The 72,089-nt window shown below is 37.3% G+C and overlaps 1 protein-coding gene across 1 annotated transcript; it reads right to left on the minus strand.

Moving 5' to 3' along the window:
• Window positions 1–14,563: 14,563 nt before the first annotated feature.
• Window positions 14,564–60,118, minus strand: RNF180 (ring finger protein 180). Its single transcript, XM_010223544.2, is given in 7 exon segments — window positions 14,564–14,886; window positions 23,835–23,960; window positions 28,340–28,565; window positions 53,438–54,388; window positions 57,627–57,722; window positions 60,001–60,094; window positions 60,096–60,118. Coding segments are annotated over 7 exon segments (1,701 nt in total). The 5' UTR covers window positions 60,101–60,118; the 3' UTR covers window positions 14,564–14,683.
• Window positions 60,119–72,089: the final 11,971 nt, after the last annotated feature.

Genomic DNA, 72,089 nt, shown 5'->3' on the forward strand with positions numbered 1-72,089 from the left:
TTTTCGAAGCTCACAAATAAAATCCCAGTTATCTGTAGCTTTTGAGAAGCAGTTTCCTGCATGTGAACATACTCCTGTTTTTCAGTCACCTGCAGAGAGTAATCTCCTGTCACCCAGTCAAGCCTTCTGTCTAAGGACAAGGTTGTCTGGAACTCTGCAAAATTAGCTTTTTTAATATCTCAGAGCTGTTCTCAGTCAGTTCTGCTGTCCGCTGTAACTAGAATGTGTAATTTATTTGTATATGCTATAGTAAGAAGAAATACTAGACTGGAATTCCATCTGCTTAGATGTATTCTATAGCTTTGCTGGAATTGTTAGCTGCTCTTAAGTATATGTATGTATAGACAGAGAATAGAAGCTAGGTGGATTTGGAAATACTGGTATAACCGAGGCCAAAGCAAATTATTTTGGCAATCTGTTCAGATTTATGGGATTGATGTGATAACACACCATTTCATATCCTTCTTTTTCTACTTCAAAATATAAAACCATTTATAAAACACCCTTTTGAGCATTAAGGAAATATCTGTTGCAAATAAGTAAAATGTGCTTTTTAAAAACTTTTCCTTAAAAGTCATTCACCCAGTTGACAAAGAATTAGATGATTGAATGACCACTGTAAGAGCAGAAAGCAACCTGAGAAATCTGAGAGCCAGTGCAATACTAGAAGCTACTCGTGCTGATGCAGCTTAATTCAGGTCATCATTTAGAGCATATTGTTAATGGTATAAGATGTCTCAACTATTTTAATATTTAAACCTAGAAATATGTCTTAATTTTTAAGTTTGAAGTAGTCCTTCCAAGATATTTGAGTAAGAACAAATCAAGAAATCTGGAATTTGTAACACAAGAGCAATGGAAGCATTCCAAGTTAGTTTAGAGAAAAAAATAAATAAAAAAGAGCCTCTGAAGAAATCATAAAGATAAAAACAGCAAAAATTTCAAAGAGTAAAGATTAATGTTGGATATATCACAGAATATACTGAAAATATCAACATGTTAAATGTAAGCTAAGCATATACGATTTACTGTTTTATGAACCTAACTGCTTGGGGTTATGTTTGAACTACATACTTGTGCATGTATAAGTACACATAGTCTTAGAAAAAAAAAGATATTTATAACTTAGATTGTTACAGAAACTCCTTTTAATACATCACTTAAAAGGTCTGTTTTTCCTTATTCTGGCTCATGTCCTTGTGTGGGTGTGTTGTTTGTTTTCTTTCTTTTTTTTTTTTTAGAGGTGGGGAGTCTTAAAATATACGGCATCCAAGGCAGGAATCAAGCCTATTGTGTTTGAAGGCTAAGAGTAAAGAATAATACTTAAAGTACAGTGGTACTTTAAGAAGATAAACTATCTTGGGTGAAATCCTAGTCGTAGTCTCAAAGGCAGCATATTTTTATAGTTAATTCCACTCCCCAACCAAATAAGAACCAACTTGAGAATACATTTTTCTTCACACTTATAAAATCTTCATCATGCTAAATCTGCAGAGCAATTGGTTTTGCCAAATATATTTTAAATCAAAATGCTATAGAACTGTTTTAAAAAAGAAAATGCCTACAAAAATCTACAAGTACAGTCAGTTTTGTTGTGGTTGCACTCTCTGTTTTCCTATCATTATTTTCCTAGCTAATAATTATTACTGTTTTTAAAAAATATTTTTATCTGGTGTCCAAATGGCTTTAGTTTTATATTGGTTATATTATTATTTTATGAGGAAAAGGACTAATCATGGAATTAGGCTTTTCCATCCACCCATGTATGTGATATTTAAAACATCTATAGCAGTAATTAAATCAGCATACTTGCTTAATTTTCTAAAGATTATTCACCATGCAATGGTAAATATGTATGCAAATCTTTGCAGCATTGACTGCAGTATTGCAGTTATTTAGATAATTTTTGCATACGTCCTTTCTTATTTACATACCTTACCTCAAATCTTCAAACTTTAAAACAAGCAAATGTATTATCAAATGTTTATGGGGAAAAAACCAAAAACAAAACAAAACAAAAAAAAACCCCCACATGATCCTACAGGAAATATCTGGTTATGACTGAATACCTATATGTATATGACAATATTAGTTGTCCCAGAAAGTTAAAACTTTTCACAGTTTCAATTAATGCTGATTGATAATGGTGTCAGAAGCCATGTGCCTGGTTCTTTACAATGCATGATGACTGGTTGTTTACAAAACTCATTCCTCATATTATTCTTAAATGATGCCAGTTTAAAATGGGCAGAAATATGCCACATAAAGTGTTTGTTTTCTGTACAAAATAAATGGAGTACTTATGTGAGAAATATTTATTTTTTATCTTGAAAAAAAAAAGTCTTCAAAAGACTTCATATCGTGGGATATTGAGTAATAAATTTGTCATTTAGCTTGATTTTCCAAATGATAGTCACATATTGAAGTCACATATGAACTGACGTATTCATTAGTTAGCACTGAAATAACAGGTCATGATTTAACACGTAGTCCAGATTTTCCATTCAGCAAGGCAAGTGACCACAACTATGTCAGAATAACCAGATACCTTTCCTTTTTTTTAGTGTCTTAATGTACATGATAAGTTCTGGCCCAAGTTCTGGGATGTTGGCAAGATTCCTAACAGCTGCAGCCACCAATACTCTTATATTATAGGCTATTTGGTGAAAGTATGATCTTATTAATCTTATTTTAAGTTTGTGTTGAGCAATGTCTGGCTTGCTCTGAGTTTAGCTTTTACTGCATTGTTCCAAATGGTTCATTAATTTGATTTATTCCTGTGTTATTCAGCATTTGTCTTCTTAACTTCCATATTTCCTCAAGTAGCAATAGTAGAATTTGGATTTGATCCCAGATGCAGAATGAGGGCACAGAATTCTAATTCTACATATTCAAGGACAGTATCTAGAGTAAAACAGGCTCTACCTACTTGACATTAAGGATGAATTGGCTAATTTGATATATTTACATACCATTTCAGAGAATTCTTCATACCCATGAAGCATCATTTCCATAAAATACAGTCTTATGGTGACTACTAAATTATGGGAGTACACTGGTTTATGATTCAATTCCTTTCCCTTTTGCCCTCATCAGTTTTCAAATGCTTCCTCTTCTTGCCATTCCTATCCATCTTAATTCTAATTAATATTCCTGCCATACTGCAGAAGACAGAGATATCAAGTTTGTTTTTTAAACCATCTTAGTTTTCTACTAAACTTCATGTATGCAAATACTATTTTTACATGTTCAAATCAAGGACAGCTATTTGTAACCACAATCCTTCCATCCTATTTGTACGCAAAATGCACATGTTCAGTCTGTAAGTTATTTAATAAGGTGGCTCAAAGCAATTTCTAACTATTTTTCCAACAAAATAAAATAAAATACTTGTAATAAAATTCATAAATTCTTCTGCAACCTCATAGTTCAAAACTATGGCATTTATGTATGAACATGTTTGTTAGATAAATATTATTACTCCGATTTTTCAGGAAAAGAATTCAGAGATGCAGCAATATAGAAAAGTCCCAGATGTTTGGGAAAGAAGCTACACACTTTCCGCAGCTGTATTAATCATTTGAATCCATTGGAGTCGTTCATGGCTTCACAAATGTCTTTCCGAATGAGCTGGATTACCCTCTGAAATCTGCATTACCAATAGGTAATTTAAAATAGGAAGCTCCAACAAGTTCCTATCGTTACACTGGTTTTGGGAATTTGGTCATTATAAACAGGACATTTTCTCTTTACTCTTCTCCTGTCTCATACAATGTTTTATGGAGGTAAAAGCTATATTTTCTGAACAACAATTGCTCAGTATTGTTGTTAGAACTGTCATTTATGGGATTTATGAGAAGGTGTCCTGATGCTTCCTGGCACTGTCGCTGTCTTTCTTTGCCTTTTGTAAGCATCAGAACTGATGTCTGCAGAGAACAGAGCGATTCTGGCTCTTCATCTTCTCCAGGCGCCACTTGCAGAAGTTGGGTTGCATTCAGTTTTGCACGGTTACAGAAATTGGAGGTAATCTAAAATAAGCCAGGAAAATGACAACTACATAATATTTTATCTCTTTTTGTTGTAAGGGTCAAGAATTAAAATACAAATTGAAAGGTGTTAAGTCATCCAATTCTGACTGATTTCACTGAGTAAGTGAAAATATGGCACCAATACCTTTAAAGTTAGCTAAAACTATCTTGTTTTTGGAAGATGCTCTATTTAGCTATTGTGTGCTTGAGATTTATGTGGAATGTATGGATTTTAACACTGATTTATTTGGATAGATCTGAAAAATCCTACCTGAGATTTTATTCTTTAGAGCCACAACTGTGGCCCTTCAGTTTTTGTCAGTGATACTTAAACAAAGCTGTATGTTTTAGAGCACTGTTCACTTGTCCAAAGGGAGTTCAAGTGATTCTCATACAACTTAAAGGTCTTCTTTATAAGACACTCTTGCTGTCTATTCATATCCCTTACAGGCTGAAAAATATTCTTATTTATGTAGCAGTAAACTCATCCTTCTGATACAAGTTTGAAATATGGAAGAAAGGTTTGGGCAGGTTTGGATAGTAAAATCCTTTTACTAATCCAGAAAGCAATTTACCTTTGGTCAAGGACATGTAAAACACTGAAGAAGTAAGGCATTGCCCTTTGACGTCTACAGTTTTGCACTGTTCTTAAAAGAACAATTTATGGCACATTCTAATATTTGCTATCTTGCATCTTGTTCAATTTTCCCTGTACCCAAAACAACGTGAATAAAATACTTTATTTGTACCATATAACTCACCTTGCAAACTTTGAATGACAGCTCACTTCTTAGAAAACTGCATTGCTTCACAGATGGGAAATTCAGAACATTTTTTTTAAACCAACAGTACTGAGCTACAGAGAAATCACTTTGTAGTAGATGCAGTGTCAAAAATGTTTTAATCTTTTCCAGAAAAGGAAATCTACCTGACATTCTGGGCTAAGCAGAGGTTTCAATGTATTTCTTTTAATCCTAAGAATCATGTGAAAAGTGAAAATAGAGTTATGAAAATGGTATTAACTAAATTATATGAGCAGATCGTATGTTCCTATGATCTGTGCTAAAAAGCACACACACACACACACACACAAGTGTTTCAAAGCCTTCCATTTGAATTTTGCAAAAGTAATTTATAACCTTATGTCCCAAAGGGTCTCAGAAATTTGCTCAGAAGCAGGCAGGTCTTGTTTGAGAAGCTGGGAAGGAAATTGGGTCAAAGCCACAGACCAAATGCTATTAGCTTTTCAGACTGTAGAGTTTGAGACAATCTGTGTAATTTCTGCTGAAAGTTGATGTCTTAAATTTTAGTGAGAAACAGAGATTCCTTCTTTGCCTTCTAAGCCTGTTCTTCACTTTTCTCCCTTAGGCCACTGGCTGCACTTTAGCTCCTTACAGTCATGGGAATTGCGCTATTCTCATTTTCCTTTATTTTGAAAAGCTAATAAAAAAAAAATCCATCCCTCCGGGCCACTACCTAGCACAATCATCTCCCAGTGGCTAATCAGACTGGTCTCGATGATGCCTTTGTTATCTTCCTTATTGATCCCATTGAAAGAGGCATGTTGGGTGCAAGAAACAGGCACACAGTTCACACTCTGTCCGTAGTTTGCCTACACACACAGCACACACAGCCCCAGTTTGCCTTATAAGCAGCAATACAGTAGTCAACCAGGGCTCTTTTTCCTCAATGATTGAAAATAAATTTTCCTATTTTTAGCTGATGTTCCTTCTTTCCTCCTCTTGTCTTATTATTTAATTTTTGCTCCGACTTTATTCTATCAGAATAGTAGATTATCGGATTAACTTTGTACAACATATGGACTAGTTTTAGTCTGTGAATGTTTAATCTTTTAAAAGCTCTTGAGCACTTCAAGTTCATGTGCATTCTCTGTGTTAGCTTTAGTGTGTATACAGTTCTCTGCAGCAGCCACATGGGACAACTGCGTCATGCAGTAACAGGGTTTCTGAAGGGAAAATGAGTAGGAGATATCATGACCACTGCTAAGACCTTCTTTCAGCCTGGGGATTTGGGGGCCATATGTTAAGACAGCATTGTATGCACTAGGAATGTAAGAAATCTCTCTCTAGCATGAAGCTAGAGATCTGTGATCATCTGTGATGATGTTTAGCCTCAGCTCATCCGGATGAGATTGAAAGAAAAGATCTGGTGATGAAGTCTTCTTCATCCCACAAAAACTTCTCAAACACCTGGTTATTCCACGTTCATATTCTCTGTAAGCTGGTGACCCACTGCCTGCATTTCACTGGGCAGTCTGTAAATGCTGTTTCTTGGATTCTGACATAGTTTCAAGGCGTTAAAGGACAGGGCCTCACTCCAACTACCAACTGTACGTAAAAGACAGTGACAGGAAACTCTGTAGTTAGAGTAACCTATCAGAACTCTAGATTTTAAGTAAAAAACATCGTTTTAAAATGTTTGTTAAGTATACCACAGTCATGCCACAGTAATATAAACATTTAAGTTGCTTAAATAACTAGTAGTTAATATAATTATTTTTATTCTAGTATTTTCTAATATGTACCTATATTACTTTATTTATTTTTTGACTTTGCTGCCTTTGAAGCAAGCACATATAAAAGAACATCAGTAATTGCAGAGCCTGCTATAGAAGGAAGCACTTGTCATGTTTCCCAGAAAATGAGGGAACACTTGTGGCAATTCAGAATGGCAGGAGAGGAGGCTTTGCACATGTTCAGTGCAGAGATCAGCAGAGGCTGCAACAGTTCGGACTGTGGCTGCCAGGAACGATGTGAAGGCCAACACAGTATCTAAAAACGGCATCTCCTCTAATGTGGTAATATCAAACATCCATCTCTTAACACCAGTTCAGCCAAATTATGTCAGTTAGTTTGCTTTTTCACTAGAATAAACATTTATTTGAAATAAGTACTGAACATTTTTTTTTTAAAAATTCATTGATATCTGACAAGGTAATTTTTTTTTATTATTCTTTAAAAAGTAACTTGAGAGACCAACATTCATATAGTTAGTACTTAGCTTTTTGCTGGCCTTGTAAAGTAACTAATACGATCATAACAATACTTACATAGGTTTAACCTTGCTTACATAGAAGTTTGTACAATTGGCATAAATAGACATTCAATTAGACTGTCATAGGAGGGTAAAGTATTTCAACAAATATTTTCCCTTGTGACTCTATTTAGAGGGAAAGAGAAGTATTTTCAGCATTTTAATCAGGGGTTTTCTTTTGATATGCTATGGTTTCTATGCGTTTGTACCATAATTCTACATTCTTCCTATATAAGAACAGTGCTTTTGCCACTAAACTGTTATGTAGAGTTAGATTTCTGTGATGAGTGAAAAATATCTTTATTATTATATGTAATAGATATTGCTAGTTTATGGGGAGTGGCTCCTCGGGTAGAGGCTCCGGGCCTGCCTCATTCGGGGAAGAAAGGAGAAACGCTCGGAGAGCGGCAGCCGCTGAATTCCCACTTTTCCGCAGCAGTCACCTGGAGCCTGTTGTTGTGGCCGGATCGTGCAGTCGCTGGGCCCTGCTCCCTGCCATCTGCGCGTGTGCCCAGTGCCAAGCACACCTGCACGTGGCCGGCCTCGCCGGCCCTGCTCCATGCAAGGAATTCTGCACTGGGGAGGGAAAGGATCGCAGCAATGCCAGGAGCAGGGGGAGGCGGGGATACAGGAAAAGGGCTACTGAGAGGGCAGATTCGTCCCTTACGGCCTGTACAAATAGGAAAGAAACAGATTTTTGAGTTTAATGTGGGTTTTACTCAGTTAGGAATACTATTTCTGTTTTCGCCTAGTTATTTCTAAAACCTGCATTCTGAACACAAAGAGTTAATTCTACCACCTATTTTCATTAATTCCTTATAAAACTGGAATTGGCCAATTCACTATGGCATAAGGAACAAGAAACAGCGAGTAATCTGAAGAGAAGCAAATGTTAATCCATGAAAACACAATGAAATGAAATAGGCCAGAGGCCAACAGGAATTCTTTCCATGCTTGCTTCAAAGTACCTGAATTTGAGGGCCTCTGTGTGATGAGTACCGTCTTTAGAAATAAAGGAAAGGTAGGACTTTGCAAAGGAGGGTGGCAATGGAAGTGGGCCAGAGGTTTTATTTAGAATTGGCTCGCTAGGTGCATAAAGTGAAATGTTAAGGTCATCCACACAAGAATTTACAGAAAAGTATTCTTACAGAATAATATAGGACTGCGTGAATACTGTGCCAGTGTATTACTAAAGGAAAGCTTTAACTAAGAATGGCGTCGAATTTATTGTTAAGCTGTAGGTGAGTCTAAAGGAAGTTTTGGACTATCTGATCATACCTCTGCATCCTTGTAAATCAGGAGACTTTTGCAGAAAGATTTCAAAACTATTTAATTCCTGTTCACCACTGAAGAGTGCAGCAAGAATGAGAGCCCTGCAGCCACAGGAGCACGGCAGGGGCGGGAGGTGGAAGCAAGCACCCGTCCTGCTACCCCCTGAGGGGAGCGAGCAGCTTGTCCTCTGCACTGGGTGCTGCAGAGAGTCCGCTGGGACAAACAGCTGAAGCTTTCTCAGTGTGAGTGAGGAGGCAAGATTTAAGACCCTCTACCTTCTTGGTAAAGCTAGCTCCAAAAGCTCCCACTTTATTGTTAAGGTTGGTTCATCTCAATTTTCAACTTTTATGTGTAGCATTTATCCAGACTTTGTCAGACTTCTATCAGACCTTATCCAAAGAGTTGCGTATAGGAAATACTCAAAAAATACCAATCAAAAAAACAAACAACAACAAAAACCCCCAAACAAACAAAAAGACAACAAAACGTTCATAGAAAACCATTCTGGAACAAACTTGTCATGTCAAATTTAAAACCTCATTTTTCATTTAGGAGAATATCTGAGGTGCTTGAGAGAGAAATTCAGTAGGTTTAAACAAAAAGACCCGAGATAGACATGATGGTGGAATGCAGGCAGGACTGCTCCAATGGGTAAAAATGACAGAACATATGTATACGCCAGAGTAACCTGAAGAAACCTTCAAAAATTTTCAGACAGTAATTAAATCATTTAAGCTAATTATTTTTTTCTTCTTGAGCTCGTTTTCTGATACTATTGCTGAAAGCCATCTGCTTTATTCAGCTTATTTGTGGCTGTTGTGGCAACAATTGCTGCTTTTCATCAGATCGAGATTTGTGTTGGCAAATGTAGGAAACCAAGGCCAGATTCAGCAAAACACTTGATCTTCTGCTTAACTGTTAGCATATCTTTATATTTGCAGATTTCACTGGGACTCGTGGACAAATTTAATCAGGACTTCATCTTCACCACTTTGGAAGATGCTTCTCTAAAACTTGACATTTTACTAATCTTAAGTGATTGGTAATTTCTGTTACTGGATGGTGGTTAGAATAATTGCTTTTCCTTTCAAGAAAAAAAAATATAAAGGAATCACAATTGCTATTGTATTTGGAGTTTTTTTTTAGACTATAATTCCACTCATTACATTTGAAATAGTTATTTGCCTGCCTTTCAGATCTATCCATTATACAATGTCCAAAGCATGACTCATTTCAAAAAAGGTTTTGCGTTTGTCATGTATTAGTTTGCACTGCTTTATTCTTGAAGTGTTTCTCAAAGAGGTAACTCAACTGTCTTTACAAGCATCCTGTTTTACAGACAGAAATATTGGTGCAAAAGAGTTGCCTGACCCGCAGAGCAGAGCACTGGTGACGCTGACAACGGAGACTTCTTCACTGTTAGGCTTGTGTAATGACTTGATTACTTACAATTGATTGAAAGGTGAGATGTGCAGTTAAACTCATCTTTCAAGCAAGCAAACATCCCAAAATGATAAATCACACTGTAACTGGCATTGTGTGGCCTGAAGCAAATTGTTATGTGCGCTATTTAAAGGCTTAAACATTTTGACTACTGAGGATACTTGGCTAAGCAATAGGTGGAGGAACGTTGTTAACGGAAATCTTCCAGAGCTCTCTTCCTTTCCACAGGGTCATAGACAAAATCTTGAAGAACCTTTTAATATTAAGCTTTCCATAAAGAGGTATATGCTCAAGCAATTTTTTTTTTTAGTCAATAAAGAATAAAGAACTACACAAACCACACTTGTGTAATTGGCTGTCCGGTGATTTAAATTATAATTTAATGATAGTTTAGTTACTGTTGCCAAAATAATACTTGAATTTTGACACCATCTTGTGCTTGTATAACTGCCTGTCATTCAAGGAGCTCTAAGTGCTTTGTACATTTGCTTACTGTAGGCAAATGGAAGGACTGAAGGATTACACTTGCTTTTAAACATTAAAAATAGTGGGAATTTAAACCTGTAAATCACACTGAAAATAGTGATCTTGAGGAACAACAGATTAGGGAAGAAAAGAATTCAGGTATCTTGGTTCATGCCATTGCTATCATTATCCTGCACTCCTGTCTTAAAAAATGTGCCACTAGAGCTTGGTAACCTAATGGCATTGTAATTTTTTTTGTGAATTCAGAATCCAAATCACCATCTAGATGATGAATAAAAATGAGTTTGCGAGTCTCATTTTAATTCCTCTTTGAATATAATACAAAACCATCAAACAGGTCTATAACGTCAGTTGACTGTTAGCATTAGTTCCTCCCGAACATGGTCTGCTTCGTAAGATGCAAAATAAAATGAACATATTCTTCCTTCCCAGAAAGCCTGATCCCAGTCCTCGCAGCAGCAGCTTCAGTTTTGGCAGCAGAAACGCATACATTAGCTTGCTCGAGCCATCTGCAAGGCACGCGCGCTCCTACCTCGTCTGTTCCCAATTAGAACGTTTTGTCTCTCAGGCACGATCAGATGCCATGCTAGCACTGGTAATGAATTTGGGAATCAAGTAGCTCCCAAGGGATTTAAAATCTTCATGGATTAAGGAGAGTCCTTTGTGAGCTTTGGTTGTTTTCACACTTTGGCTGTTAAGTCTAAACAATATATCTTGGATAGCAATTTAATTATACGAAGAGCTGATATCCCCAGCAGAGGGATTTTTTGGGCAGATTGGGATTACACAGGTTTTAAAAAAATATTATTTTTTCATTTGTTCATTGAATAGTAAGATTTTTATGTCAATATCCAACATCATTTATTTTGGAGAGCTAATACAGTGTGGCTACATGCAGATTTCCCTGCTGCTCAAACTGAATTCCATTCTCTAGCAGAGAACAGTGGAGCGCAGTGCACGATCAGCATTTTAATATGCATTTATTATGACAGAGTAAAACCTATTTTATCTAATTAATTTTTCATGCTTGTATGAATATCAAATGACCTAATGTGATCTTTCTATTGGTGGCATTTACTTTTTCTGCTAAACCCTCTTATTTGAGGATAAAAGATTACATGCGCAATATATGCAAGTGATTGTCTTATTACATTTTTATGCCTTATTGGAAACAGAGTATTTCATCTGAAGAAAATGTTTGATGGAAAATAAAATAATTTATTATCATGGTATCTTTGCAAAAAATTGTGATCACTGCAGTTTTGTCATCCTAAAACCAAACCGCAAATCTTAAATAAGCCATCACTAATATAGTATCATATAGTGATATGAATCACTTGCACTGATTGATGTATCAAACAATCAATCAAAACAGTTTTATTTCACTTGTAAATTAGTATAGGGATACGGAGGGCATGAGGCTGAAGGATTGTTTCCAAATTCTATACACAAATTCTGTGCACAAAGCTCCCTTCCCTGCCAGAGCAAACTGCTTGGTCTCTTCCTGGATTTGTGCTGCTGTCAGTGGTGCATCCGTGCGGACTAAGAGCAGCAGCACTGGGTGCTCTCCATGCCCAGGACAGGGTAAGTGCCCCACGTCGCCCCGCAACGATTCACTGCAGAAACTGTTCCCTGGAGACTACCAAAACAAATCAAAGATTGCGAGTATGAAAAGAGGTAACCATAGTAATAAAAAAACACCAGCAAATCCCTCCTGCACCCCAAAGAACAGTGTAACGACCATTAAGTTGATTGAAAAAAATATTAAAATTTAATTCCACCAAGAAAAATCTTTGAAATGGCTGCAAAATATTACAAACAGTTCAAATTTTATTGGAAACATTTTAGTACCACTGTAAATAAGACAAGATTGCAGAACAGGTTCAACAGAAGTTGTTAACCAGAAAACTGCTTACAAAGCACCTACTCTTGCTCCCACAGATATCTACAGCATTTCACTGGCAGGATTCAGTGAAAAAACAAGTCTGAGCCTTCAAATTCTTACTGTATTTTTATAAAAGTATTTATTCGAAATGCCATACAAAATCGTTATCCTGACTAAATTTAGGAAAATGTAGCCTCGATCATCAATTCTTGCTGTAAATGTATAAAAAGGGCCAATATTACATTGGATTTTTGACTCTCCTTCTTGTCTTTTTCACAATAAATCCATGCTATTAAAAATGAAAGAAGCAATTCTATTCCTATACAATTAGTGATATCTATATTATGTTTCTTATGTCTCAATATATTTTGGAATATTAAGGATATTTATTAGATATCCCAAATTAAATTATTTTAAATTATTTTTGAAGTTTCAGACTATCAGTATGTAAGTTAAGATTAAAGAGAGACAAACAAAAAGTGCAGCTAGAATACCAGTCCTGGTAGAAATTAAAAAAATGTTTAAAATTTTTGATAATTTTTGAGCATACCGTGTTACACCAAAACATGAAACTATGACAATAAAAAACTAGCTTTTTAAAGACTTGTTTATATCAATATAAAGAAGAAATTTGCCATAAGCTTTATTATAACTTTAAACTTATAATATACTATGTCTAATGCCACCAGTAACAGAGCCAATCTCTTCTATGTGAAGTAACTGAATATCCTGAATTTACATAAAAATTATTTCTCTCATGATCATGCCCACAGCATGATTGAGAGTTTAAATTACTACATTTCCTTTAAGTTTGTGTACATTAAAGAAATGATGCTGAAAAGTATTTACTTAAATTAATGTAGCTAGACTGGTAATTTTTACTTCTCCACATATATTCTCAAAGAGATAAAGCAATTATTTTTGCAGCCTACTAGGAAAGCTGAGTAGCAGCCTGGCTGCTGTTTTTCAGGTTAGATGGAAGTCTCTGGTCCTGCTCCCTTCGTAGCGTGCAGAAGCCCGCGCTGGCTGGCCTTGCTTCAGCACAGGAGCGTGAGCACACGCTCCATGTTCAGCACACGGATAAAAGCGCTCATCTCACTGCGTGCCATCGCAGTTGGCAGATGGCACCTTCCACAACACATTTCTTTGTTCTCTGCTTCAGCAGGGGAGTACAACACCAACTGAGAAACCGCAGGGCTCCCACACAAATCCTCATACCAAGGAGCTACATACATACGTGCACATGCTTCTCTAGGCCAAACTGCAGTGCTCGTTGTTGAATTATGCCCCTTCCTAGCACTTTCCTGAAAAGTAAACTCTTTAACTGATGTGTACTGGTCTTCGGCACTTGATGTCTGCAAGGATGGACCAAATGCTGAAGCGGCTGCAGTTCGGTACATTAACTCTGCGATCTTTATGTACACAAACTATAAAGTGCTTTAGAATCCGTTTACATGAAAGGTGCAAATAAATAAGTGTGTCCTCCTGCATAATTTCCTTAGAGACACACAGTACTGGTGAGCCCACACTTAGCGGTATCCTCAAATTGTTACAGTAATTAAAAAAAGGTATGAATTCCATACGGACATGCACAGGCCAAATTAAAACCAAAGAACACTTATTTCCCCTGTATTTACCAGGGTTAATGGCATTGCAGCCACTCCTTTAGCTCTGTGTCTTTCTAGACCCTTATGCAGTGATCTGGATAGGTAAAAAAGGGAATAGTGCTATTCTGGAAACCTAGGCAAAAAGGGTCTCCCTAATGTGCACTACTTGGGGTGATTAGTTGATTTACTGTAATTGCCATTTGTTGAAAAGATGAACTGTTAGGAAACTGCGTGGTATCATTTCTCTTCTGGGTTAGCAAGCTCAGAATATCAGGCACTGAGTACAATGATCCCCACTGCAGAATGCGGACAGGTCTATCAATTGTCAAAATTTCCTTGAGTTTGGATTATGCCATAGAAAGATCTCTGACAAATGTCTATATAATGTGCAGAGCACCACTCCTGTGCTTATACTCTACTATCCCCAAAAGATCTGACTATAAATGGAGAGCATCTTCTTCATTTTGCATATATGAGGAACTGAAGCAACTCTGAGAGGATTTGCTTAAGGTTTCTCTAGCCCAGCAGTTACTTCGGCTGATTGCAAAGTGCCAACAGTCAACCCCCCAAATGACCCTATGGATCATGTTCTGTTGCAATGGACATAACTCCCCTAAGGAAAAACAGTACTGTTTATTTCTGTTTAATAACTATCTTATACATTAGGGGCAAAACTCCCACTGAATTAAGTATGATCTGCATCTCACGTTATATTTGGAACCATATTCAAATACTTCATCACAAATAGCAGAACTATCAAGCAGATACCCCTAGAGCATGCTTGATGCAGTTGATTACAATTCTTAATGATTAAAATGCAACGTCATTTTTGCCTTTTTTAGATTGTTATTGTTCATTTTATCATGGTTCACATGACTGCTCTTTTCTTGAACTGTAGTGAATACAAACTAAAAAGGGAAAAAGAAATAACAAAGAAAACAGAACACAATAAATCCTATTACCCAGTTGACAGAATAAATGTAGATTATCACCATGTCCATATCAAATCGCCATCCACGGCTATCATCCTCAAAGTCCATGTAGTCCATCCTGTGAGCAGCATGGGGGAAATGCCTCCTTGTTACAGTAGCTGAGCGTCTTTGAAAACCTGCTGCAAAACAGAACAGCTTGTAAAGATCCTTATAAAAGCAACTACAGTGAGTACCAAAGAAGAAGCTAACCCCTCCCTCCCAATCATTTACAGAACAAGGGAAACAGGCAACTAAGTTACACCTCACTTTATCAGGCAAGAAGCTCTCTGGGGATTTGACTTGCCAAGATCTAAAAGCAAACTTCTGCTCCAGCAACTGAAACTGTTTTTTGCATTTAGTACTAAACTAGTATTACATGCCTGTGCCTCCAGATCTAAGAATATGTCTCTTTTGGAGCCCATTTCCAATGAATGTGAATCTGTAACCTGAAAGTAAAAGGCTTCATATACCATAATCAATTTCTTGAGTAATTAATCTCTGGATTCCCTAAGCCTATGCATCTGAATTCTTTATTGGTACAGTCACATCTCTATGCATACATAAATACCTAATGACCACACAGGTCAACAGTGCAAAAATATCTGAAATCTTACTGAATTAATTCAATGTTGTATTTGAAATTTTTTTCAAAACGCTCTTGAGACCAAGACCTGCTTGCTTTAATATTATTTGAACTTCCGCTGATTGCCAAGCATGTCTCTATAGATATATACCAGATGATTAAAACTTGTTTTCAAAATACTGTTTGTATGCTGATAATTCTCTAAATATAAATTGGAGCACTGCAAACACATACTTTAAAGTAAATGTAAAAACCTAGTGTAAAAAGCAAAACTCAACATCCTTAATATAATAAATCTAAATACATACTTTTCTACTTTTAAACTCTTCTATCGTGAAATCAATTTGGTGGATCTAACACTGAGGAACCCAGAAAAGAATTAATCACCCAGCATGCCACTAAGAAACTCAATTCTAAATAACAAGCTTCTTAATAAATGGCTCATTAGATTTTATGTTTTTATTTTTAAATTGAATTAAGCTGCATATTCATGTATTATTTTCTTCTTAGATGCATTATTATTGTAAGTATTAGGATAATCCTTCTGGTAAGACAGAAGCAGAGAAGATGACTTCAATGAAAGACTACAGGGACTGCCTCAGTGGGCCAGGGAAGTGGTCCGCTCCATCCACCAGGCTCTCTTTAATAGCAAGTAGAAGATGATATGGAGAGATGTAGAGAATCCTCTCTGGAAGAGTCACACAAGAATCTGATTCAGAGGAAAACTAATTTTAATCTCCAAAACAAGAAGCTTGTTTCTGCACTAAAAGTGACTGTGTGTGCTCTTACTCTTTTAAGGAGATATTTTTGCAAAGCTATTCTTCATAAGTTTGCAATCCTAGCTTGAATCCTATAAAGCCTTTAGCATCAAAGATCTCCTAGGCAGGTCATGGGCTAGTTATTCAGAAAAAATATTTCATTCATTTAATTGTTTTCTCTTCTAAATGTCTTTGCATAATAATTGTAATACAAAGTTTTTTGAACTTCTACCAGGAGGAAAGAAAATCACTGGGTAACAGTACCCTACCTATTGTGACTGGCAAGTTTCATTAACTGCACTCTTTTCTCCTTCTCAATTGAGCATAATGACTGTTTCTTTGTATTATTATTATTTCTTTATATTTTGTCCAGAATTTGTATGGCACAATTTTTTCTAGGCCTTCCAAGAATAAAGGTTCTCTCCTTAGTATCCTATTTAAGATAAATTATAAGGGACCTTTTGACTCCTAATAAAATAATTCAACTAATTCTGTTCATTTTATGACTAATTTACAGTGTGACTAGAGTACTGACACACAGATTTTCATTGTAGAACCAGTGCTAGTTAGATATCATGGTAAGTTATTTGGATGAATTTTATTTTAATGATAATAGGGATCAGTTTGTCAGGTACAATTATTAGGTTTCTAGATGTGTATTTATCAGAGTTGCTCTATTGCTATTTATCTTATTTTGGAGAGTAAATATGAAATCTTCATGCCAATGAAGAGACTGGTGAAAGTTTGTGATGGTTTTCAGTGGCTCCAAGTCGGCTAATATTTGCCTGCAGCTTATAAACCTATAGTGACTCTAGAATAAAAAATGCAGGTTTTGTAGAGCTTTAGGTTGGAATACCACAAATTTTATAAAAGTGCATGAGTTAATCAACTGCATAAAGAGAAGAGTGATACAGACTTTTTATGTTATGTTCTTCATTATGTTAATTTAAAGCAGTATCTTTGCTTACTCAAAAATAACATTAGTAATTCTGTAACTGAATACTGGCCTTCTTTAAGTATCCTTTTCCTGCTATGAAGATGTAGTTTATGTGAAAAATGCTAATTAAAAAAACCTACTTCTATTTCAAACCTCATTTCTTCTTAATTTATTTTGTAATACTTGTCAAATATTATGGTCAAATGTAAGTCTGAATTTATGTTATTGTGTTCTTTTTTAAATTTAAATTGCAAATTACGTTAAATTTTATTACTTATGTTATAAAGTGATCTTTGCTTTTTACACATGAATTCTGGTCTATATTAACCCCTCTGGGGGGTCTCAGTCAAGACTGCTGTGTTCTTTTAGTTATTTCTATACTTTTAACAAATGTAACAACTTAACAAAACGTTATTTTTGTGACACCATTTTCAGATCATCTTGCAATCACAGAATTATGTAAATATTTAGGTGCAGTAGGTAAGCAAGACTTGGTAGTCCTCACCCCCCAGAGGACTTGGACAAAAATTATCTGTGGTTTGTAGTTTTGCGCAATTCACCTTAAGCAAACCTGCATTCAATTTATCTAAGATTAGGCCAATTTATCTAAGATTAGACTTTGTAATGTAATCATTCTACATTTAAGAACAGCAGTTTTAACATACCAAACTAGTTATTCTATAATTGCGCTTGATATAGAGAGCCCCAGAAATACTGCTGGCACTGTACTCAAGATATGAACGCAATCAGGAACTGCTTACTGTACAATATGTGTAATCTCTGTGGCTTTTCTAAGCATAAGTTAAGCAATTGAAAATTGATAGCCAATAATGTGGATTTTAATACTCTTATTGAAAAGTCTGTCTGCTACCATCTGTAAGTTGATTAAGCACTGGTTGAAAATGTCAGTAGTACAACCAGGTATAAATGGAATTCTGAAAATTTTATATGACTTTCTCATGCATGCCTGTGTTGCCACTCTGGACATGAATTTCCAGTCAAAACACATGTATAAACATGTGCAAAGCCTGCAGAGTCTGGCAGACTTAGTGGAAACCTATAACTGAAAAACAAAACAAAACAAAACAAAACAAAAAAACAAGGCTGTGCGCAAATTATCCTTTTACACTGATAAATGAGTACAACTCAAAAAGGATTTTCACCAAATCATGAATAGGCACATTGGTGCATGAATCCATGCTCAAGTTTTGCAAGCTGCTGTTAAGACGCTAATGATATTCAAAATAAGACCACAAGTAATTTTAAATATTCCCTCTATTTTACAAATTGACTACTTTTGCTATGGCTGCAGGCGCAAGTTTTGCTATGGCTGCAAGTTTATCAGGTCTACCAAGGTCATTTTGACCTCATTGCTTCTTTCTGATCCAGCCAGAAGCAGACAGACAAATAAATCCACTGAAAAAGTATAAGAAAGAAGCCAAGTACAGACTGACACCTTTCCATAGCTGTCTGTACAGAAACAGGCATTTTAGGCCCCCTGTGATTTGGAAGCTGTGCTTAGAGCACTCTGTTAAGAAGTCACTGATGACCCTTCTTCCTGCAAATTTGTCCAATTGCATCTTTATCCCTTTTATCCCCTTATGCCCAGGTCTGGCACCCAAAATACTCAATGGCAATGAGTTTCTTAAATTAAGTAAGAGCTTTGTGGAAAACAAACAAACAAAAACGGGAAACTCCTTTTGTATATATGCAGTCTATTGCCTTCATTGGCAATATTCATTTGCTCTTCCTTGGTGTGTCTTGATTAACATTTCCATTTGGGTCAGAAGGAACACTGTTGAACCAGATCTCTTATTGCCAACACTTATTGCATTTCTGCCATGTGGTGCAGTGGTCTCAAAGGAAATAAAATGAGCTCATTTCAGGTGAAACTGAATCAGATGATAAGCTCCAGGAGCTCAAGTAATGTGCTCCACTAATGGCCTTTCACAACTTCACAGACCACTTCAATCTGCCTCCTGTAATACACATTCCCAACTAAAATGCTGTAGATTCCTGTTGTATAGAAAAGCTTCCATACCCTCAAATCGTCCCTTCAAAAAGATGCTTTGCTATATTTTAATTTGTGGTAATGTAATCAACATCCTATGTAAACCAAAGACGTGGGCTAATCAAAAATCAAGCCAATGACATAATGGCTTCCATTTTGTTATGTTCCTAATAACTCTACTTACTTTTTTGACTATGGCTGTGCATGGCATTATTTCAGAAAACCAAGCAAATCCTACTACTTTTTGCTAGAAATTGGGCTTTAAACGAGCCTCCATGTAAACTACGTAAGCCTTACTGTAAACCATTTTTCTATTCACTCTCCTGTTTTGCTGGCTGCAAGGCTTTTGGAATTTAAGTGTTGAAATCTGCAACAGTCTCAGACAGATAAATTGTGCCTGAGCAGTTGGGGGCACATGCAGCCAACTGGATCTGTTGAACTTGCTGTGTGTGTGACTTTGCATACAGAAGATCGGGGTGAGGGCAGCTTACATGGCAGTGCACAGTGAGCATCCAACAAGTCAAGGCTCTAGAAAAGCAACTTATTGCTGTGAAAATTTGAAAAAGATCTGCCCCCAAGACTTCAGTACAGGACACAAGATCTGATTGCATAAGGACTTCCCTTTTTAGAAGTGAGAGTGGTTTAGCAGCAGCTGTTCTCCATTGTTATAATTAGCCTTTTTCCCCCCCCCTTTTTTTTTGACATTTTTGTAAGGAATTTGACATAAGAAGCTATTGTGAAGTTCTAGAAGAACAATGCAGAAATTTCAAAATGTGATAATGCCAATAGCTGATATATGTTTCATTGATCGAAGCAAGTGGTTCCTAGAAATTTTAGCCTTAAAGAATCAATTCTGAGGCAAATACTGCTTCTTGCTGACAAATGTCAGCATAACTACTCGAGCCACCAGTACTCTCATCTTAAAACTCTGTAAATCCTCCATGGATACTGCTCTATTTGCCAATATTTTTTTTCAAGGTCAGAAGTAGGACTATCTTTTTTTTAAGCTATTCTCTGCATTTTTTACAGCTATAGATAAACCCATATGTTTTAAAGCTTGTATTTTAAGCTTAAATAGAACACACACAATACAAAAAAGCACTGCTTGAATTTAACATTAATTTGGTCTTTATCATTAATCAATACAATAACATGTCTCGGGCCTTCAAGAGAGAAGGTAGGCAGCTTCTCACTTGAAGCTTGTTTTCTGAGGTATTGCAAATTGCATTCAAAGTTACAAATGTTTAAAATTGACATAGTTGCAGTTTTGTACTAGGCAAGAAATAAAGATGAGATTTTTTTCCATTCACACAAAGCAAACTAGAATAAGGGATTCTTATTTACAATTAAAATTTTTGCAAAGCAACTGTTCCTACCATTAGTTTGAATTCAAATACATAAATTATGAGAGTGCCTCTTTTGTTAATTAACAATATTCTCAATAATAAATTAATAACCAGAAAAGAATTTGCAAAGACTGATTTCATAGACTAACAGTTCAGCAGTTACTGATTAAAACACAAACCATAAAGCTAGCTACCGTATCTCATCAAAGAATCAGGTTAATAAAAAGGATAAAAAAAAAAAGAGGAAAGAAAGCTTTAGAAATAAACCTACAAAAAAGCACATTAAATGCATGCAAGCACATTTTTATATTCAGTATTTCACATAACTAAGATACTGAAGATTAATTAAATGTGAAATTGTATTTACCAACTTTATGAAAACTATTGAACTCCTAGTGTGCCAAGTCCTCCTCACAAATTCACAGTAAAGCTAGAACAACTTGTGTGTTCTATCTTGGGCTGTTTATTTCCCTGGAAGTAAATGAAGCACCAGGAATGTGGGAGGGCAGAATAAGCTTAGAAAGCGTACTCTTCCTCTGTCCAGACATCTGTTATTATTCTATAATTATCGATACTCGAATATAAGATACTTGGCTAGTCAGAATGCTGGGATGCATACTAAAACTGGGGTAACTGATCTCATGTTTAATGATACAAGTCATTTGACTGTGGGAGTCATGAAGGAATTCTGGTGGATAGAAGGTAAATAGATTCTTTTTTTTAATGATCAAATGCTTTTTTGCTTTTTCTTTTATTTTTTTCTTCTTTTTCTACCTCCCCCTACACTACAACACACTAAACGCCAAATGGGCAGAACATCACACAACAGTTCTAAAAAATGATTTATAGCAAAAATCTGTTCTCCTACTTTAAAACTGGATCACTTTCTTCATTCTATTAATTTTCTCATCACTTTTTTTATCTGTTACACATTTCTTTCCACTGTCTCTCCACTGACTGAAGTTCTTAATTTTCTTTATGGTCCTTTGTTCATCCTTGGAACTCTATCTTCAGTATCCTCTTTCATTTCCCTTATCTTTGAACACTTATATAAATAAGGCTGCAAAAGCATTCTTTTTCTTCAAGTTTGCCATCTTCCCAGCTGACCAAATACTATATTTCAGCTGTCATAAATTCTTGCTGAAATATTCTTTTGTATGGTACTTTTGTATCATATTGCTGTAGTGACATCACATCCTATTAGTTTCATTCCTCCCCTGTCACTGTTCCCTAGCTACTTACTGGCCTTCCAGTTTCTGTGGTTCAGACAAAATGCATAAAGGCAAAAGGCTATTGACATTTATAGCTTAGCTTTATACAAAAAGTTAGATAGTCTCAAAAAGGGTAAAATAGTTATTAAAAGGAATAGCACACTGATGGTTTCCGGCCTCAATGCTACTTGGCACACTGCTCAATCCTCTTTAGATGCTTATTTCTTGAATTGCATGATTACCAAAATCATTCAAAAATTACTTTCATTCTTTAAGGATATCTAGATTTCACTATAATATTGCAGATCATTTAGCAAAAAACTCCAAGAGTTTTGCTCTACACTACTGTATAGTAGGATGTGTTCAGAGCAGCACAGCTGGGCTCCTTAGGGCTGCTTCAGTACAAACGGCTCAACCACGGAGGGTATTTCAGGGCTAAGTTGATACAAATTGTGTCTGATAAAACCTCTGCTTTTCAAACAAAACTAGTTCATAGCTTAACTAAGATTCATAACTTAAAGTACATTTTCAAGGTTTACCATTTTTATGTCCAGAGCACTAAACCCACATAAACCCACATTCTGAAAATATGGGAGAGCTTGAACCATATTAAATTTGAAAACAGCAGCCAGGTTTTCAGTGACCTTTATGCCTGTGTGCTGTGTGCAGGACAAAAGACCACACTTTTCCAGCAGGGCCACACCACTTGGTTTCTGACAGTACAGCACTGTCGAATCAGTTATTCTCACAGTCAAATCTCAGCATTTTTCTGTTCTCTCTTTTAAGCAGTGTAATAATTTCCCTTCTCACTCCAGTTCCCCTTCTAATGGAACTTACCCCTTTCAGCTCTTTTCTTCTTCCCATTCTGCATATTTTGCCTTCTGCAGCTCCACCCCAGCTCTCTCCTGCTCATGTTCTCTTCCTTGAAATTTCTCTCTGTGAGGGGGTTTTATGCCTCCCTTCTGAGATACCTAGATCCTGCAGTCTAAATTACTTTTGTGGGACAACTTGTCTGATTTCCAGGTAGTACACGGCTTAAGTGGTACGAAATGTCTAGATCTCCCCATTAATCCATTCTGTGTGTATGAAGCTCAAGACCATAGCTTTTCACATATATGAAATGCATCTTCATATGACATTATAACACATACATGAAACATGACATATATACAGTGCAATGGATTACAACAAAACTGTAAGCTTGGCACCAACATCCAAACTGCCCTCGGAGAAAAAAAACATTACTTTTCCTGCCAACAGCTTCCTCCCCTGGGCAGTACCAAAGAACATCTGCCAGTTCTCAAACCTCTCAAGCCTGCTCACTTTTGATAGCATTCCGTGTTATTTTCAGTATCAAAGCATGATGCTCTGTGACACTCTGTGTTGTATAAGCAGCAGACCAGATATATCAAATTTGACCTATAAAAAGGCCAGTGTAGACACATAAAGAGGCTATAACAAGGATGTTGCTTTTTTTTTTCTTTTTCTATATGCTCTTACAGAAGCAATATATATTGTTCTTATGAACAGAAAAAATAGATTTGTTAGCAAGTCAGCACTACAGAAAGTGACTAGATCAGTAAACACAGATGAGGCCTGGTGAAGAAAAGCCTCATTAGACTGAAAATGGGAAACTTGGATAAACAGTAAATCATACGTTTCACTTGTCTATCAAAGTACGCTTCCTTCATATAATAAATAGGAAATAAGTTAAAATTAGAAAGAAAAAAAAAACCCTCTTATTCCATTTTGTATGTATAAAATGATAATATCTATGAAATAATTCCAACTATTTATAAGATCTCTTTCATGAAAGATTGATTCTGGATTTTTGTGTGTGTGATTCTTTATTGACCATAATTAGAAATGGTAACTTTTCTTCTAGAATAACTTTCTTCATTCCACTATGCAGATGAAATATTATAAACTTTCCAAACAAAAAAACTGCATATAAAATTATCTTGATAATATGTACAAAACTAAACATTACAGATTAAAAAAAAGTTACACATCCAAATTTCCCTTTTACAATTTGCAGCTTATCTTTTGGTTCAGAGCTTAAGAAGAAATTTTAACTTAGCTCTGCTCTAGTAATCATTCATCTCTAATGATCAGTTAGACATTTACTTTCAAATACTGTACTAAAGTGTCTGTGGAGATGGAGAAAAATATAAAAAATACCCATTTAAATCTGAAAATTACATTCTTCATGTCCAAAATTATATAGAAACTATTTTCTTACCTTCAAAAACTCTGAAAGCTTTCTTGCAGCTTGGTAGAGGCCATTTTGCAGAATTTGATTTTTGAAAACTTTCTTTTAATTTCAAATATTCCGTTGGAAAAAAAGATTTGGTAGAGTTGTTCAGTTCTACAAAAATTAATGGGAAAGAATATACATATATTAATGCTGCAATTACAGCAATAATTTTCCTATGTTAGTTGTACAAAATAAATACCTCATCTTCTGTGTAACACTTTTTGGATTATCACATATCTTGAGATTGCCTCAAGTTTTTGAAAATCACATAAAAACAAATATGTCCAGATACAGCAAGAACAAGTCTTAAACGTGCTCTTCTAATTCTCTACTTCCAGACTAAGATATTTAGCAAAGATAATGTGAAACACTATGTGAATGAAATATCTTATAAATAGGGTATTTACATTCCAAGACAGTTAATATCTCTATGAATGAATGAATCTGGGATATTAATTTTTTGTTCATGCTGTTCTTTGCTTTAGCATCATCAGTCAATAACAGCCGGCAATAATGGAAAGAGATGGAAAAGTCTGGAAAAAATTAATTAATACTTAACAGGAATTAATACTTAACATACTCTTAGAATGATTAATGACACAGTGGAATGTGTGAGGAAACAGCTAGATGGTCTGCAAGACAAAAATGGCAAAATGAACCTATCCATAATCATTTACCTATGGGAAATAGATTTAAAAGATGAACATATTATCCTATCACAGAGAAGTGATCTGATGATAAGTTACCAAACTAACAGGAAAAAAAAAATTAAACCCTAATCTTAGTTGCTTGGATGAACATTTTCCCTTCCAGCTATCATGGCTCCATATAAATACTAATAATACTGTGGTGTTTCCACAAGTCATTGAGTATCTTAAAAAGAGAAAGAAGAGAAAGGGCTTTCACAGACCTTTGAAAGGGCTTATGTATTATTACTATAATTATTATTACTTTTGTGCATTTTTGCATATCTTTTTCATAATCAATGTTTATTACTTTTAAGAGATGAATCTTCTGACAAATCTGAGAAAGCTAAAGTTTTTGTGAAAGGAAAAAGTGAAAGTCTGACACGAAGCTATGAGCCCTTTTGTTGCAGTGGCTCTTGCTATGTCAGAGGAAGGGGTTAGTAGACTCGAAGTCAAAAATAAGCTGCTTTTACTCTAAAGTCTTCTAATGTACCCTTCTGTATTTCACTATGTCCAAATGCAGATAGAGTTGGCCACACAGCATGTAGAAAGTACGAAATGCCCCAAAGCTTCTACCTCGTTTTGTGAGAACAGTGCTACTTTGTGCTACACAAACCCATGTCCATGAAGGGAGTGGGGCCATTTTTTCTAAGTATATCTGAAACAAATTCAGTCCTTTTTTCACAAGTGTTTTTCAATTTCTATGGAAGAGCTCTATATGGCATTGAATTTATTCTGACTGAGTACTATCAGGATTCAGAGATATAGTCTCTGGTGAGACTCTGCTCGCCTCTTGCAAGATCAACACGAGAGTGTTTTAGTTTCCTTTTAATGGCTATAAAAATTAACTCAATTCCTTGAAATTGACTTTCCAAATTTAACCACTAAAATCTTTGGTGAGGTATCTAATACCTGTTTTTCAGCAAAAGCAGTGATGACAGCTCTACAGGCTTTTGCAAGGTTGCTTCGTTAGGCTTTCAGATTGGCCAGACTAAGCGACCTTTCCGTAGGGGACCCCCTCCCTGTTGCGTGGCCGACTTCTGTGCACAAATAGTACCCTTACTCTGGTTTTTAGAAGTGGTGGGTTTATTACACATGGGTGCCAGATCTGGCACTTCTTGGAAATACTTTACATGAATCAAAAACACTTGTTTCACAAGTGCACAAGCCTGTCCCAGGCTAGTACGAGAGAGATTTAAAAGATGGAGTTTCCTGGCATGGATTGTTGCAACCAGATCAATTTTTGTCCTTTTTCATAGGTGGGTCCCTGGCACACAATCATCTGAGCAAAAGTACATTTATCCTGAGGGGAAGGGCCTTCTGTCCCTTAAGGCAGATGGGAATGTGCTGCAGGCAACACCAGAGCAACGTGTCTGCACTTGAACTCATGCTCCCGGGACTAGTAGAAGAGGCTCCCCTGAGATGGGCAACAGGGCAGATTAAGCTTCCTCATGAGTCACATCTGTCTTCACAGCTCTGAACTCAGCACTTTTTTTTTATAATGAACCTTTTCCTTTACACTTGTTGTTAATGGCCTTCAGCTTTTTTTTGACTTGTTACATGCATTCTTCTATTTTAGTTGCATTCAATTTGCAAAACTATACAAGCTAAAAAGTGAACTTTTGAACACATCCTTGTTTTTTTTGACATATCCTTGTAAAACAAAATATGAAAGTAATAGAAAGCATCCAGAACAGATTAGTTAAGGAAGCAAGACAGCCAGGCTGCAACATTAGTGGTAAACGTAAAGAATGCCAGCAATTCTGCTTCATTGGCTGCACAGACTAACAGCTGTGGCTTTATATAACTTTTAAAAGTCTTACATCTATATTAGTCCTGCACTACTTGTATTCCCTAGTATGCTGATTTATTAATTTTTCTAAGGATATTAGATCATCAATATTTCTGGGTTGAAATACTGTTTATAACTTGCTCAAGATGCTATGCATTGGCAAATTATAAAATATTTTTCTTAATAGATATATAATAAAATAAAGCAATTTAATATATCCATTTTCAAATATATTGCTAAGCCAAGCATATACTGCCATAAACTACATAGCAATATGCTAGGTGTGGTTAGGTCATATGGGTTTCTCTGACCTGAAGTTGTTAATTCTACATATATATCATATACTTGCTATGACTCTCTATTCTTGGCACTCTATTTACAGTTCAGTCACACAAATCCATTTTCTCAATAAAACTACCTGCCTTCCTAAGTATTCAATTGCTAGAAATAATTCTGGAAATAGTTCACTTAGCTGATAGCACTTCTGAGGTGTTATAAAGCTTTGCAAAAACATTTCAGCAAGCATCCTTATCCTCTTTTTGCTCTCCTATTGGTACTTTAGTGCAGTAACCCTGTTAAATAGCTTTTCTTTATTCAAAGCCCTACAGCAGCTAAAAGCCATTCTCTAGTAGTGAAACGCACTTCATTTGTACATCAAATCCAAAGTAGCACAGAGCTTTAAGAAAATGAAGTGAGAACAGCTTGAAATCTCTACATACCAGACAGGCAAGGTGCTGAGAGTGCCCAGGTTTCAGTTTCACATGCAGTTTTTCTGCCACAGTGCTAGTTTAGTCAGTCTCTACCCGTGGCCATTGCTCCTGCCACCCGCAGCACTTCAGTGAACCATGCTAGGGAAATTAGTATGGCCAAAAAATGCCTCTTCCCCACTCCAACAAGTTATTTTTCAGACAGTTCAGTTCCTCAAGCTAGTTTGTCATCCAATTATACAACATTGTGCTCTTCAAATGAAAAGTCTGTGCATGATCAGAAATAGAAGCTGGGTAGCTCTCCTGCCCAGTGCAAAATCTTAACTTAATTCCACATTATCTGCATCCCCAACCTGTCATCACCACAGCACTATCCCTGTTTAAGCAGGATGTCTGCATGATTTCTGCAGCATTCAAAAAACAGGTGTTCTCTCTGGCTGAGTCGTTTCCATTACTTTGTGACCATCTAGGCAGAGTTTAAGTGCTGTAGTCTTCTTGATATCATAGTGAAACTTTATCCAGAGTTTCGAAATTTACCTATATAAGCTGTAGGTATAAAGACTGACCCATGATGTTCCATGTATAGTATCAACAGGACCACTTAACCTTTCTGATCCCAAACAACAACTTAACCTTTCTTATTCCTATATCCTTTCTGACCCCAAACAACAACAAAGCACAAATGTTTTCCTACTGCATGAAGTTAGGAGTACTAAAGATGAGGGTGCAAGACCGGAGGAAGGCAGAATTTTAAAACAATATTAGTTAGAATTCTATAGTTCTGTTAGCTTTTATTTTTACCTATGGCTAACTTAAAGTCATAAAACCAAGAAAGGAATAACTTTTGTCATTAATTTAATAATTTTAAAATGCCTTTTTAGTGAGGTACTTTGAGCAAATGCATGTTTGTAATGTTCGGAGTTTATGATTATATAGCAAGACTAAATATGAATTTAGTAGGAATTTAGCAAAGAAATATGAAATATCAAAACCCCACCTGAAAAATTTAAGATTTTTGAAATATATCTTGACAGTAGGTTCTTACCATTTATGAAGGCCTGCATGTAATAATTCTAGGAAAAAAATAAATGAAAAGAAATCCTCATGATAGGTAAAAAGACCAAATTATGCTCTGCATGGATTGTGGATTTAGCACAGTACATATTCTTTATTATTCGTTGGGCAGGAGAATATTTTTGTAGCAGGGAGTTACTATGCTTTCAGCTACATATTTATTCAGAGCAGAAATACAAAAAGAAAGATTACAAGCATTTTTCTATATTGTAAAAAGTTTAATGTTTATACCTGCTTGGAAAAAGACTCTGGCAATTGTAGTGCGACATAGTGGGCATGGCGTGCTGGCTGGATTGTCTTTGGCAAGGGTCCTCAAGCAAGGTTCACAGAAGATATGGTGGCAGGGATAGCACATGTAAGGATTGAAATAAAGATCCAGGCACACTGCACACAGATAGCTTTCTTTGTCTCCTCTGAATTCATGCTCATCATCTGTGTGCAGGTTATCATTTGCAGTCTGCAAGAAGAGAAAGAGAGAGATCACGTTTCTTCACAGCTCAGCTTATAACTATTTTGGATAAACCAATCAGCAAGAAGGTGGCTTTAAATAATGCTGAAGAAGTCAGTACACTGTGTGATATTCTTAACTTTTAAAACACGTTACTTTCAATGAGATAATGAAACATATGGACAAGACAGGAATGTCACAACAAGCATTGAGGAAGTGGAGAACAAAACTCAGTAAAAGAAAGGGGAAGAAACAGTAAAAGAAAGAAAGAACAAAACCAAAAAGCTTGACCTAAACCATAATATTAAAAGATTTCTTATTTTAGAGCAAATGTTAATGACAATTTGTACCTTCATTATCAAACTACCTGGCAAATTTCCTAAGAAAGGCAAAATGAACAAACAGCCCTAAGTTCTTCTGTCTTTGAGAGGTAATTTGTGAAGAGTATGTTTCTGCAAGAGTCATGGTTTAGAACAAACCACAGCTTTATCACTAGAATGGAGACCCTTCTAGGTTTTCCTTCTAGGAAACCCTAGCAACTTTGGTTTTGCTAGCATTTGTGCTATGAATTTTCTTGAAGGGATGTATTTGCAGGGGGGCATAACCGGAATTCCATATTGTGGACATGCCATCTGAGTATAGAAACATATATATAGTACTACGAGGTTCCTACTTTGTTCCTGTAAAATGTAATGTAATCTGAAGATCTTATACTGATGGTACCCAAAGTTTCTGTCTTAGGAAAAGTGTATTTTCTTCATTTCTGTGGAAACAAAACAAGAAACAGATTTACTTGGTTCTGTTTCATCTACCTCTGCACTCTGTTTCATAGCTAACAGAACCCAACGTACCCATTGGGATCCAACAGATTCACAAGGAAACACCCAAAAGAGACAGGGTGTCAGACACTGCTGAGTGCCAAAGTTCTTCTCAGATGCTCCTTATTCTAAACTTTCCAACCCTAACTAGTGGTCCCAATTTAAACATCTTAATTCCAAACTGCCTTATAGTATCAGTGACTTCTTGTAGACTCCAAAACCCACACTTCAACCCTACGCTCAACTACTTGCTCAGCCACTACCCCATACCCACCTCCTTGTCAGGTCTGCAGAAGTCCTTATAGACTTCTATACCTATAGCCAACACTAAGCATATCTCATGACTCACCGCTACCCAATATATGCCACTCAGTGCCAGAGCAGCTGCATGATTAGCATCTAATTTGCATACCCACCAGCTGCCTGTTAAACAGGCCACTTTTGACACTTGTAGGCCATGGCAGACTATCACTGCTACTTGTATACCAAATACTCAAAATATTTTGTGGCTATTCAGAGACATGGGAGTCTCTATGTCTGTCTCAGGCATAATTATGTTTATGGCCTGCTGCTTTGGATTTCTGCTCTCTCTCATTAAAGTCAATTCTCTGCTATCTGGGTTACTGAACACAGCAAATAATCATTAAGCCCTTACAATACGAGTACTATGGCATTTAAAAACCAGAGTAGAAATATCTCTCCGGGAGGATTCATCAGTTCTAGGTAAGCGTAATTCCTAGCAGCTTGGGTCCAGCACTGTCCAAACACGAACTCTCGTGCAACCCAGAGTGTCAACACCTGGATGGCTCTTACCTCAGCACTTATTACTCCAGCTTGTTTTTCTCCTTGCCAGATCTGAGATGGTTCCAGAAGACCACAGCCAGCTTGCTTTAGTCTGTTCTGAGCAAACTGGAAATTTACTGAGGACATAACCAGGCTGCTCTGACATGTGGGTTTGCTTGGGATGATTACTCTTAGCTCTCAGCTCCAAGAATGCAATTGTGTCAGTTTTTTAGGGAAGTCTGCCCCGTGAAGTGCACTAGAGCAGCACTGTATTATAACTAATCAATAATCCTGCTTGACCCAGGGTGTCTATACACTTACGAGCAGCCAACACTAGCTACTATGGCAAAAGGTAATTGAGAGTTGGCTATAACTATGCAATTTTATAAAGAAGGAAGCCTTTCTTTGACAAAAATCAGAGAACAGACTGGCACGGAGAGTGAGGAATATGGTGTTTGTGCTTGACACACAACAATGATGACTTCAGCTGAAATTAAGCATTAATGCGTTTGGCAATGAAAAAAAACCCCACAACTCAGCCATGTAAGGACAAAAGTCAGAAATAAAAGCTAGCACAAAACCAAAAGATAGGAGGCAAGAGCAAGTGTTTGTGGACTGGCTTTGAAAGGAATGGAAAACTAATGGGTAGAGAAGCGCCAGTCTGACTGAGTGCACATTAAACACTGCAGAGGCCAAATTAACACCTAAGAGAGTGGAGGCTGAACAGCTGCAGGACTCAAGGGTAGTGGAAGGTTCTGAGGTAGGTTTGTAACCAGGATAACGTGAACAGACAGGAGAATCTCAGTGTCCACTGAAATTTGTAAGAAGATCTAAATTATTCTAACATGCAAGCTTTAGTCTATTTAAAAGTAATTTGATAGAAGAGAGGGAGAAAAGCTGCCCTTCTCAGATATTCCGTCTACTCAAACTTCATCAATTAGTGCAAAGCTTAAATCACAGCAGTTTCCCTATGCAAGAAGGTAATGTTAAATAATTTAAATGAGTATGATTTTTATTTGCAACTAAGCAGTCCAACGAGCAAAGCTTTGGTCTTCGGGAGATTTACAAGCAAAAAGATTGTTGCCTTTGCAAAGAGATTATAATACAGACAAAATTGAGGAAGGCCATATGGATGTAAGAGACAATGAAAGAAATAAAAGGCTGCAGAGTCCAACAGGGAAACCTCTTAAGAAGTACAAATCCTATTACTATGAGTGAAAGGTCCTAAAAATTTCCACATTCCCACATTGCATGGGAAATGCTAATATTGACTGTATCACCTTACTATGATCATTGATATTTTACTGGATGAATGTTGTGGGATGTAAACAGACAAGCAAACAAAAAAGGCAGAAGAACAAAGGATAAGCTTTGGCTTGAAAAGCCTGTAAACATGTGAAAGAGAGACATTATCATCTGTGCTGATGCTATATGCTCTCTAACTACATACTAGAGAGCAACTGCTGCCACTGTATTCAATTGTTTTATCATTTACTTCTCTTCTGGAAAAGCCAACAGGGCTTCTCTACGCAAATTAGTCCACTTAGAAAGGGCTATTTGCTCTTTTCTTTGTATGAACAAACTGCATGGAAAGTCATGCAGTTTTTCCCTTTCCTTTCCTTTGGAGCAGACAAAATAGAGTAACCATCAATAAGATATAAATTCAAAAAAGGCATGGTCTGCATGTAATAGGCCTGCATCAAACACACCTGGTATAATGTTGTATGTTATCACTTAGAGAGATGATCACGCAACTACAACAGTACAAATACAAAAATCTAACACGAGCACACTAGTTAACATCTTTGCCAGTTCCCATTATCCAAGCTCAAAACAAACCAATTTTTCTAACCAATCTGTCTCTCTACTTTCTCATTCCTATCTTAGATTGCTAGTACAGTAGGCAGATTTGTAGAATAAATAAATCAGGCTCAAAAACTCCATAATAAAACATCGCAGATGGATATTTTGAAGCTGGCAACTGATACAAACATGTAACCGTGTGGATTTCAAGAATGGATTGAAGATCTGTGACTTTTTAAAACATTTTGAAATCAGTGGCTAAAAAAAAAAGTTGTGAGAAATCTTTTGAAAGAAACAGGTAACATAAAGGCCATATTAAGAGACAGCAAGCAGGGCATCACATAGAAAATGAACCCAACTTATAAATACAGACACAGGTTTCCCTAATAACACAGCCACTTTAATTAAATCAGCAGAGGACACCAATACAGCTGTGAAGGACAACACTTGCAGTGGCAAAATGCCATGTTTGGAAAACTGTGAAACCACAAACAAGCAGAAAAGACGCTCAATGCATGCTGAAAACAGCTATCACTGCTGGATTGGGAAGGGCATAATCAAGCAGCTAGTGGCCCTCAGCACAGGCTGTGCTCCAGTAGCACTTGTCAGAAGTGGTAGGAATACAAACAAGAAACGATGGTCAAAAATGGCAAAATAAAAATCCTTTTGGATCACTGACTGTTGTAGAAGCCATTCAGACATTCAGCTGATTCAGAAATCCCTAAGTATCTTCCCCATCGTGTTCCCCCTCGCCGGCCCAAGTGTTTGAAGACAGTGCTTGTCTATGGGGAGAGAAAAAGAAAATTCTTCTAAAAATATGAATTCCAAAAAGACAGAATCAGACAGAAATGGAAAGAAAAGCTAAAACATTCCTGATTGTGATTAGAATTACTGATAAGGCTTTTTATTCAGAAGCTACAAATTTGACTGCATTCTCCAGCAATGCAGTAAAATGCAATAAAACATTTACTTTCAAGTATTTGACTAATCCTGAGAAGTTGGAAGATTATCAATTTACAGACGGCACCACCACTCAATATGCTGAGGAAAGCAGTCATTGAGCACTGTGATGAAAAATTATTTTTCATAATTCCTTACTAAATAATCAATGTATATATATTCTTTTACAAGTCTAGAGATTACGTAGACTGCTTAGTAGGGGGACATTCTCCTTCTATCCTTGCATGTTAACATAAAAGTGTTATCTCCTTGCATGGGCAAGTCCTTCAGCACTCTCTTAGGGAAAAGCAGTGGTGGGGGATGCAGAAGAATTCATAAAGCCTCATTTCTGGCCTTACAAACCAGAAGGAAGAGCTGATTTGCTGCACAGCTGTCTGTCTCACATTCTGAAAGAGAGCAGTTGGCATATTCTGCTTTACTCTCTCAGAGGCTTCCTTTTGGTAGTTTATTCCATGCTATTTGTAAGTTATACACAAATGAAACTATAATGATTTACAGCTCAAAAACTGAGCTTAAGCCTTTAATCGTAATATATATTCAGAACATTATACCCAGGTTTTAAAAGGATTTGTTATAGAAGAAAGAAGAGCTTTCGATCACATGTTGTTCAGAAATGGATCAAGAAGAAATTAATACTTTTTGGTACGATCAGTGGTTTCAGCAACATTTCCTAAAGAAATGCATCTTAGGAGTTTGTGGTCTCACAACAGCTTTTGAACCCTTAGTCAATAGTAACCAAACTTGACAGAACAGTTGAGAGATCTCAAGTACATTGGTTTCCTGCAGATTTCATCAAGATTAGCAGCTGGACTGAGTAAGGAGACTGAAACGAATGCCACCATCATGGGAATGTCTGAAGGGTGCCCTCACCAGGTGCCCATTTTTTAGCCAAGTAGTATAGTACAGAAGGCTCGGGAGAGGACAGTGGGAATTCTCCTCTGTCTGTAAGCAAAGGAGGAGGGTGTACTCAGGGATGTGGAGAGTAAAGAATGTGAGGGAAATCATAGGAGTGGTTAGACATCATGTTGGAGTTATGTAGGCTATGAAGGAGTGGGAAAGCAGGTTTCATTGTTCACCTAAAATCTTGTAGTTGTTTTCTTTCAAGTTAGTGACAGTAGCAGCAATAATATATTGTTGCTTATTAGAAATTATCTAGCCTAAATTCTGCAGGCTAGACCACTGACTTCTTATGGACATTTAAAAGCAAATTGAAAAAAAATGAAACCAAGTACGTTTTAAAAATGTCTAAAAATCCCTATCAAAAGTCTTTACTGACTAAACTAGCAGCAGTTCTTCCAAGTGAGGCACTGGGGTTTGTATGTCTTGCAGACTGTTTTGGCTGACTGGTATAATCAATGCAAGGGGCATGTTTTCAGGGTTCTGGCAAACCTAAGCTTAAAACATATAGATTATAACAGGGTAGATGATAGGCCAATGCCTGTGGCTTACATTTCCGAACAAATTAATAATTCGCTCTGAACTACCTGCACTCTAAACTTCTCCCTATACAACTTCTCAGAAAAATCCAAAGGCAAACTGAAAACTTCAAAGCAGAGCAAAGTAGCTTGATTAGCTCTCTGGAGGTACCTATTCCTAGGAGTCAGGTCCCTCTTTCAGACTCTCCCTGCTACTTTTGGGCTTGATAAATTGCCCAAAGGGAAAAGCATCTGAAAGACATTTTATTTCAAGCAAAGAATGTATTTTTGATTTGTGTATTTAAAAGAAGTAGCTTTAGGCAATGGAGGTCTTCAACTCATGACTAAGTATTTTGCAGACCACAGCTTCTAAAGCAACAATTAACTATGGGTAGATGCCTATACTTTAGTATATAAAGTTGTAAAGTGAAAACACTGAATGAATATAATAATAAAAGTGAAAATCAGACCATTTTGAACATAATTACGCTCTAACTTCCAGGTGACCTCTTCCATGTTCCAGAGACAATAAATTATCTGTCTGTCTTCTCCCAGAGAACATACCTTTCCAAAGACTCCAACTCCCCTCCCTGTACTATTCAGGTCATTAAAGGTTGTTCTGAGGTCATGTGTATTCATGAAGGTTACTACTTCTCAGATCTGAAGAAACCTTTTGACCGTCCAAACGCTGTTCTCCCTGTTCTAGCAATTTGCCTAATCAAACATGCTTGATTTCATTTATGTGTATGCATAATAACTTTTCACTATCTATCTTGAATCATTTCTATCTTAAGATAATGATGGCTGCTATAGTATTAGTACAATATTTTCTTAGTCCTGAATGATCTTATAGGGAACAGCACAGGCAATTTAGTGTGCTATCTAGTTAAAATTCATTGAATTATTATGCACAGGCCCTAACTGTACGCACATTATACATGCTACCATCTGAGCTAAGTCAATAACTAAGTCTTCATTGACCTTATCATCCCCCTACCAATGATAATTATCTATCTGGTCCATTATTTTAGTATCTGAGCATCTTACCATCACAATTCATCACAGCCTGTGTTCCTAGCTGAAATTGTTTTCTCTGAAATGCATTAGCTTTTTTTTGTGCTTACATGCTGCAACTTTCTACTCTTGCTCTGGTGGCACAAAGACTCCTAGGCAACCGCTAGAGCTCTGCATCAGGCAGAGGTTAACTAGGTGATGCCACCAAGACTGAGATTACTGGATTAATTCAGCACTCAGTGCAACATCAAGCCCATCTATAAGGATTTTTTTATGTACAAGAATAAGCACTTCATTGGAGTCTGAGTTGATTCGGTCCGCATTCTTCTCTGGAAAGGCATTCATTTTATCATGAAAAAAGTATCAAGGTAATATGGCAACATCTAATTTTTGTAAGCCTAAAATTATTACAAAGAAACAAGAAAAACATGATTCTCTGGGATGAGTTTGAATTTTTAATGCGCATATATATTTAATGTGATTGTTAAGAAACCATGTCCTTTTACACAGTTACTTAAGTTTTATTCTTTCTACCAAAGTAAAAGATCGCCAACTGTTAGTTACATCAAACCAGTTGCTATCTCTGTGCTGTCAATTCACATATATAAAGACTTAGAGAATAAATTATTTCACCCAAAATATTAATTATACCTGTAAAAATGGACCATCTTTTAATTTTGAGATAACTAACACATTTGCTGCCCTTAAATAACAGACAATACCATGTATTTATTTTTCCATGCTACTTGTAGGCTTTGCGTGAACACATGCACTATTATTCTGTCAGGGAAAGACTCATAATAAAATGAGTTGTGAAAGGATGTCTGGAACAGTGCTGCTATATTTTGGCAGCTCTGCATAAATAGAGTCATAGGATTCCAAACAACGCATCTGAAATTCTTCTTGTCGTTCAGCATAAATCTGAAGCACTTATAATGATGCATGACACGATGTGAGTTAATATATAGCACACAAAAGGCCCCTTTGTGCACAACTCCTACTCCTGCCGTTAAAATAGGTCTCTTCCCTAGCACAGTTCTGCAGAACAAGCCTTGGAAAGAGGCCTGCTCATAGATCTAGTTGCAGTCCTGTTCTGAACTGCACTGTTTCTAGTCACAGGTATTTCCATTTCTGCAACATAGCTTGATAAATAACAGCACCAGACTGTAAATTTGGTTTTCTGCTAAAGGTTCACAGTTCCTGGGATTTGTCAGCTCCGGGTCACGGCTCTCTGCCTGCACTGCCTGCGCTTGCGGCTGTCCGGACTGCGGAAGATGAGCAGAACTGCACCAGAGTAAGTCGGGGAACTCGTCCCCAGCTGCACTGAGCAACTGCAAACAGGCATTACACGACCAAGATACACAAAATTTCTGACCACTATATATGTTTATACAGGACTTGCTTATTCATTTAGGCAAAAAGATAGGTGTGTTGAACTTAAGAGGCTTTTTCAAGGACTTTATTTAAATAAATTTTATGTAAACTAGTAGTATTACATAAACTTTATTTGCAGTGATCACATGATCACTCCAGTGGTATTAATATGAAAAACACAGAGACTTACAGCACAGGACAGGAGCAAAACTAGTAAGTTTCTTGCTTTTTATTCTGCAAATATTAGGATTTGGGTAAGAATGATCAGAACCACACCTCAAAAAAGGAATTAAACCCAAATAAATTAACCGTGCCTCTGTCTGCATCTACATAGATGTGCACTACAGTAGATAGTGTCCTGGCTCTCCCTCTGGGCACTTGCTGGGACAGGCTTCCAGCTGGGTCAGGGTGCCCTTTCCATTGCTTTGGACAGCCAGTGTGGAGATTTATGGAATCTGAAATATCCAGAACCTAAGTATAGCTTGTGATATGTCACAGCAAGAAAAAGATTCACCAAGTGAGATGAATTTCTTCAAAATAACTAAAATTAGGATTCTAAATTTATAAGGAGACAATTAAAGGTGTGTCCCAGTTTTCAAAATTTTCCTTATCTAGATGGGCAAATGGGTGATCTTCCTCAGAATAATGAGACCACCTATTTAGAGTCTTGGCCAGGTTTCTTAAACACCATTTCATTATTATATAATTAGATTCCCTGTATAAGCCATACTTAAGTACAACACATTCTTATATTGCATGAAAAGAGAGACATGAAAATATTTCAAATAAGAATATATTTGAGAAACTTTAGGGGGAAGATCAAATCTTGTCACCACTGGTAATTCTTTTATACTTTAATGACTAAAATAACTACTGAATAATCCAAACTTCACTGGAATTGAATCTTTGAATTCACTTCCTATGTACTTCAGCAAAAACATTTGCTGAAGGAAATATTTATAAACAGGACTAGCATTTTTTCCAAGATAATTTACATAGTTATTTTGACATAGTAAAACTTGCAGTTTATAATCTACCTGTAGTACACATTCTAAAGTGAGATTAAGACAACAAAACCCACCAAAAATATAGAAGTATTTCATGTAACAATAGAAAGGAAAAATGTGTCTTATTTCTTCATTTCATGCAGCCTCTGAGGAGTGACACTGAAATCTGATATTGTTCTATTAAAAAAAGAAAAAAACAGATGGATTTGCGGTAACAAAATGCAACCCAAATATTGTTCTTCTGAAAAACAAGATCTACATACTCAGTGTGACTAACCCTCTCTTTTCAAATCTTCTCTTTTGTTATATTCTATCAGAAAATATGAATTATGGTTCTGAAATGGCAGCTGCCAGCAATAGCCACTATATTCTTTCCTAAGTATTTTATTCAGGCAGATTCAAAGTCATCCAAGTTGTTCAAAAATTTGCTTTCCCTGAGAGTTAACCATTAGTTTCAAAGGGTTCAGCTGTGAGGACAGTGATTTGTAAATAAATTCTCTTTCCCAATTCTTGATTTAAACAGCTATTATCAAAATACTTCCTGTCACACAAACAGAGCAGAACTGTTTATTTTTTTATTTTTTATTTCTTACTCTAAGTGGAAAATCCTGTAGACATGCATGTGTGTTTTTGTAGAAATGGAACTTTAATATAATCAGAATAAAGCACCCTTCTATGTTTTCCCCAGAAGTTTGGTGAAGATAAGGCCATTTTAATTTTTAGGATGGCAATATTTCTCTTCTCTCGAACCTTCTTACAGAAGTCTTGAAGGGACTGAATAATGAGGTCTTATGATTTCAATTTTTTCTCCCTACTTAATATAGCAGAGTTGTATTTTTTCTAAACATTTTTAGAAAGCTTCTCAGAAACCAATATGAAAATCCTTCAAACTTCAGAAAACTTAGAGCTTCTGAGTGACAGGATCATGAAATGGAAAAGTGGAATTGAACATCTGCTATTTCATATTTCTCCAATGGGACTGAAATAGGAGGATGTGATTACTAACCTTGGTGTACATGCACAAGACACACCAAGGCAAGGATTTAAGAATTACTGTGCTAAAGTGTTCATAAGCACCAGCCTGTTGCCTTTAAAAAATGTAAAAACAAAACAAACAAACAAAAAAAACAACGTATAGCATACTGCTGCACAAATTCCCATGCTGATGAAGCAGAAATTGTAGAAGAAGTCTGGCAGAAAATCCAACTGGATGAGGAAAAAACAAAGCTCATCATTTCAGGGATATACTTTAGGGGATAAAATTAAATTTCTGCTTGCTTAGTGCATTTTGGTTAACTGTCTTGTAGAGGAAGTCTCCTTGCCATTTACTAAGCTGGGATCTGTTCCTTTAGAGGCACAGTGATGCTTTGACCAGATACTATGCCATGAGGTGATGCTGACTCAATGTGGTTCCTTTTTGTTGCCTCATGTGGTGGAGGAGGGACCTGCCTCAAGACAGGCTCCCAAGCACGTCTCTTCAGAAAAGATATGAGATGAGATGCAAACACAAGCCAGTGGAAGTGCCTCTGTGGAACGCTGCTGCGTTCACCACAGCGGGACTGCTTTCCTGGTGGCAGGAAGGGTGACATTGAACCGATCTTCTTGCTTAATGAAATTCATCCATGTTCTGATTAGCTATGTAGGACACTGGTAACATATATGCCTTTACATTTGAGAAAATGTGCAGAGTAATAAGTTATGATTAATAATAAGTTACAATTCCGCTACCTGTGTGTTTAGTTATGTTAGTTATGATTCTGCTTATTTATATCTATTTTGTGGCTTTGCTGCAGCATTTGCATTTATGCTGCACACTAACCTGGAATATATCTTTCCATTATTAGCGTAAATAATTCAGCATATTACAACATAAACCAGCACTATATTTCATTTATGAAAGGAGCTGTACAGAAATGCTCTTTGCATTTTCATTTTCTCCTACAAATATTCTTTTGACAAACTAATCTCTTTGTACAAAGAAAAGGTGCTTCAAACCCTACAGTAATGGAAACCATATTACATATTTTAATCACATTATTTCAAGAAACTGAAGCTACTCTGTCACATTCTATTACAACTGTAAGAATTCCAATCTTCCGGTAATTTTATACATTAATGCATGTAATATCTTCAAATACATCTCTATGAACTTTCTTCACTGTTTTTTTCCTCCTTTTTTGCTTAAATGAACAAATAATTACAGTGACAAAGTTTCTATGCAAAGGAATACTTTTACAGGAAAAATTGAAAACTAAATGAAAAAGAGAAAAAATGTTTTAGTAAATGACAATCATTAATAAAAAATCACCTATGAAAAGTTTAAATAATAGTTAGATTCAATCCCCAAATATGGTAATCACTATAGCTAATTCACTGGCCATAGAAATCCTCAGCAGCTTTTGCTGGTGCTATCACACAGCTTGGTTAAGTATCTGGATATATATCAGTTTTCTGAAAGGTCTTTCATAAGAGGTGTTCAGGAGTCCTGTTTCACATACTATCTCACTAAGAGTTACAGCAAATCATGCTCAATCAGAAACAATTTTCTGATTAGGAAAAAAAGAAAGCAACAAATTTTCAAGTTCTGTTCTAGAGTCTGGATATCTGAACTGGAAGGGAAAAAAAAGACTAAAGAACAGAACACACAGCTGATAACAAAATAAACAGAATCTGTACTTTTACTTTTGTCTGAAACCAAGCACCACAGAAGCAGAGAATTGCAGCAAATAATTTTGATATTCAATTAACCAATTAGCCAGTATCTAGAGAATTCAGTATTCAAACAGAAGCAGTAGCTATATAAAGTCTAAGTTAAAAAATAAGGTATACATGGAATAACGGAATAAGTTCTAAAACATACCCAAAAAAAGGCCTTATAGCTTATAGTAGTTGCTGCTAAGTTTAATAGACACTTCTCCTTCTCTCTCCCACTGGACATAAGGTGGTATTAGCACATCTAAAATCATTCCTGTCCCATAGATTTCACCATCGTGCAACATGGACCTACTCAACACCAACTGCCCACAGTGGCTCCATTAACGATAACAATTGTCCAGAGCAGCTCCATTAACTTTTTTCAAGAACTAAGTTGATCCTCCTGCACAGAAAAAAAAATGTCCATAATTCACATTTATGTCTGCGCATAAATGAATAGGAATCTAGCACAGTAGAGTGCATTCAAGCTAAATCAAAACAATTGCTACAGAAAGTTTCCTTCATGACACTAAGTTTTGCAAATTTTTCTTACCAGTTGAAAAACTGAGTAGTACTTAAGGCCTGATCTTCCTTTTGTGCTTAGATTTATACAGCTGAGTTCAAACACAACACTAATTATAACATCCCTGATCAAGAGGTGCTAAGGTTACAGTCAACACAAATGCTTACAAAGTACACAACACAGTCAAATTCTCTAGAACTCAGCATTTTGTTACTAAAAAAGATTTTTTTTAGCTCTCCCTCTGCAAGTAGACCTTGAAAGGCAATAAAATCCTGGACTCCTACCTGAGATATGTGGGACTCACTCTTTTTTTTTTTTTCCTTTTGATAAGGAGATGTGTTGAGAGCCTTGGGTAGCTAAAGGAAAGGCTTGCATTGCTGGCAGGAATCACTCTTTGAAGTCAACTGATAAAAGTGAACTCCTCTCTACTTTAGCATATTTTAAAAACTTTAAAACACTTCAAAAACATTTAGATTTGATAGGTTCTAAATCTTTTTATCAAATAATTGCACTTCTAATTTCATTTCCCTAATTTGGGCAGCATTCTGTATCCTCACCTATCAAAATGAAAGAACTCTTTTTCTGATGATGAAATATAACAATCAAAGACAGAGTAAAATCAAATGTCATGAAACATACAAGCAGTCATACTTGATAATGCTGGTTTGCAAGTAGCTTATGTCTAGCTAGTAAGGTGCGATCATTTCTAAACGCATTATTTATCTATTCCTCAGCTAAAAACAGGCCATACTTGTACAAATCTCACTGTATATGTTCAAAGACCTAGGTATATTAACAGAATGGAATACATTAAGCTTCACATTTTTTATGTTGTTCTGTGGCTTTCACAATGAATTCAGTGTAAGTCTAGCACTTTATTTTGGGTTGCAAGTCCTCAAGCAGGATATCCACTGTAAAGCCTTTGTGAAGGGTATGACCAGCACAAATGCTTACAGGGTACACAACAGTCACATTCCCTAGAAGCCAGAATTTTATTTTTATTACTAAAAAAATGTTTTTTAGTTCTCACTCTGCAAAGAGACCTTCAAAAGTAATAAAATGTAACTATTAAGGATAGCCTTGGAGAAAAGCTCCATGATGCAAACTCTCCAGCTCTTGAGCCTGCAGCTGTAACTGTGAAGTCCATCAGTGTCAACTTTAGTCATTTAACCAGATCATTGAGTGGAGAGAGTGGGTACAAAGTGGCAGTGGAACGAACTCAGCTGGGAAGGAGATGCTACTTGGAAGAAGGCACAGCGAAAAGCACAAACATGTGTCAAAACACAACTACCAGAGAGAAAAACAAGAAACTCGGGAGAAGCACTGATATGCCTGGGGGATGTAGTCTTGCTCACAGATGTGGCATGAAGATACTGAGCAGGTATTAATAAAACAGCAGTTAATTATTCTTCCAAGGACTGTGCCTTGGCAGGAGTTCGGGCTGACAGATCACAAGATAATCTTCTTTTAAAACAATTAAACAAAAAACAGAAGTCACCTGTTGCATAATTGCGGAGGATAATTATGTAATTACAAAAGCTAAGGACTCTATCAATTTTACTCTATGAGCAAAATTGAAATATAACAGTGTAGATAAGTTTTTAATGGTTCTTTAGCCTGCAATGACACTGCACTCTCACTGTACCCAACTTTCCTGTATATATAACTTCTGATTTTTAATAGCTATTTTTAAAATGGCAAGCGATACTTCTTTATATTAAATACTTGAAAATATTGATTTGAAAATATTCTTTTAAAAGATCTTGTAAAAAAGAAAAACAAAATAGTAATCAAAGATAATAAAATCCAGCTATTATATTGCCATTTTTAAAATGTGAAACATCATTATAATCCCCCCCAAAATACAGTTCTTAAGTTAACATCTCATAAGCAGAACCATAAACTTTTATGATTAAGAACTACAGAAACTGTGCAAACAAGATTATTTCATAAATATACTGCATAATTTTACTGAAAGTTACAGAGTTAAACTGTACTTCCATGTTCAGCAAAAGGCTGACTGAAGTGACATGCTATACAGTACTACTAAAATTTTCATGCTCAGAAGCCTGAGTAAACTCTTGAGTAAATAATGTTGCATATATTTCCAAACACTTCTAAAATAATGTTCAGAGTTAAAATTATTCAGCAACTGAATTTTAGGTTGCTAGGCAATAACACAAAAAGTCAGCCTGTAAGAGCTCGTTCTCTGTAATGTGTCTAAAACATAGAACTTGCTAAGTTCTATAAGGTAAGGCACAATAGCCTTGTGAGAAGACATCAACCAAGATGCCCACATAAAGATGTTAGAAGGGAATGTTCACATGAAAAGATTTTAACGAGTTTACAATTTAGCAGAACACAAAGATATGTACTTATTTGTATTTAAATGTTTCCTTCTCTTTTGTGCGAAGGAGTGTGGTTTGTGCAGAAAGATGCCTTTGAGATTAATTCTTTTTCCTTCAGCAAAGGACTTCTGCAAACCCTTTTCTGAACTTCACAAACAGACTTCCAGAAGTGTGTGTGACCCAGCAATCTGAATGATGCACTTTTAAACTTCTGGACAATTGTCCTTTTGAAATACAGACCAAGAAAAGGTACACACGCTAACTCTATATAGATGCTGGACTTATTTTGCTCCTTAAGTTATCTTTGTTACATACATTCAAAGTACAAATACCACAGTCAAGCTCTTCACTTGTATCAGAAGAAATTACAGATCAAAATCTTGAACTTCTTAAATGGAAAATGCTCAACTACAGATTTCATGGAATGGGCAGCTATACCCCAGAATGACAATCTGAGAAGATGTCTTGTAATTGCACTGGAATTGTTTTGAGAATTCAAAAACTAACATGATTCTGAAATTGCCTATGATATTGAAAACTTGTTTCAGTTAAAAATTGCAACAACTGCTACAGGGCACCAAGATATTTCAATCAAAACCCACGGAAAGTCTTCAGAGAATACGGCAACTATCTCTGCTTTCTCGGGTCTCAGCATAACCTCTCTTACCCTCAAATTTCAGTATAGTAAATAGTTTTTTTAGAAAACTATCCTGAAGTACGAAAATGCTTCATTACTTTTCATTTAAATACATTTTTGAATGAAACTACTATCCCCAAAACCTCATGACAGTTAGCTGGTAAGCAAAAAAAAAAAAAGAAATCTATTGCCTGAACTAGATCCTCTTAGGCACACATTTTAATAAACGCTTTGCTTTCCATAGTACTGTACTTTGCTACCTGGGCATTTTTGGTTTCAAGTTCTACTTCATTTTAGGTGACACTGATTTATGTAAACTCAAGGGTATTATTAATATCTTTAAAATGTAGACTGTGCATGTATGCAAAAGCTCATTGAAAGCATGTATCATCTTCTATAATATAATCAATTAGAAACTGATTTACTTTCCGAACTAGATTAAATAATTCAGACTTCTCCATATTGCCACAATCAATATAGCAGCTTTTAACTCAAGTGAGAAAAATAAGATTATGAGCTCAAAAACTGGAGATGATTTCTGGTTTGCATCAGACAAGTACTAATATGCATGTACATTTTATATAAGTATTTGAAAATTACTGCAATTGGGGAAACACGTAAGAAAAAAAAATCCCCTAGATGCCCTCTAAAGCAAACAGACCATGACTTAATGACATGTAACCTTATGTAGCACTACAACAGAGATCTAGGGACAGATCACCAGCCACTGCTCACTGCTGCTCTTATGTGCACTAGAACTAGACCCATGTAATTGCAGCTCTCTCTCTTTCTGGCATGTCTGTTCGGGCTGTGATTATCTGTCAAAAATGCAAAGATATTAGCGCCTATTTCAGTCACAGTGACCAGAGAACACAAAATTTGTTTTATTTCTGATTTGGTTAATTAAATTCACTTAGTTAAGCACTTTTTCATATACTCTGTTTTGATGAGCATTTCATTTTATATCTGCAGCATTTATTCTTCTCTTTGGCTGACTGTCACCCTTCTAGTTTGCTGTTCCAGGCCACTGAATCATTTCACACAGCAGGCTGCATGAAGTGCAGACTGAAGCTGAGATTATTGATTTTGCTTACACTGAAAAATATCCACTATCCAGTATTCTGAAGCTCTCTGAAGCAAGTGAAGATGCTAGGATATTCTAACTGTTAAAGCTTCCAATTAAAATACTACAAATCATCTCCTACAGAGAAGCTACTGAGCTAAGCTAGTGTTGTTTATTAACCACACCGTTTGGTATGAACTGCAGCTCTATTTAAAGCAATCCTTACAGGGAGTTCTTCGTAGCTCCTGTGTGGTTAGGCAGGGTGACCCTACATCTGCCATGACCACACACTGGTAAACTGAACTCCTAACTATTTCTGTCCTTCCAGAGTGTTATGTCCTTTCTTCTAATTTGTGTCTAACATATGCATGCTTCTATAGCATGAGAAGTACTGCAATTTGTGGGCTGAAAATCATCTGTGATGATGGCTACTGTTCAAATATAGCACACTCTTTTCTAAAGAGTGGAAAAAAACACAGAATATGAATTTTTTTTTAGGCTTTTGAAGGAATTCGCAATGCAGTATGAGAAAACTAAGCTAAGTCAAGCCAAGTCTTCCTTATGGAGTGACTGAAAACAGCAAAAGAATATGCTGGCAAACTTTTACTTTCAATTGTGTAATTTTTTGTAATTTTTGCCAATATTGGCATCCTTATAATTTGACATTATTGCTAGAATACTCTGTGACAAGTAAGCAGTATGAGGTAAGTCAGCAGTGTATCTTGCTAATTTAGCAAAGTGCTCACTGCAGTGAACTATATTTCTGAAGTTATTGCTAAGAAACAATAGCAGGAAAAACACTCACATTGCTCAACATAGTAACTGGGCACAGCACAGTGCTATGCGGTGGAGTTGCTGATAGTGAGGCAGTGAGGGCTAAAGCTACACTAGGATTCCCAGAATACACTCTCAGAGCACTTTTTTTTTTTATTTTACAAAATTTCTACTTGCCAATAAGACTTTGCTACAGACATAAAAGTGCCTTTGCCTAAAGTTCTCTGAAGAATGGCTGCACATCCATCCTTTGGAGGGGGGCAGGTACATTTGTACCCTCCTCTTTCATTTGCTTGCACTGCTATGTGAAAACGGGAGCCCCCACCACAGAGTGGGCTATGTTTGTTCATGGAGTCACTGCATACCTAGCTTCTGTGGTATCTTCGTTGTTTGCTACTATGCTCATTTTTGCACCTCTCAGATTTGCACGTTCAGCATTAAGCAAATAATTCTTTGTATTAGAATGCATCACAAACTCCTCCACATAAATGGCACACCTTAGGTACTGAAACTGATCTTAATGGAGGTGGGATTAAAACCTTTTTTCTTTCCAAGGTACTGGCCTTCCATAAACTTCCTGATTATATTTTAGAGCAATGTACCAACATGGCATGCTAGTTGAGAATGGTTTAATTTAATATATGTGAGTATATAAGGCTATGAAGCTCTAAAACAGATACCAAAGTCCATCTTACAAATTTATGAAGATACAGGATACAGTTTTTATATTCACATTATAGAAGCAGAGTATCAATACACTCATTATGTAATAGCTCTCTTAACTACTACAGGATCAAGTGTAATTAGAGACATGTTACTCCCAGGACAGCCTCATTGTATTTTGTCCTTGTTGTGACCAGTGACATTTCAGCTAATCTCTCTCTAAAATTACTCACACTTTTTGCATAACAGTTTTGGTACACTAGCCATTTATGCTTAAACTAAGGATAATCTGGGTATTTTTAGAAGGAAGGAAATCCAAGAGACAGATATCAATGCAATAGTCAATATCCTTCTAAATATGGATATATTCCGTACAAATAACAGACTTCAGTCCAGAAAAAGATTATCTAGTAGTAATTCTAATATGTTATTTATATCCTCCTGGAACCGTTTGCTATTATAAGCCAGACTGGTCTGTTGTGCTGCAGCAGGAAACAACATATTGCTGCAGGGACTACAGCAAAGGTCTCTTGCTTTCAGTTCAGAAATTCTCTACAGAAGAAATACAATCATAATGTTCCTGTCCAATAGATTTATTCTAACGCACAAAATCAACATACATTTTGCTATATGTTGCTATACCAAGATCTGGATTTCAAGAGGAGTGATATTTAATAGTACAAGGTCTTGGCAGTGCAGCCAAGAGGAATCACAAGATCCACCTGCACCTAATATCCCCAAACAAACTATATATATATATATATTTTAAATCTTTTGCAGCAAGATTGAATGCTGAACCCACTTAACAGTTTTTAAAAAAGGGCAAATAATGAAGACCTATATGCTGTATTTTTTTCCTATTTCTTCTAGTATCTTACTTTTCCATGACTGCCAGCAAAAGTTATATAAAGCAACGAATTAGGATTCATACTTGGTCATTTTCAAGTTCACAGCCTTTCCACATATCAGGGCACTTAAAGGGTCTCACATGCTTATCTACCTCCTAAAATTTTCTTTAAAAAGCAGGCAGTTATCTGAGGATAAAACTTCCATCACACTGTCAAGTTTCTCTAAAATGAACAAAGATGGTAAAAAGTATTAACTAAGAAAACACAGAAAAAAGCAGAGTGTAAGTTTGGTTTCCATATGAATGACTGCCCCCAAGTTTTTTCCTGTTTTCAGAATCTTTGGTGTAATGCTTCTTCCTAATCATACAGCTCTTTTTGCAATAAACCTGCTCAACTCCATTAGGAAACTTTCAGAAGGCTCCCAAATCATTTCCTCTTGCCAATTCAGAGAGCCAAGTGAATGTAACATTCCTTACTGGAAGGTTTCTTTGTCTCTGATGTTTTATCTTCCTTCAACATGACTGTGTGACGGATATGCCTCCTTCCCCAGCTCATCCTGACTTCTCACGTGTAGCCCTGTTCAGGTGTTACCTACCACATTATCTGATCCTGGTAGTTGCCTCCTTGATTTCTTCCCCTATCCAGACATTAACCATCAATAACAGTCCTGATGGCCCTATCGTGATGGTGAGATAAGGCTAACTGTGAGCACACCAGCCAACAGTCATTTCTGAATTGAAAGAATGACTATCAGTCAATCATCTTATCCCATAAATATGGGGACAGCCCAAGGGCCCATTGAGCTCTCCTTGCATTGCAGTGGGCTGCATGCTGGGATCTCCCCTTGAGCAGGGACACCTCTCAAGGATGCTCCTCGAGGTTAAGAGATCCTTCCCACTCCAGATTCGTGGTAAGTGACTATAGCGCGCCTTTCTCTTTCTGAATTTGTAAACTTTACTTTGTGACTGTGCACAAATCCCTTAGACATAAACCGTTGACCAGGTCTGGGACTAGGACTGGATCCAGCCACACCCAGACTCCTCTCAGAAGGAGTTTGAAAAGCAAGGGGGTCCAGTCTGAACCTCATGACCCAACGGGAGGGTGTCCTTGGTAATTCTGTGTGTGTCTTGAATGTCCATGCAGTAACTAATAGAACCTTGCCATAGACTCTCGTGAAACCATCGTCATTACCAATAAAACCTATTCCTATTTCTTTCCCACGAATGAAGAGCATTGTGTCACTCACCCCCACCATCACTCGTTACGGGACAGACCACACTCAAGTTGTTTTTCATTTTTTAATGTGTCTTTTGCTTTGTTTCTTATTAAATAAGTTTAATATTCCTAATTATAAAACTATTTTCTTAACCAATGGATTTGCTGTGTGAAAAAAAAAGGAATAAGGACACGGAATTTCTTTTTTTCTGGTAAAGTGAGTTTCAGAGATGCACTGTAATTTTAGCTCTGCTCTTGCAGAGACATACTAATTTTAATCTACAAATGGAAACTGAGATATTCTAAATTACATCTATTTAGATCTTCTAATTGTACTTTAAAAAAGGCTATGCGTAAGCTCTCCTCATTCTATACACAGAATAAAATGAGAAATACAAAAATATGAAAATACAGTTACATAAAACTGTTCAAATTTTTGACCTACAAATGATTTAGAAACTTTTGTAAAACTGTTGGATTTTTAAAAGACTGTGGAGGAGAAGCCTTCTTTAATGAGGATGAATTTGCTTCCTTCTGTCTGCCAGCATTATCAAAAATGTCAGATCCCCACTACATCAACTCTATTCCTTCTCCTCGTGTTCACTACATCAAAATGCTGCCTTTTTGAGCCTAATCTTTAGAAACAATATATCTAAACTTCTATTGTTCAAATAGAAGGTTAAAAAAAAAAAGATTACAAATTACTAATAATGGGAACTGACAGACATGGCATTTTCACAAATGTAGGCACTCTCTTGGAAGAAAATTTAAAAAGAAGAAACACATACACTCTCCTCCACAATTCCAAATTGCATTAAATGTGAAGCCTGCTCCTAACTAAGACTTCACCATGTAAGAATTTCTAAAGACAAGTTTTCCCTTCTGACGTGTAATCATTATTAAGCATTTAATAAAATCTTAATAAAAAAACACCAGGGAAATTTATGAAACATTGTCCCAGGTAAAAACTTGGCAACAGTCAGCTATATTTCCTCTTTCCTTGGGTTTTAGTTCCTCTTTACTTAGTTTAAAGAGCTTTCTCGGGGTCTGTTTTTTGACCCATGCCTTAATCTTTACACCTTATAGTAACTGCTTGCTTTGCCAGCTGTGGTTTCATTTCACTTCCTTCTCATCCTACCTTACTTTGGTTCCCAACACTAAATAATACATTTATTCTTGCAACAACCAGTTGAGGAATCTGTAAGTAACCAGACAATATATATATGTATTTTTTTTACTAGCAGTATCACAGCAGGGATGTCTAGAGCCCACTGCACAAACACATGATGAGACACCTGAAGGATTTATAGCTTAAATACAAACATAGGAATGCAAGAAAAAGAACTTTAATCCAATTTACACATGAAAGACAAACACTGATGAAGGGACTAAGGTCAGAAGATAAACCTTCCAGTTCTAGTGTCTTTGCTACAAGACTGTCATTTGCTAGAAATCAGCACTGTAGATATGAAAATTCAAGGTTGCAGGCCAAGATAAGAATATTTAGCACAGTGTGCTAAAACATATTTTAGCTATCTGTTTATCCTTAGTTCTGATTAAGACTGGGAGCTTGCAAGCAAACTTACTTCTGGAAACTGAGCACCAGTCCCCTTTTCAGACACACTTCCACGTTTTAGAAAATATACAAAAGCCCTGGTGATATCTCAAGTTATAGAGTGAAGAAAATAGCTAATAGTATTTTATTCTCTCATACATAATTTCCAGAAGGATACTGCAAATTTCAAACTAGCTGTAGCTTCCTTTACATAAAATGGCTGCAAACAGAAATGAAACACAACTAGGAGAAGCAAAAGATACTTCTTTGACTGAGTTCTTTCAGAAAATAAGTTTCAGACTTCAGCAAATAATGCAAACACACAAATTCCTTTCTGTGTGCCTCTTGTTGTAACAGAAATACTTCATACTCTTAGCTATCACAAGAGTAACAAGAGGCATTATTTATACTGGCTAGGCATGTTACTTCCCATTACACTCTAACAATATGCACTGTACATATTGTTAGTACATTGTATTAGTATTTGTTAGTACATGGTATTGTTTTGCAGCTCTCACTCCACAAAATAAAAGTGGAGAACCAGCCTGTGTGTTTGTAAAGAAAAAGAAGTGCAGAGTCTGGAAAGGTGCATCCTCTTGGGCTGCTTCCTGGGAAAGGTTTAATTGAAGGTAAAAATGAGATGTACAGTATCTTTAACAGAGATAAATTAAAAGATTCACCTCCCATTGCAGTTCTGAGCACAGATGCTTGAAAGAGCACTTAAACGAAATGCTCCCCACTGTCATTTATCAAAACTCCTGCATTCCACCCACTCAAAAATTTCTCTCTTCTTCTATTTGTTAAGTTTTACCACCTGATCATGTAACTGCATAGTAATAAGTATGCTAAAAATCACAGTTTCAGAGCACCACGAGCTCCTTTTCCAAGCACAGCCGGGACAGTCTGCGTCTCCATGCAGAAGAGGGGTGCGAGAGCCAGAGGGAAATGGGGCAAGGGGAGCTCGGCAGGAGCCCTCGGCTGGCAGCTCCATGCCACGTGAGGCTGTGGAGGGGACACGATGCCCCCAGTCCCCCCCCCTACCCTCCACAGTGAGCACTCCCCTTAAACAGGGGTAAGATCCCTGGTAAATAGGCCCTGCCGCAGACAGGCTGCCAGCAAGGTTAGAGACATCAATGCCCAACAGGGAACAAGCCCCACATAACTTCCCTCTCCAAACACTGTTCAAAACCAGATGGTTTGCTTCACATGCTTAGTTTTCAATACTTGGCACTTAACAAGAGGGCATCATTTGATACATCAAAACAAAAAAATAATGCAGAGCAATTGGTTAGGCAAGGTTTAACAAAAAAAGATTTGAAAGTATATTTTTCTTTCTCCAGCTACCACAAACTAGGGAAATTTTGCAAAACTTTGATCTAGAAAACAATATCTAGCAAAGATGAAGGTGGCTGAAGAGACCCCAGGTAACATGACTGCAAATGCTCATACATACTGGGCTTTTGCATCAGCATTTTATTCAATAAAAGCAATGAGCTCTGGAAATTTTAAAAATCATTTTAGGGCCTCTAGCATCTAATCATCTTTAAATTTACCATTGAGTGCTGGTCTTTTGATAAGGCATCCAGAATTTAGCAAGATTGTTTACTCCCAGTATCACAGACACTTTACAAAGTTCAGACAAGTTTTCAAAATATCACAATGCCAACTGAAATATTTGCTAACACAAACCAAAAACAACCATCAAATTCCCCCAAATTAACCTTCCTTCAGATGAAAACACATATGCCACACTGTAAAGTCCTATGTCCCAGACTCACTACATTTTCAAGCTGGATCTGCACATTTAATTGAGAGGGACACCCTCTATGCTATCATTACTTGACCTTGAATTCACTGCTTCCCGCTGATTTTGTAATATATTCTAAAGCATCTACTGATAATATCTAGAGGAGTTTGGAGTCATTCACTGTCTGAGCAGACTGAAACACTATGAAGACAGTGGAATAGTAAGAGCGAATGCAGAGAAAAAGACTTACATACAAAGGGTCAAAGCAACATCCATACGCTAATTATTATCTCTATATAGCACATTAAATGCAAACTAATGAAAACAACATACCATCTTACTCATTGTCAATTAAAATAAGCTTGACAGCTTCTAGATAAGGCCTAAATACTAAATTACATTGTTAAAAAATGTAAAGAAATCACACACACACACACAATCTGTGGGCTATGGTTTACAGAAGCTTTACATGTCACTGTACTGTAGCTATGGAATATTTTAAGCCTGTAACAATGACATGTCAACTGAAATGGGAATGATTTCTTAAGTAGATGCTACTTTTGTGGTGTGAATTACTTCATGTGTATGCTCTATCTGACCACACAGTCTTTTATGGCAGGAATTTTATGAGAACTTTCCTTTTAAGACATGCATACTGTTTATCTTTCTATTTAATTTCCTCTGAGTACATGATAACTGTGTTACTCATTATAAGATATATTCCCGGTCTCTTTGCTCCTCTTCTTCCCTCCCTCAAACCCGAATCTCATGACAACCCATGGTCTTTAGTACTGTTCCTATTTAGATGGCTTGAAGAAGTTAGCAATAAATATATGTGATATGAATGTTTAACACTTTTCATAGAATCATAGATCATAGAATGCTTAGGGTTGGAAGGGACCTCTAGAGATCATCTAGTCCAACCCCCCTGCACACGCAGGGTCACCTAGAGCACGTGGCACAGGACTGCGTCCAAGCGGGTTTGGAAGATCTCCAGAGAAGGAGACTCTACAACCTCTCTGGGCAGCCTGTTCCAGTGCTCTGTCACACTCACTGTTAAGATTTTTTTCCTTAAGTTTCTGTGGAACTTTTGGTGTTTCAGTTTGTGTTTTTTGTTACATTTGTATACAAAATATTTAGCTACTAAAGACATGGTATTAACAACAACCGTCAACTCATTATTCAAATAAGAACATTTCTGTTACGATAAATAATACAAACATCTTATAAAAACATTTGCATAGAGATACCCCAAAACAACACTACTTATGAGTGAGGAAATCTTGAATGCTAGTGTTTTCCATCTGGAAGACACAAAAGTCCTGATTTCCTTTGATCCTACTGATTAAGTTTTACAGTATTTCTTCCAAGTTTTTTTAACATTACAAAACAACAAGAAGTCTGACAGGAACTACTTGAAAGAAACATACTTATCTTTACCCATCTAGATAAAATTCTGCAGAGGAAGAACTGATTAGGTAGAATTAAAAAAGCTTCATGTACTAAGAGATCAAGAATTCTTGTTGGCAGGATACCTAAACCTAGACAGTATCAGTATTAAAAGACAGGGGAGAAAAAAAAAAGAGTCAGAACAACTTACAAAAGCAACTTTACAAGCATAATTCATTTTAAACATCTACCTGCTTCTGTAGCCACCGTTCTCGCCTTTTTTGTTTTCTCCTTAAGCTTTTCAATTTGTTTCTTTCTCTCTTGCTCAGCTTTTGGTTTAAGGAAATATTTGCAGGTTGCACAGGACCAACAGGTACCACATGCCGTTCCTCTTCTACTGCACTTGTAGATGAAGAAAGGTTCATTGCAAAAGGTGACTGATCTACAATGGCACTCCCAGAATATTGCCCCGGAGCTTCAAAATCACATTCACTTTCTATTTCTCTATGTACTAATGCATTAAAGGAGGTAACTTGAAACCTTTTCCGTAGTTCATCAGCATTTGAACTATACTGGCCCTGAAAAGCAGTCTCACCTTTCTGACTTGACCCTAATTGCAAGTCACATCTTGTGTAAACAGGTGGATTTTCATTTTGGCCACAGCAAATAGTTCCCACACTTGAAGTTACATATAAAGCAGGCAACAAAACAAGACTCTCTCTGATATTTAAATCCAAACTGCGTGATCTTCTGTGAAAAGCTTTTACAGTGCATGCACCATTCACAGGCCAGGCAGCAGACGGATTTTGTCTTTGCTTTAATGCATCTGGAGGAAGATTTTTACTCTTCATCTTGAAACTGGGTGATCTTACTTCCAGACAAAGTGCTTCTGTTAGTCTTCCACTACCATTATAATTTCTGGCCATGTATGAAAACCCTTGATTTTTGATTTCCAAAGCTGCAGATAACACTTTGTGGTGGGGATCTGTGTTAAAATCAGATTTAATTTTGCAGAGCGTCAAGTGTTTTGCTGATGGTTTTGCCACTTTAACAGCAAAAGCTGCCTGATAGTCAGTCCGACTCTTGCAGAAATGTATGTTTACAGACTGTCCACAGGAGCACTTCGTGTTGCAAACAAAGTTAAAACCCCCTAAGCGGGCCTCACAGAAGGGACAGTGCAGTTTTCCAATTGTCCACTGCGCCTATTAGCAAGAAAAGAAAAAAGAACAACAGACTCATTGTAAATGAATGATTAAGAAGCCATTACCAGCTTTATTTTTCTCCTTTAATGAAAAACAAAAGGCAAACCATTTTAAACACAGAAAAAGAGACTGCCCAGAGGGAAAGAAAATAAAAGAAAAAAAGAAAAAAGAAAATCCACTATAAATAATGTTTTCTTAAAAACACTGCTTGCTGAAGTGATAACTAACGAATCCAGAAAAAAAGCCTCATACATTTCAAAATGTAGAGGCTCCAAATTATTTTAAAAAATTGTCTACACTTGTCTACTTTTTTTTAACTAATGAAAATAAATATAAGATCCTTTAAAACAAATCAATTTACCCTGTTAATCTGGAACTGGCAAGCACAGTTTCTCACTTGAGTTTTCTGACTGCTGGTACATCTCTTGAATACTAAATACAGTGGAAGATTTCTCACAAGATGACTGTAGCTTTTGCTTTGCTTGCCCGAAATTACTTTAATGGGTACTTAATGTATTTTGGTGTACATAGCATTACAACATGACCCATTACAAACTCTTTTTTTTTTTTGTATCTTTCAGGAGACAAACATTTTCATTATTTGTAATTTGTAAGCTTTAATTCCAAAGCTACTTTTTCAAAGGAAAAACTTACCCCAGATCTATAAATTCACACTTGCGCATACAATTTTTAAAATAAATGTATTAGTCTGTTAAGCTGAAACATTTGTAAGGAATAAAGTTATGCAAGTGTTTGCAGCATCAAAGCAAACATGAGAAACAACACTACAACAACATGAGAAACACAGCTCTGATCACACATCACTCATGTGCCTAGAGTTGTACGTGAAATTCAGCTATGAATACTAAAGATGCTGCCCAACGTTTCTAGTTAAGCATTGCTTTTAGTTGCCTTTCTCTTTGCAAGTTAGACTGAGAAGATGTTACCATGACTGATGCACATCTAAGGGAATGCTTCAGAAAAATGTAGTTTCTGAAGAGGATTGTGTGCTAAAAAAAGACAGCACTAGAAAAAATTCTGAAAACTCTTGTGAAATTTAATTCTGTGTTTTGTGTTAAAAGCTTGAAATTTCACAAAACTTAGGAGATGTGTCTTTTATTGCTCCTAAGAGATTCTGTTTGAATTTGGACATGTTATTAGTTTAGAAGAAAAAAAAAAACTCCGTTTACATATGCTCAGTAAAGCTTTCTGAAAACTTTAGCATCTCTGAAAAAACCTTTAACATGCACAGTTCCCCTTGAATTTGTGAGGCTGAACAGTTCCCCAAAACTTGCAAGTTGTTTCGAAGATTTACAATGAGTTTTCACATTCCATTTCCCTTGCACCTTCAGTGAGTCTTGTTGGCACTCTGGCATTGTGGAATAGTATCTCACATTTCCAAATCCTGGGGAGAAATGAGCTATGAAAAGTCAGGCAAAATGGTGAGGATCCTTGTAAAGCCAGGAAAGAAGGAAAAGAAATGGAAGAAAAAGGACATCTCTGCCCTACGTGCTCAGAGACTCGGAGATGAGGTGCAATACAAAGGAGTCCAGTGCTGATTTAATGTGAACTTGGAAGCAGACTGTGGAAGTATTGACTCAGGAAAAGAGGCAACAGCCTAACTGTGGAGGAGGTGGTAGGAGGAAAATCAGCAAGGGATGAGGGGACACAGTTTCATGGTGGGCTGCATAAAAACAGAAAGCAGGGAAAAGCTGGCCAATTTAAGAACTTCTATACACTGAAGTGCGTATAAAACCAAATGAGATTGGTTAAGAACAGGGACAGATGGTAAAAAAGAACCGGTCAGGAAGCAGTAGGTTGTTACTGCCTGCAAATAGACTTTGTGCTTATGTAAAATGATTTAGCCTTTGACTCAGAAGAAATACAGGAGGAAATAACACATAATCACAAAATTATTCAGATCTTGGTAAGAAAAAATTGTGTAAAAAGCCCACACATTTATCCATAAACCTAGAGGACCTTTCTACAGAAGTCAGAAGGGAATGAGGCAAGAGTTTCCAGGATGTGAAAGGACAAAATCAGGGCTGAGAGCTGACGGCTTTCATACAGAACTGAATTCTCTGTCTCTGCTGCCAGAACCGAAGAACACTGCTCCTCTGTAATCCTGAGCAAGTATGTTGGGCCTTTTCCACATAATCATGGTCTACTGTTTTCTTATTTTCCAGGCATCCAAGGTGTATCTCTAGGCTTGTAAATGCCAGAAGGCTGGACAGCAACAGCTAACAGTGAAATGTATGAAATCAGCTACAATAAGACAGATCATAAAAAAATGAAATAGAAAAACAAAATGTGGGTCTTCATTACGAGGCATTCAAGATTGGGAAACTCAGCAGGAAAATACCTCCTCGCTGCTCAAAGCATTTTTTCCCCAAAGCTTGTGAAATGTTTGTGAAACAGATACACTATTTTGCCATGCAATGCTGAAGTCTGAGAAAGCAAAAATTTTAAGAGTTTAACTAATATAAAGAATGCAGGTTGCACGTGACTCCCCAAATCAGGTAAGACTGAGCAGAAAAAACTTACAGCAAAAGCCTACTACTACTTCTGCTTCCTAAATCCATGCAATTACACCAGTTTCTCAACTCTCAGTAAGTTAAGTATTGAACTGCAGGGAAGCAATCATTGCAACAACAAAGTTGTGAGCTGCTTTGTGACTTCAAGTGGGCAGATACAACTCAAAAGTGATACGACTTCTGAATTTGCGGGAATACATTTTTCTATTTATATGACAAAATAGCACAAGTGATTTAAGAGACAGACATCACATTATATTCTATCAAGTGATCTCTAATAAACACTCAGTCCATTTTTTTTGAGAAACATGCTCCTTACCATCCTTCATTAGGATGAACATAAGTACTACAGGACACAATGACAAGACAAGCCAAAACACAAACACTTCAATATAAATTTAAATATTTGATAAAATAAACAGAGGTATCCTGTGTTAGTTTGACAAATGTAAATATTCATGCATAAATGTCCAAGAACAGAATATTCCCCTTCTAGGCTTTCTGCATACAGAAAAAAATGTTTCAGAGGAAAGGAAAAGAAGCAAACCCTCTGTAAACGGTAATAGATAGAAAAACTAATGAAACTTTTCTCAATAAAATGTCTATATATGATATGTGGACTTCACTGGAAAAGTGCCCTTGGTATTTCTTCTTTCTTCATAATTTACTCAATAATAAAGATGCGAGTTTTTTAAAAAATTTACCTTTTCAATAACGCATTTTACCCATTCTGGAATGGCTTCTAAGTTCATATGCCATACATTGCAAGTTTCCTGAGCGGCATCTGACAGCTGAGGTGTCTGTTAAATACAGAAATATTGTATTGATATTCAACATTCACATATGCTTTTCCTTTGAATACAGCCAGAATTTAGCTACCCAAACTCAGTAAGTGTTTTCATAACAACTGATAAAATTAAAAAGATGCTGTGCATACTCCAAGCAAAAAATAAAGTAGATGTACTACTCTATTTCTGAATCTAAGGACAGTGGACAAACTCTTGAGAGGGAGATATTTTTGTTTTATAAGAACAGAAAGGATGCAATAGTTGATCTTCCAACTGCGCGAGGAACTGATCTCACAATCGTCAGTTTTCCAGTGAAGACAGGACGAAGTTAAGTTCATTTGAAAACGGTATTCAGCATCAAAGAATCATTTTACAAAGAGTTTCAAATTCATTTTCCAAAAACACTTGGTAGTTTAACTAGCTGAAAAGCCAAAGACTTCCAGTAAGTTTTGTTCAGTTTTTATTTCAATAATGTGACCAACTGCAGACAGAAAAGCGAGGTTTCAAAACTATTCATAAGAATAATGTTGGATTTTAGCTGAGCTTCCAAACTGTAGCATTTCACAAACAAAACAAATATAGCTAAAATAAATACAATTATATAAAGATATTTTAGTTTAAAATGAATTTAAATATATATATGCATCAAAAAGTTATTGTCGACGCTCTGCAGGAACCTGCAGGACTGTTTGTGCCTGGCCGTGTTGTCCTTCCAGTTGATGTCGGGGTAGTTGAAGTCCCCCATGAGAACCAGGGCCTGTGACCGTGAGGCAACATCCAGCTGCCTATAGAAGGCCTCATCAACCTCCTCGTCTTGGTCAGGTGCCCTGTAGCAGATACCCACCACAGTGTCTCCCACATTAGCCTGCCCTCTAATCCTTACCCACAAGCTCTCAACTCGCTCATCATCCACCCCCAGGTTGAGCTCCTTCATTCCAGTTGCTCTCTCACATAAAAAGCAACTCCACCACCTCGCCTTCCCAGCCTGTCCTTCCTAAAGAGCACACAGCCTTCCATGGCAGCGCTCCAGTCGTGCGAGCTATCCCACCATGTCTCTGTGATTCCAATGGGATCATGACGCTGGGACCGCACACAGATCTCCAGTTCGTCCTGCTTATTCCCCATGCTTCACGCATTGGTGTACAGGCATTTCAGGGAAGTAATCGAGCCTGCAGGTTTCCCAGGAGGGGTGAAAGAGGACCCTCCATGATCATTTCCTATCCTCACTTCCCCACTAGCACACTCCCACTGGATGCCATCTGACCTAGGCTGCGCGGTACTGTTCGCCGTGTCTATGTGACACTCCCCTTCCCCCTTCTTGTCTAGTTTAAAGTCCTCCTAACCAGGTTGGCCAGCCTTTTGTTTTCTGTTTATGTTTTCTTTCACTCCTTCACATTGCCAAGAAAGCAAAGATTTTAAAAAGCCATATAAATATAACAAAGATCTGCTGAGTTCCGAGATAAATGCATTTGATAAGTATAAATGCATATTCAGGAAACAAGCCATTAATTTGTGAAGTTAATCAACAGGAACTGATGCATACAAGTGTCCCAAATGCTGCAGGCAGATGACACCTTTAGGCATTCTGAGCAGCATTAAAGAAAAAAATAGAAGACAACTTGCCAGTTCTTGGATAAGGAAATTACTTTCTACCCAAAAGGGCTCCATTTCTGATGATATTATTTCCCATAATTTTGACCTATGTCAGCTATATGCCAACTTATGTGCATGTCAGCTATGAATTTAAAATCAGTGAAAACATCCTTGAAGTAGTAAAATTAACGCAGTTATTTGTTTCCTATCTTTAAAATATTTCCTCCCTTCTTAGCCATGATGTGGATCAGTTGGAAGAGTATAGAGAGCTCTGTTTCAGATATACCAGGGCAGAGCATGTCTTGCTATGCTGTAAATGCCTGCACTGAAAACATTTATTTCTGACTATTAAATAAATACATATAGGTGAATAAATAGGGACTAGTAATACAAATTATGTAGACTCTTAAAATTTTTGTTTCTAGTTCTACTGCTGTGATTTCTATTTTTTTTAAACAAACAAACACACAAAACAGATCACATCCAATCCTATTTCCTTTATTTCCTTTGATTTATCATCAAAAGATGTATGGACTGTCTTGGTGATGTATTTTGGAAAGAGTCTAACAGGTCTGCTCCATCCATAGGGTTAATATCTGTCTCCTAAAGAGGTAAATTACTATGTGAAAGTATATACAACACTCCTCCTATATTTAAAACCAAAAAGCTACAACTCCCCATCAGACTCCGTACTTACTTTAGATGGTTCTCTTCCGTGACATTTTATAAGGCAAGCAGAACTTGCTATGTATTTTCTACATTTCCAGCAACGTAGTGCATCAGTCTCCATCACTCATCTCCGTCTGTGATTCCTCAGATCTGCATGCCTACGTGTAGAGACCACAAAAACACAGTTCAAGTCACCTGTTAAATCCACACATACTTTCCTTTTGCAACCCCCATGTCTATCAGTAGTTTATCTTCACTATTGAGAAGGTTAATACTTTATTTATATAATAAACAATAATTTTCTGATCTTATATAGAATACTACCCAAAAATATTCTAAACAGCAAAGAGAAGCAGCTGCTTTATTTCTAATTTAAATACAGAATTAGAAAATACAAACCCTCCAAATGTAGAAAATGGACCAACTTCGTACATGTTTGCACAAGAGAACTCTCGTTTTCCCAATTTATATCCTCTCTGCCAACAGTACCATTTCCCAGAATATGTCCACAAAATTAAAACCAGATTATAATATACCTTAAATATGCATATATGTGATGCCATCTAATGAAACAGCAAGTCTGCAGAGGATGGAGAAAAAAAAAAAAACACGTTTTTCTCAGTGGATATCTGGAAGCTTGTCCCCTAAACTATTTTGTGTGGGTGGCATAGTGTAACTGCTGAGAGCCTCAATAGGGCTTTTCACAGATTTGAATTATCATGTGTGTAAAACAGAGACATAACTTAAGACAATGCCAAAAGGTCAGGAGAGCTGTTTTTCTGTTTGTCCCTTACTAGGATCTGATATCATTTTAGTCACTGTGTCTAAAGACGTCACTTTTTTGCAAGCTTTTTTGAATGTTCTTCTTTCTAACAGCTTCTGTTTTTATCCCTTGTACTAGCTATACACAAAGAAACGTTTTACATTTACACACTCAACTCAACATGATGCTATAGTTATGCGTACTCGGACTGCTGAACTGTACAATATTAATTGTCAAAGAAGCTGGTGCCGTAAAAATTGGTATTAAAAGAATTTGTGCTCTGCTACACTCCAAATGTCTGATTCTGCAATATATTTAACAACTACACTTTTATTTTTCACTGACAAAAAAACCTGACATCCTCAACCTAGACTTCGTCTGCACAGCAGTTTGACTAAACCACATAAACCACTGACGTCAGTTATCAGTGACATCTGAAGTGATGCAAACTTTTCCCTATCTAAACAGTGTCCAGTAAGCAATCACTGCTTTACAGCAAAATAAAAGTATTTTGATAAGTGTTCTGAAGTATTTACTTAGTTGTGCACAGACTTTTCACGTAAAAATACACTTTAGTAACAGAAGGAATGTATAACACATAATAATCTACATAGCATAGGTTGTATTTTGTATAACCAAGAATGCTGATAGTAAATTATATATTTAAAAAGCCTTATAAAGCACAGGTAATCCTCAGCATGGTGTTACAGGAGGTTGATGTGCTCTGGCCTAGGGGAATTTAAAAGAGGAATTCTTGTCTATCTATTACAATTCCGCATCTCTGCAGGTTCTTACAAAGGAACACTACCATTGCACGTTAACACATTACAGAAGTTTTTACACGTGCCACATCAGAAAACAGCAAATTCTGATTTGTTGTATGAGTATTCTTATTTTCATCTGCACAAGGGTAACTTAAAAGAATACAAACACTAAATAAAATTTAAACTCCTGGATATATAAGTTTTTATTTATCTTGTTTGCATTTTAAACTATTAAAAGGCCTCTTGTTCTCACCTTGCTTTGTCTTTTAGCAAAAATACCACCATCAAGGCTACAGATTCCACTTCAAGAGCCAGGCATGCAGAAACTAGTGTGTGCTACCCTCGGTTGTCCTTTTTAGCTTGGCACAGGACCACATTTGAACAGTTTCCAGATCAGTTGGCCAGTGAGCTCATGTTTACCTCCAAAATAGCATGCAGACATATTTGAGTGTCAGGAAGTCTTGGTCCCTTTCTGCCTCTGTTTTCACAGAATCACAGAATGGCTGAGGTTGGAAGGGACCTCTAGAGATCATCTAGTCCAACACCTAGAGTACGCGGCACAGGGTGGCATCCAGGCGGATTTTGAAGATCTCCAGAGAAGGAGACTCCGCAACCGCTTTGGCCAGTTCCAGTGCTCTGTCACCCTCGCACCCTTTTGTGTCCTTAAAACCTTTTTCTGTGGTTCAGTCCCAGAAAAGCTAGCAGGACAGGGTCCTAATCGTTCCTTCCCAAGTTAGAGACCTCAGTCCTTGTTCTTGAGAAGCACTTATCTGACTTTCTCTTGCAGACCTTCGATGGATATTCCATAGCCTTCTCCAATGACTTCAATACCTTGTTATCTTTAGCATTATAACTTTTCTCCTTAACATGTAGCCTGAATTTTCTTGCAATCTAGGCCTTACTCTTTCCTTTATCCACCTTGAATAAGGAGAACAAAACGTCTGTTATACTCAAGCACATTTTATAATTTGAAGCGCTTATATATTAGCTCCCTTTCAAACTTATCTTCGCAATGCAAATTCTTCTGCAAACGCAATAATACAAATAAATGCAATTCTTCTGATCTTTCCTCATGGATGAAGCTTTTTAATCTCCAGCTATCACTACTATTGTCAAGTCTTTCAAATGGGTCTTACACCACTATAAGTGTAATGTTCTTCCACAACAGTGTTCAAATCTGTATGCAGAAATTGAATTATTACTAGCATTGAGTAGCTTGGATTATATACATACGTATGTAGCTATATAGCTATCCCAATACGGGATATTCATTAAGTAGGTGAACAACTTAACACTGACTCAACAACAACAAAAAGAGAAGTGTGTGGGGGGGAATGCCTTATAAGGGTGAAAGCTAACACAAAATTCATCAGAACTCACTTTTGAAAAGTTGTTTTTTATATTTATAAGGACAGGAAAGTTTGGAAGATTAAAAAACAATTTTCTAATGGCCAATAACTTTAATAAGCAACTTCTGCATGAGATCTTTGCGGGTTTCTGATTCATACAGGCTCCCTATCATGCTCATGTTATGGGGAAATGAAGCAGGAATGACCTTTCCTCCACCACTCCTTTATCTGGAAAGCCTATTAACAGCACCACAAAAATCTAATGGAGCCACTCATAAAGAACACCCTGCGATATAGGTGATTGATGAAGTGTCAGACAATGCAAAGAGCAAAACAATTCAGCTTCCTGTTTATTCATCTCTTGAATGAGGCTGTTTCTCTTTGGACATCCTCTCACCAGTGGGAGGTTGTTTGTTTGTTTGTAAGCTAGCTCCCTTCGATATCTACAGTCAAGTTCCTTTTGCAGTCCAACCTGTATAGTGTATTTAGCTTTGTTTGTTTCTTGTCAAAAAGAATTGCTAGAAAACACAAGGTAAAGCCCGAGAAAAGTTTTTAAGTGCATGAAGCCAAGGACAAAACATAAAAATGTATTTCTGTTGAAAGCCTAGTCCAGAATTTCTCTTTGACTAGGTTCTTCCTGCTCTCCAAAAACATAAAACCAGGAAAAGAAGTAAAGCAAAACAAGTGGTTCTCAGTGCTTCTTAGTTCAAGTCATCCATGACCGCTGCACACACTGCAGCCACCAAAGTGGCAACAGTAATTAGGTACAGCAAGAAACGAGGACACTGAAAGCTCCGCTTTAGTCACTGGGAGCTTTGAAGAGAAGATAGATGGGTGGCACTGTTGAATTAAGCGGGAAAATAAGTTACAAAAGCTGTCCTTGCTTGTCCAGTACAGGTCTGGATCAGAAGTTCCTGCTCCAGAACAAAACGCCCTGATGCTTCATCCCCTGCAAAGTGATCACGGAAGCTATTAAGGTATATGCAAACACTGGCTGCCAGCTTCTCATCTCCTGACTATTTTTCCTCAGGGAGACACCACTAAAAGAGCACTTCACCAGTACTTCTCAAAGTCTGCAATAAAGTGTCACTTTCATGGGAAGGCAGAAAAATAAAAGGTTTAAAGAACTGCCCTCTGAGGGCCAGAGAGGCAAAGGAGACATCTGCTCCCCTGCCAGCGCTGGCTGGACTATGACCCCTATTTTATTCTGCCCTTCCATCTAGCAGGGAGCAGCTTTCAGACGACGATGATGATGATGACGATGGGCTGCCAAGTGACGAGGGCTGGTGGGTTTCGGGTGACACTGTCCGTGGCGCAGTGACAGCGGCCTGTCCCCGCAAGCTCTGGAGATAACCGGGGCCAGGCATCCACAACACAGCCTTCCTCCGCGCCACCGAGGCCAACAGGTCGGCGAGACCCGGCGGGGAGGTGTCCAAGCTGCCCTGGCGAGCACGCAGCGCCGCCAGCGCGCGCGAGGACACGCCGCGAAGCGCCACCCTCCCCGGCGCCGCCAGCCGCCACCAAGGGCGACGCGGCGGCCACCTCGGCCGCCACCCGCCGCGGCGCCAGCGCCTGCCCCGCCGCCTCCAGCCGGGGCCCTGCGCTCAGGCCGGGCCGGGCCGGGCGGGCTCCGCGCGCGGACAGGCGGCGGGGCCGGGGCCAGGGCCAGGCGGCTCCGCCGCGCCCGGGGGGAGGCGCCTGCTCCGCTCCGCGCGGCTCGGCAGAGGCCTCAGCTCGCCCTTGCCCGCCCGGCGAGGCCGCGCAGGTGCCCGCGCCTCGCCGCTTACCGCGCCGCAAGGGGCCCGCTCCGCTCCGCGGCCCGGCCGCGCTGGACGAGGCTGTGAGGAGGCGGAGGAAGAGCAGAAGGAGGAGGAGGAGGAGGAGGCGGCGCGGGCGGGCGGGCGGGGGGAGGAAGGGGGTTGCGCAGCAGCTGCTGCCGCTGCTCCAGCGAACGGCAAGAGACGTACGACAAACGGCAGCGGAACGCGCTGCGCTCCGCCCGGCGCGCGGCGGGAGGCGCGGCCCCCCGGGCGCCCCCGCGCGTGAACCGCGCTATCCCCCCCGGGGTGAGGGCGAAATGGCGCCGCCCAGGCGCGGGCCGCGCTCGTGCCGCGCGGGGCAGGCGGTACCATGATGTGGGGCGGGGGGGAGCAGCCCGCCCGGGAGAGGTGCCAGCGCGCGAGTGCGGGGCTCCGGGTGAGCCTGGCAGAGCGGGCCGCCCTGCGTGGCAGCAGGTGACTTGCTGTGCTCTAGCGTACGTTTCCTCCAGGTCGCAATAAGCCTCTGTTATCGCATAGTTATTTTGGAAAAGCGTTTGAAATAACGGGATAGTAGCACTCCATCAGAAGGTTAGGGTTTCCCATGGTTATTGCTAAGTAATCATTGAAATTAAAGATGAGAGTTGGTCAGTTTTGTGCTTAAACACTACACATTTAGCTGTAGAGTTTTCTCCAGCTTTTAAAAAGTGTAATTGAAGCCGTGGCAAACGACTCTTCTATCTTCCCACTTAACGTTTGTACTTTTGAGAAGAGGACCCTGAGAGCCCTTCGAGGGACGCTCCCTGCTGGTGTGATGTGCTCCTAGTGACTCCTGCTGCTCGCTTTATAAAGCGGGTTTGCGTGGCGACGCTTGCAGGTCGGATGCTCGCAGCAGTTACCCTCAGCTCGTCCCTGCTGTGCCTGAATAGTGATCTTACATAGAGGAGAGAGACGGTTATTTTGGAAGAATTTTTGATAAGATACGGCATGTTCAGTTCTAAACCAAGTGCATCAATGACAAATAGTTGCAGGTTATAGAGCATTTCATAGCAGCCTTTATTGGTAAATGTATGCAGGACAAGCAAAATAGGGAAATAAGTAGGAAAAGAATAAATAATAGACAGGTCAATATGATGAGCTGCTAATTCGGGGCCTGACCTTCTAAGATGTAAGGATATTGGAAATATTTGAACAGTGAGCTCTTTTTCTTTTAAAATTTTGCCATCTAACTGTACCCATTTTATTCCTCTCAGGGAAGATGTAGAATTGTACTGCTGAGACTTAATGGCATCCCATGCTTAAGGAGAGGCAGCAGCAAAAGTGGTGCTGGGGGAAATAAATGAAAGGCACAGTAGGAAGTGTGTCACAGTAACTACAAAGGGAATGAGGGAGAAAAAATCCTTATCCCTACTGGTGGCTTTTATGAGTTTATATCTTGAGAGTTTTGTGCAGTGTATTTGATTTTGTTGAGCAGGAGGAATGTGCTGTTCATTTGCCGTCTGCAGGGAGGATTTGTGTGCCTGGCGAAGCGTACAGGGCAGCAGCCGTCCTGCCCGGGGCTAGAGAGGGTAAAACGGCTGCTGAGAAGGTGAACGGCTGCTGCCTGTGCTGTGGCGTTGCAATACGTGGTGGCCTCTTTGTTAATTCCCAAGCAGGGTATGTGTGCAGTGCTCTTCACTGGGGTGGTCCTTGGATCTGTGGTGGGCAGTCTGGTGCCGAACGTCCAGAGGGTAAGGCAGAAAGCAGGGATGGTCTTTGAGGCAAGGATGGGATAGCTGGTTGCTGCAATGAAGACTGTATGCAGTTAATTATTGAACACTGTGGTGTCTAGTGATTTTGTACGTGGACGTACAGTACAGGTCAGTCCACTGGCTTCTAACAAACAGTGTTATTTGCCAGTAGTCACACAGGGATAGTTCTTCCTTGCCAGCAGTGATGATGAAGCTAGGAAAAAAAAAAAGGTATTTAGGAACCTGAATGACCTGTCTTTTGTTCCTGGAGGCTAGCTTCTTTATTAAAATACATCTGCAATAGAGGGAATAAAGGGAATTATTTTTCTCCAGTTGTTTAATAGTGGACCAATGAGTACTACAGACATGAAATTTCTCTGTAATCCTTGATCCTTTCACCTGTTAGATTGTCCTAGTCAGCTGGGGTTGTCTCCAAGACATGGATATTTATGATTTAATCTTTTGTGCTGGGACAGCATAACTTAGATAATGGCTAACAGGGGGCTTAAAGAGAAATGATTGAAAAAATCATTGCTGTCAGACAGACCTGCTGGGTCGTGCTTGAAATGCACAGGAAGATGCTTACTGTTGCATTTACCTTTTTTTTTTTTTTAAATGAGCAATTTAAGTACTTGAGTAGTGCTGTATTAATAGAAACCCAGTGAACAACACTGACTGGTTTCTCCCTTCACCACAAGGATTCATTGTTGGAAAAACTTTAGTGCAACTGGGTATTATAATACCCTTAAGCATAACATGTCAATATATGGATATCGTCATCTTCTTGCATTTAATTTTCTTTTGAAAAACAATCTTCTTATTGGCAATTTGACTTACTGTTAAAGAACTTTTTCTATAACAAGTAAATTCTAAGAAAACATTATTTTTCCCCTATTCCTGGAAACTAGTGAATTTACGTTTGCAGTTAAGGTTGCAAATCTGATTTGTTAAGCTAGTTACAGTCCTGTAAGAAATCTAAAGCTTGTACAGAAAATCATCATTTAACAAATCGTTTTTTTTTCCTTTTGTTTCTCTTCAAAGAACAATCAGATCGGTCTAATCTTGCTGTGTGTGGTTAGAGGATATGTTAGAGTTTGAGTAACTTTTTTCTTGTTTTCTTTTTTTTTTTTAAATTGTTTTAGTCATTCAGAACTAGATCTAATAAGTAATTCTTAATATGCTTTATCTTAAGTTGTAGATGCTTGTTCCCTGAAATGGAATTCAGAACTGTGTGAGATGCAAGGATCCCCTCAGTGCTTCTGAATCCTGCTGTCCAAGGAGGTGCCTTGAGCTAGGGAACAGAAAATGCTTATGAAGAAGATATATACTGCAAACCAGTAAGGTCAGTGAATTTTATTAGTTTGTTTTCTGTTTACTGCCTGTTAGAAACTACTCCCTACAAGTCACTCACATAGAAAATAGACCAAAGGTCATTTCTTTTCACTGGCAGATTTCTTATTACCTGCAAGAGCACACTAGTTACCTGATAAAAACAAGAGTACTTTTTGTCTTTTGCTCTGCAATGGCACAGCTTCAAAGAATTTATGATATATGGGAGGGAGGGATGGAACAGAACATGCCTTCACCCACATAGCAATAGAAAGTTCAGAGATCTTCAGGGACCACCTTAAGTGTTTTGATTAAGCAGACATTCAAAAATATGTCTATATGCCCTCTGTCTATGCTGTTTAAGCTATGCTGTTTAGTGTGGATAAATAATAGGCACATTAGAAATAAGCCGGTCATGTAACTTTCAACTGGGACTTTTGATTAAGTGGTTTCATTTAGATTAAATGGAAAGATGAACAAAAATATGTCTTCAAGTAAAACACTTCACTTGAATAATCAGCTCGGTGAGCTAAAGAACCTATGCCAATAACTTGGCCAATCTGAACTGCTCGATAATTTTCTTGGAGAGGAAATGTAGAATTTCTTTAAATCAATTCTTTTAAAACTATCTAGAATTTATATCAAAGCAAAATAAAATTCTTCCAGAAATAATGCTAGACCTAAATGGATAGTTAGTTCAGGAATGATTTTAGAAATGAAAGCCTACAAGGGAAAAGAAAAGGATTAAAAATATTACTAATCAGCAAAGAAGAGCAAGAATATGAGCAAGGGGATAGAGCAAGAATAAAAACTGTTAGAATGATGTTGAGTTAGAACTTGCAGAAAGTACTAAAAGAGAACTAGATGACTCTGGACATAAGAGGAATGGAAAAGGAATTAGATTAGCTTTAATAATATGCAAAGTTATGTACTTGGAGACTACTAACAAGATTTTTTGCTATTAGTTGAGGGCTAATCAGATAGGAGAAGGAGTATCAGAGTTTGCTAATTGGTCACGGATTGTGCTTTGGTACTCTGATGTAGCCCCCAAAAAGCAAATCGTGACGTGCTCTGGGTGTCTTCGCAGTACAGGTAGAGTATTATTTACACTTTGATAGTTCTTTTTGTGGAATAGATAGTTGTAGTCACCCATTTTCATCAAAGAAAATCGACTGGAACAGGTGCAAAGTAATAATAATATGAGGATGATCAGAATGGAGAGAGCCTGTCTTTACAGGAAAACAAGAGCATTGCTTACATAGTCAACAGAACAAGTGTTGGGAAGATAAAAAGTTTTCTGTTGATCATCAGTGAGGAATTACTGGAGATTACAACAGCCTTATTTAGCCTAAAATATACTGACCCTAAGAAAAAAAAAAAGTGGTCACTAAGAAATTTAGGGTAGAAATTAGGAGATTGTAGATGTCAAAGTAGGAAGATGATGGGAAGAGCTTCCTAAGAAAAGTGGTTAGGAGAAAACACCAACAAATCTGAAGATGAAGTACAACTGTATGATGTGAAGATTTCAGCAGCTGGTGGTGGGATTTAAACCTTTCCAGTTCTCTGTTGTTATAATCCCAGCTATTTTTTTGAAAATCTACTTTTTGAGAAAAGATGATTAGGTAATTTACTTGGTACTTTGTTATCGTTTGATTGGGTGCATCTGTGCATGTCTTAGCTCTGATTTTCATGTCCAATAAGAGGCAATGGCATATCAATGAGTGAAAAAATATATATAATATCTCTTATGCTTCAGAAATGTTTTTTTTTAATGCTGTCATCATTCAAGCCCTCCAAACAGCTCTGTAGCGTAATTTCTCTTTGGAGGAGTTACGGTTTTCATGAGACTCCAGCATCATCTGCTGTTTTACCATTTTTTAAATTGAACCTTTACAAATCGTTTTGTCGTTGTGTTTTCTAGTTTGAGAGCAGTCTGGAATTCATTCCTGCTCTAAAATTACCAGTTTAACTTTTTCAGTTGTAATGTGTAGAAAGCAGTGGAAATTTATTTCACTTGGTTGGTACTACTACCTGCATAAAGCTGAGGTATAAACAAATTAAATTGTCCTATTGAAAAATGTCTTGATTTTATAGGATCGTTAAATCAATCTAGCTTTTAACTCCTGTTTTTTCTGTTATAAAGAGTGTATGTGTGCCTACTTACTGTGTTTAATAATAATCTTAGAAACATTAAATAGGGAACATATATAAGTTGTCTGGCTACCAAGACAGCAATAAAATCTTTCCTTTTTCTTTTCTTGAATGTAATTCTCCTTGAGAAAAAATCCAAGTATCCCTTTTAAATGCTGTATTGTATAGCAAGCATTTTTGAATGAATAAAAACACAGATTTTGCAGTTGTTTTGTATTCTTTTTACTTTTACATTAATGGCATCTGAAATGTATTATCTAAAAAAAAACCTTGATCAATGTGCAATAAAATTATATAGATATCTATAAATTATATTAGAATTAGCTTATGTACTCATTCTACATACATGCATGTACATATTAAGGTACATAATTAAAAATATTCATGAAATGTAATGAAAAAGTTACATTTTACACTCGAAGAATAATATTTTCATTCAGGTCTCATTTTCAATTTAGGAAATAAATAATTTAAAATTAATTTCCAGCTTTGCTTTTTGGAAAAGTATGTTGATTATATATCCTGGTTTCTGACAAATCTGTCACAAAACAGTCTGACAAATACAATGTTGTACTTGAGGCTTGTATTTTGATAATATAAGCAATACAAAGATAGGACTTTAAACTTTTTCTAACATGATACTGTGTTCAAATATTCTTCTACTGTAGTCAAAAGAATCTTCCACACTCATGTCCTGTTATGCATATTTTTAACTGTTACTAAAATACAATGTCTGATTTTGCCAGATCTCACAGAAATCAAAATTCTCTTGTCATATATTTATTAAAACATGCATCATAAATACGATGGAGCACTACAGTTAAAAAAATCACTTTATCTCTTACCTGCCTCTATCTAAAGGGAATAATACTTGACTCCTTTTGCTGTAGGAACCCATCTATAATCTCTAAGTGTAAACTTTCGTTTATCCCGACGGATGGTCGCATTAAAGTAACTGTTACAGATGTCAAAATTTAGTGATGGGCTCAAAGGACTCTCCTTGCTTCAGTGTGGTCATTGAGGGCAGCTTGTACCTCCTGTAGTCAGTAAAGACTGAGATTTAAGGGGTGTTTCACTGTTCCAGCACTTTTACCAAAACTGGTGAGTAGGAACATGCACCCAGCTGGTCCCAGAGCTGAACTCTTCAAGTAGAAGCTCTGGTTCTACTAACTGCCAAGCTCACTTTTGTGCCTCTGGGCAAAGTTTAGTTGCATTCCCACCTCCAGCTGGCCTGATGATGAAATTATGTTCCTGTGTTTTTTGAGCAAGACACTAGGCTTAGACATTTATAAAACATTGTGGTTCACAGCATGGGCATCTATAAACTGCAAGTACTGTAAGAGCTGGTTGGTGGTAGAGGGACACTTGGCATAATACTTCTTGTAGATACCTGGATGTATAATTTTAATGCTGTTTAAGATCCCCACATCCCCCTGGTATTGGCAGATACAGCAGCCGGAGGCTGGGCTCACTACCTGAGGGCATCTGAAATGGCACTAGGGATTTACTGGCCCCTGGACTAAGTCCTAAGCAAAGTCCTGCACCAAAGGGAATCTGAGATGCCAAAAAGTAGCTGTTCTTATCTGCTTAAATATTTTAGTTTTTAAGGCCTCTGAATTCTGATACCAATGGCAGTATAAGACATAATGCATTGCATCAGATACAGAATTAGATTCTTATTTACTCATTGGTGTAGTTGCTGGCATGCAATTAGGCTTATTTTTCACTCTGTCCCTCCCAAAAAAACAAAGATGCTAATATGTTTTTAGAGATTCTTTCTTTGTGTTACGTTCCATTATCTTCTCTCTGTGGTTCCAAAAAGGACTATGAGAAGGACACAAATTCAACAGAAGACTGATTAAAATGTGAAATATTTTGTTTATACAAAATTGTAATCGTACAGTATAGAACTTCAGAGCAGATCTTAATCTGTGCAAAAGAAAGACATAGAGGAAAGAATTAGCTTCTAAACACTGAATTGGAGGCATTTTATTGAACATGCTCTGCGCAAAGAGTCCAAGGGAGAGACTGATGGATTTACCATACTGAGACGCAGAACTGATTTATAGTCTTTGTCAAGTTGTCATCCGTGTGAAAGATGCTTCCAGTTTACCTGAGATAGAAAAGTTTTATGGGTAGAAATAGATGTTACAAGTTCATTCATAGACTTGATCCTACAGTTTGCAGCTGGCTAAAGGACAGCTCTGTTCTAGCAGAATTTCAGCAAAGTCAGTGGTGCTCTGTACATTCAGTTGCAGTCTCAGGGCTTTATGC

The sequence above is a fragment of the Tinamus guttatus genome, unplaced genomic scaffold, assembly GCF_059628265.1.
Source record: "Tinamus guttatus ecotype Peru unplaced genomic scaffold, ASM5962826v1 Tinamus_guttatus_pri_ptg000309l, whole genome shotgun sequence".
NCBI classification, from domain to species: Eukaryota; Metazoa; Chordata; class Aves; order Tinamiformes; family Tinamidae; genus Tinamus; species Tinamus guttatus.